Raw genomic sequence first — 72,089 nt, 5'->3', positions numbered from 1 at the left:
GTTACTCTCATACATCTCACCCTATCCTCCCCTCCTCCCAGATCCATAAGTCTATTCTCCTTGTCTGTTTCTCCATGCTGCCCTGCAAATAAATTTTTCAGTATCATTTTTCTAGATTCTGTATATATGTGTCAGTATACGATATTTATCTTTCTTTTTTTGACTTACTTCACTCTGTGTAATAGGGTCTAGGTTCATCCACCTCATCAGAGCTGACTCAAATGTGTTGCTTTTTATGGCTGAGTAATATTCCATTGTGTATATGTACGACAACTTCTTTATCCATTCATCTGTCGATGGACATCTAGGTTGCTTCCATGTTCTAGGTATTGTAAAGAGTGCTGCAGTGGACAATGGGATACATGCATTTTTTTCAGTTTTGGTTTCCTCAGGGTATATGCCTAAGAGTGGGACTGCTGGGTCATATGGCAGTTTTATTTCTAGTTTTTAAAGGAATCTCCATATCGTCTGCCATAGTGGCTGTATCAATCTACATTCCCGCCAACAGTGCAAGGGCATTCCCTTTTCTCCACATGCTCTCCGGCATTCACTGTTTGTAGACTTTTTGATGATGGCCATTCTGACCGGTATGAGGTGATGCCTCATTGTAGTTTTGATTTACATTTCTCTAATAATGAGCAATGTTGAGTATCTTTTCATGTGTTTGTTAGCCATCTGTATGTCTTCTTTGGAGAAATGTCTGTTTTGCTCTTTTCCCCACTTTTTGATTGGGTTGTTTGTTTTTCTGGTATTGAGTTGTATGCGCTACTTGTATATTTTGGAAATTAATCCTGTGTCTGTTGTTTCATTTGCTATTTTTTTCTCCCATTCTGAGGGTTGTCTTTTCACCTTCCTTATAGTACCCTTTGCTGTGCAGAGGTTTTTAAGTTTAATCAGGTCCCACTTGTTTACTTTTGTTTTTATTTCCATTACTCTAGGAGGTGGGTCATAAAGGATCTGGCTTTGATTTATGTCATCGAGTGTTCTGCCTATGTTTTCCTCTAAGAGTTGTATAGTTTCTGGTCTTACATTTAGGTCTTTAATCCATTTTGAGCTTATCTTTGTGTGTGCTGTTAGGAAGTGTTCTAATTTCATTCTTTTACATGTAGCTGTTCAGTTTTCCCAGCACCATTCATTGAAGAGGCTGTCTCTGCCCCATTGTATGCTCTTGCCTCCTTTGTCAAAAATAAGGTACCCATAGGTGCATGGGTTTATTTCTGGGATTTCTATCTTGTTCCATTGGTCTATATTTCTGTTTTTCTACCAGTAACATACTGTCTCGATGACTGCAGCTTTGTACTATAATTTGAAATCAGGAAAGTTGATGCCTCCAGTTCTGTTCTTCTTTCTCAGTATTGCTTTCGCTATTCAGGGTCGTTATGTGTTTCCATAGGAATGGTGAAATATTTTGTTCTAGTTCTGTGAAAAGTGCCATTGGTCATTTGATAGGGATCACACTGAATCTATAGATTGCATTTGGTAGTATAGTCATTTTCACAATATTGATTCCTCCTTCCCAGGAACATGGAATATCCTTCCATCTGTTTATGTCGTCTTTGATTTCTTTCAGCAGTGTCTTATAATTTTCTGTGTACAGTTCTTTTGCTTCCTTAGGTAGTTTATTCCTAGATACTTAATTCTTTCTGTTGCAATGCTGAATGGGATTGATTCCTTAATTTCTTTTTCTGTTTTTTCATTGTTAGTAGATAGAAATGCAAGTGATTTCTGAGTACTGATTTTGTATCCTGCAACTTTGCTAAATTCACTGATTAGGTCTATTAATTTTCTGATAGTATCTTTTGGGTTTTCTATGTACAATATCATGTCATCTGCAAACAGTGAGAGCTTTACTTCTTCTTTTCCATCTGGATTCCTTTTATTTCTTTTTCTTCTCTTATTGCTGTAGCTAGGACTTCCAAAACTATGTTGACTAGTGGTGAAAGTGGACACCCTTGTCTTGTTCCTGATCTTAGGGGGAATGTTTTCAGTTTTTCACCATTGAGAATAATGTTTACTGTAGTTTTATCATATATGACCTTACTATGTTGAGGTAGGTTTGTTCTATGCCCATTTTTTGAAGAGTTTTAATCATAAATGGGTGCTGAATTTTGTCAAAGACTTTTTCTGCATCTATTGAGATTATATGGTTTCTATCTTTCCATTGGTTAATATGGTGTATCACCTTGATTGATTTGCCTATACTGATGAATCCTTGCATCCCTGGAATAAACCCAACTTGATCCTGGTGTATGAGCTTTTTAATATGTTATTGAATTCTGTTTGCTAAAATGTTGTTGAGGATTTTTGAATCTATGTTCATCAGTGTTATTGGCCTGTAGTTTTCTTTTTTGGTGTTGTCTTTGTCTGGTTTTGGTATCAGGGTGATGGTGGCCTCATAGAATGAGTTTGGAAGTGTTCCTTTCTCTGCAATTTTTTGAAAGAGTTTTAGAAAGATAGGCATTAGCTCTTTTCTAAACGTTTGATAGAGTTCTCCTGTGAAGCCATCAGGTCCTGGGCTTTTGTTTTTTGGGAGATTTTTTATCACACTTCCAATTTCACTGCTCGTAATTGGGCTGTTCATAATTTCTATTTCTTCCTGGTTCAGTCATGGAAGATTGAACTTTTCTAAGAATCTGTCCATTTCTTCCAGTTTATCTATTTTATTGCCATATAGTTGTTTGTAATAGTCTCTTATAATCCTTTGTATTTCTCTATCATCTGTTGTAACCTCTCCTCCTTCATTTCTAACTTTGTTGATTTGATTCTTCTCTCTTTTTTTCCTGATAAGTCTGGCTAAGGGTTTGTCAATTTTGTTGATCTTCTCAAAGAACCAGCTTTTAGTTTTATTAATCTTATTATTGTTTCTTTCCTTTCTATTTTATTTATTTTGGCTCAGATCTTTTGATTTCTTTCCTTCTACTAATTTTCAGTTTTTTTGTTCTTTTTCCAGTTGTTTTAGATGTAGAGTTAGGTTGTCTATTTTGATGTTTTTCTTGTTTCTTGAGGTAGGATTGTATTGCTATCAACTTCCCTCTTAGAACTGCTTTTGCTGCATCCCATACATTTTGAGTTGCTGTGTTTTCATTGTCATTTGTTTCTGAAATTTTTTTATTTCCCTTTTGATTTCTTCAGTAACCTGTTGGTTATTTAGAAATGTGTTGTTCAATCTCCATCTGTTTGTGTTTCTTACAGTTTTTTTCTTGTGAAAAAAATCTCATCTCATCTCATAGCATGGTCAGAAAAGATGCTTGATACAATTTCAATTTTCTTAAATTTACTGAGGTTTCTTTTGTGACCCAAGATGTGGTCTATCCTGGAGAATGTTCCATGTGCACTTGAGAAGAAGGTGTATTCTTCTGCATTTGGATGGAATGTCCTGAAGATATCAATGAGATCCATTTCATCTAATGTATCATTTAAGACTTGTGTTTCATTATTAATTTTCTGTTTTGATGATCTGTCTATTGGTGTGAGTGGGGTGTTAAAGTCTCCTACTCTTATTGTGTTACTGTCAAATTCTCCTTTTCTGTCTGTTAGTACTTATCTTATGTATTGAGGTGCTCCTATGTTGGGTGCATAGATATTTACAATTGTTACATATTCCTGTTGGATTGATCCCTTGATCATTATGTAGTGTCCTTCCTTATCTCTTGTAATATTCTTTATCTTGAGGTCTACTTTGTTTGATATGAAGATTGCTACCCCAGCTTTCTTTTGCTTTTCATTTGCATGGAATATATTTTTCCATCCTCTCACTTTCGGTCTATATGTGTCTTTAGGTCTGAAGTGGGTTTCTTGTAGACAGCATATACATGGGTCTTGTTTTTGTATCCATTCAGCCAGTCTGTGTCTTTTGGTTGGAGCAATTAATCTGTTTCCACTTAAAGTAATTATTGATATATTCCTAGTGCCATTGTCTTAATTGTTTGGGGTTTGTTTCTGTAGATCTTTTTCTTCTCTTGTATTTCCTGACTATATAGTCCCTGTAACATTTGTTGTCGGAGAAGGCAATGGCATCCCACTCCAATACTCTTGCCTGGGAAATCCCATGGATGGAGGAGCCTGGTAGGCTGCAGTCCATGGGGTCGAGAAGAGTCGGATATGACTGAGCGACTTCACTTTCACTTTTCACTTTCATGCATTGGAGAAGGAAATGGCAACCCACTCCAGTGTTCTTGTCTGGAGAATCCCAGGGACAGGGGAGCCTGGTGGGCTTCCGTCTATGGGGTCGCACAGAGTCGGACATGACTGAAGCGACTTACCAGCAGCAGCAGCAACATTTGTTGTAAAGCTGGTTTGATGGTACTGAATTCTCTTAACTTTTGCTTGTTTGAAAAGTTTTTGATTTCTCCATCAATTTTGAATGAGATCCTTGCCAGGTAATCTTGGTTGTAGATTTTTCTGTTTCAGTACTTTAAATATATCTTGCCATTCCCTTCTGGCCTGCACAGTTTCTGCTGAAAGATCAGCTGTTAAACGTATGGGGTTTCCCTTGTGTGTTATTTATTGCTTCTCCCTTGCTGCTTTTAATATTCTTTCTTTGTGTTTAGTCTTTGTTAGTTTGATTCATATGTGTCTTGGCATGTTTCTCCTTGGGCTTATCCTGTATGGGACTCTTTGCACCTCTTGGACTTGATTGGCCATTTCCTTTTCCATGTTGGGGAAATTTTCAATTATAATCTCTTAAAAACTTTTCTCATACCCTTTCTTTTTCTCTTCTTCTGGGACCCCCATAATTCTAATGTTGGTGCATTTAATATTGTCCCAGAGGTCTTTGAGACTATCCTCAGTTATTTTCATTCTTTTTACTTTATTCTGCTCTTCAGTAGTTATTTCCACCACTTTTTATCCCAGCTAACTGATCCCTTCTTCTGTTTCAGATATTCCGCTATTAATTCCTTCTAGAGTATTTTTAATTTCAGTAATTGTGTTGTCCGTCTCTGTATATTTATTCTTTAATTCTTCTAGGTCTTTGTTAGTTGATTCTTGTATTTTCTCCATTCTGTTCTCAAGGGTTTTGATCATCTTTAGTATCATTATACTGAATTCTTTTTCAGGTAGTTTGCCTATTTCCTCTTCGTTTATTTGGACTTTCTGTGTTTCTTGTTTGTTCCTTCATTTGTGCATTATTTCTCTGCTTTTTCATTATTTTTTTTTAAACTTATTGTGTTTGAGGTCTCCTTTTCCCAGGCTTCAAGGTTGAGTTCTGTCTTCCTTTTGGTTTCTGCCCTCCTAAAGTTTGTCCAGTGGTTTGTGTAATTTTCATATAGGGTGAAATTTGTGCTGAGTTTTTGTTGTTGTTGTTTTTCGTCTCTTGGGCAAGGTTGAATGAGGTTGGAATCCTGCTGCTGCTGATTTGGTTTGTAGTTTTGTTTTGTTTGTGGGGATGAAGCATCCTGCACAGGGTGTTACTAGTGGTTGGGTGATGCTGGGTCTTGTATTCAAGTGCTTTCCTTTGTGGGATTTCTCACCCTTTGATACTACCTAGGCTTAGTTCTCTGGTCGTCTAGGGTCTTGGAGTCAGTGCTCCCACTCCAAAGGCTCAGGGCTTGATGTCTGGTCAGGAGTGAAGATTCCACAAGTGGTTTGTTATGGCATTAAGTGATATTAAAACAAATATCCAAGAATGAGCAACCAAAGATGAATCTCAGACAAACGGCAGTTACAAAATCAGGCAAATAATAATTAAAATAATGGAATATACACATAAACATATACACCCATAAACAAAATCAAAACAGTCCAACAAAAACAAAGTACAATAGATTCACCCGGCAAACAAAGGAAATAAAAAATTTATGTAACAGTTAAGAAAAAAACTTGGAACACATGTACACCCATGGCTGATTCATGTCAATATATGGCAAAACCACTACACTATTATAAAGTAATTAGCCTCCAAGTAAAAAAATAAATTTTAAAAAATAAATAAATTAAAAAAATAGCTTTAAAAATTAAAAATAAAGAAAAAAAAAAAAAAAAAAACTAAAGCAAAAACTGCAAAACAAAACTAAAGCAAGGTTCCAAGTGGGGAATAACCAATGAAAACAAAACTAACACATATGTTGAGAGGAAAGGAAAGAAACACTAGATATGCAAAATTAAATAAAGGTAGATAAAGAAGACTTATATATGTTAAAGATTAACTGCAAAGGGAGAAGAACTTTAGGAAAAGCAAATAAGGAATAATTTTAGGAAAAACAATAATAGGTTTAAAAAATTGAAATTAAAGAGAAAAGAAGAGGAAAGGAAAAAAGAAAAAGAAAAAAAAAAGGAAAACTTCACAGAACTGCAAATGGCCAACATAGAAGCAAAGGTTTATAACAATAAAAAGTGTTATTGAAAAGAAAAACCTCAAAAGCTTAATTAGATTTCATAGTGCCAATAAAATTTAGAACTACAATGGGGGGGAGGGGGGGATGCAAAGGAATAAAAAAGGAAAAGAAAAGAAAAAAATCCAAAAGAAACTTCAGAACAATTCAAAACATAAGAATAATAAATGTTTCTCTTGAGCCACTGCTGTCAGAGTCCTTTTCCTTGCTGGGAGTCACAGTCCACCTCACCTCCCTAGGGTGCCCCCCAACACCGTGCTGGTCTCTGGACCTGCTGTGGAGGTAGCTCAGATTCTAATCTGGTCCTACTCCTGTGTGTTCTTGCCTCCAGTGTACACAGCTATCAGAACTAGTGCATTTTTTTTTTTTTTTTTTTTGCGGGAGCTCTTATTTTCCTTTTATATATTCTGTAGACACAGAGTCTGCCAAGTTGATTGTGTGGATTTAGTCTGCAGCTTGTACAGCTGGTGGGAAGGTTTTGGCTCAGCCCGGGGTTTCAATTGTGATTTTATTTCCACCTCTGCCTGTGGGTCACCCACTGGGGTTTGCTCCTGAGGCTTGCTCCTGAGGCTGCCCTGGAGGATTTGGGTTCTGCCCCAGTGAGGGCCAGTTGTAGAGGTAGTGCAGCTGCTTGGGTTGCAGGGGTTCTGGCAGCACCAGGTACTCAGGGGAGTTGGTTGCTAAGGCAGCAGGAAATATAGTGCTCTAGAAGCATATGGCAATGAGTATTGGCCACTCCAATATTCTTGTCTGGAGAACCCCCTGACAGGGAAACCTGGCAGGCCACAGCCCACAGGGTCGCAAAGAGCAGGAAACAACTGAAGTGACCCCGCATGCATAGACCGAAGACTTTTTTTTTTTTTTTGCTTGTGGTAGATCTGCCCCAGTGAGGGTTGAGTGTGAAGGAAATGCAGCTACTTGGGTTGCGGGGACCCTGGTGGCACCAAGGGTGCAAGGACATGGACTGTCTCAGCCACATGAATTATGGCCCTATCAGAGTCTTTTTTTTTTTCAAGCCTCTGGTACCTGGTGATCAGAAGGCCTCTTTGGCTCTTCTTTCTCCATAGCTCTGCCCATTCAGGCACTTTTAAGTGCCCTTTAGGGCCCCCTTGCTTGGGGTCCTTCTCTGTTATTCCACGCATTAGGCACACAGAGGGCCCCCCGTCTGGGGTCTTATTCTATAGATTGGTATGTCAGGCACTTAAAGGGGCACCCTGGGTGGGGTCCTACTCTGTAGTTCTGTGCATCAGGCACCTGATGGGCCAGCCTCTCTATTGTTCAGCAGCCGATCCAGGCCTGTAGGTAGAGAGGCTATGTGATGGCTCCACCCCCTATGCGTAACTCAGCAGTATCACCTTGCTTCCATGGCTCCCTGGCTTTCCTCCACAGGCATTTCACACCACAGTCTCCTCGCTCACATCCCCTTGGTCCATCTCTCTGCAGTCAACAGCAGCCCTCACCCTGGGAATGCTCCATAATCTCTACGCTCCAGCTCCCAGCTGCTTAGCCTTCTAGGGGACTGCGTCCTTGTCCGGGGTACGTATGGCTGCAGCAAGGACTGTCTGATTCTCATTCCATTTAGGCTGCCATACATTAGCTGTTTCACCCTCAGCATGAAATGTTTCTCCTCTGACTCAGACAATTGCCCCGATGTGGGGATCAGACCCCTGCTTCAGTTCCCCCCATCTGCCAAGGGCATGTCCAGTCTTAGTAACATTCCTGTTTCTCCCCCTAGTTCCTTCGTCCTACTGAGTTTTTGCGTGGTTCTATATATTCTTTTCTGCTGGTCAGGTACTCCTGTTGACTCTGAGCTGGTGTTCTGCATGCACTTCTGTATCTGAAGGTGTATTCCTGATGTATCCATGGAGGGAGATGTACTCCTAGTCCACCTACTCCTCCGCCATCTTGTTCTCCACTCGAACTATCATTTCTTAAAATGTAATGGCTATTCAACTGATATGATGATGATGATGATAGTGAGCTTGAGATTCTTCATACACATGGCTAGGGGAAGATTTCTTTGGTTGTTTTGAAGCTGACCAGATCAGGTTCAGAGGATGTCCTGATGCTCATTGCCCTTGTAGGAGTCCATATGGAATGAAGAAGCACTGTCGGAAGAGTCCATTGGTAGCCAGCACGTTTTGGGTCTGCTTGATAATCGAGTCCAAGCTCACTCTGCTTGCCACAAGACAGGTCAGTGAATCTGAAAAATGATGTGTTGAGGCAAGGAAAATACTTTAATTGGGAAGCCAACAGACAAAAAGATAGCAGGATAGTGCCTCAAAATAACCATCTTCTATTTTGGTGTTTGTTTTTACTTATGGCCAAGTTGTAACCTGCTAATTTGTTTCTTAAGGTGTAGGAGAGCAAGGCTGGAGACATTAACAATGCATTTTTTTCTAAACACAAAGGATCACAAACCAATGGATATTTCTCTACAAATCCTAGCTTCTTTTATAGCTCTATTTTAGTAAGTTTACAAAGCTGTGCAATCATTACGATCCAGTCATCCCATCATCTCCAAAAGATCTTTGGTGCCCATCTGCAGTCCCCCTTTCCTCCTCCAGTCCCACAATAAAAAAGTGAGTTAATATTTGTAAAGCGCTTAGGATAGTACCTGTTATCTACCAAGAGAGGTATGTTAAATAAAGAAGGAGTATCTGAATAGGAGGAAGGAATACAGTGCAAACTTTGAAATCAAATGTCTTATTTACTGGCATAATAAAAAATGAATTTGGGTTGCACATTAATCTGAACAAATTTAATACTTCATAAAGAGATTCTGCATCCTATTTCTGATTAGTATCTAAGGAACCTTCAAGCAGTTTGTGTAGTCTTTCAATTGTGATACCTGTTGTTTTCTCTACTCATAGAGGGTTTAATTTGTCACCAGTGGCTAAACATGTACTAAACATACACATAAAAGCAAATTAGGTAATAGACTTTTAAAACAGAATTAATGTTTTCCTTAATTCTTACATTACTTTGTTTCTGTCAGAGAAATACAAAAAGTAGTTATCTTGTATCCATTTTTAATTTACTGATTTCTTAATTGAGAAGAAATATGATTAGGTCAATAGAAAATATACTTCCCATTCTAGTTCTGTATTTGCTGTGCTATACTGAAAAAAGAAATTTTTTCTTCTATGTAAAATTATGCAGTTAAGTATGGATGTAGTTTATATAGTATTTTGTGATTTCCAAATTGAAAGATGGCACAAATGTTTTTAGATTATGTTAAGCATCTTATTGTTATTTTTGAAGCAGTGGTTTGATGAACAGGTATTGGTAAAGCCTGTTCTCTCATTTTAGGGGGACCAGCATAAACTATTTATGCAAAAAATATTTTTTTATGTTTTGTAGAGTCAACTTTTAAATAATGGTGGCCACAACCCATTAGTGAAACAACTATTTGATATTCATCTTCAGTTCAGTTCAGTCGCTAAGTCGTGTCTGACTCTGCGACACCATGAATTGCAGCACACCAGGCCTCCCTGTCCATCACCAACTCCCGCAGTTCACCCAAACTCATGTCCATCGAGGTGGTGATGCCATCCAGCCATCTCATCCTCTGTCATCCCCTTCTCCTCCTGCCCCCAATCCCTCCCAGCATCAGAGTCTTTTCCAATGACTCAACTCTTCGCATGAGGTGGCCCAAGTATTGGAGTTTCAGCTTCAGCATCAGTCCTTCCAAAGAACACCCAGGGCTGATCTCCTTTAGAATGGACTGGTTGGATCTCCTTGCAGCCCAAGGGACTCTCAAGAGTCTTCTCCACCACCACAGTTCAAAAGCATCAATTCTTTGGTGCTCAGCTTTCTTCACAGTCCAACTCTCACATCCATTCATGACCACTGGAAAAACCATAGCCTTGACTAGACGCACCTTTGTTGGCAAAGTTATGTCTCTGCTTGCTTTTCTTAAAAATGGGCAGTCTGAAGTGTCACTGAAACATGTCTTTTCCTCACTGTGAGCATTCATTATTAACGTATGGAACAAATCTTTGTGGCTCCAAGTGGCCTTGCTTCATGGTAAGAAAGATCAGGGGAATAGGATCTCCAAACCTCAGATGATGAAGCCAGTAAATTCTGCCTTCGTAAACATTAATACAGAACAGCAAAATACAGAAAGAGGGCCTGACCACTAATTCCCTAAAATCAGCACGTGCTTTTAATTTCATCTTGTTATACTGTTTTGTTTGTTTGTCTGTTTGTTTCCAGTAGGCTACTTTGAGGAGTATCATTTTAAGATTACCAATTGCCAATATTTCTTCTCTTTGGCTTCTTTTTAAAGTACTTAAAGTATTATCATGATGAAGATATGTAAGCTGTGAGTGAGCTCATATATAAGCACTTTGAAAGCAGAGACCACTTATAAAGTCCCAGGGCCTTGTGTGATCTCTTGTAAGTGGTAGGTACTCAATACATGTTCAGATGAATGAATCCTTCCTTTCAGGGCTAATTGTATCTGGGGACTCCAAATTTTCAGGCCATTTACCTCATGTAAACTAAAACTTCAGACTAGGCTTTTAGGAATAAATATGACTCAAACAGATAGGAAAGATTTATTTCCGGTCTATTTTTGATAGATTTTTAAAAAGAATTAAAAGCATCAGAAACCAAGATGAAGTTAAAATTATGGAAAGGCACAGTCTAGGCCTCCACCCTGATATGTATGACTCCAGCAAGAGAAATGCAGTTAACTGATTTGTGGAATAGGCTAGCTGAGCAAATTTTTTGTCATTATTTGTATGGCAACTTATTGTCGTAAATTGACAAAGTAGTTGATTTTGAAGGTTTATTTTTAAATTGCCATTCTTTAATGCAATTTTGTGAATAAAGAAATAAATGAAAAACTGAGTTCAGTGGAAACATATGACAAGAAACTAAGAGAAAGTGATTCAGAAATAACTCATTTAACGAACAGTGACTGGATGGGCAATTCCTGGTGTCAGACTTTGTGTCAAGGATACAGTGTGAAGACTTATTGTCCAGTAGAGGAAAGCACACATTGATGTGCATCAGAAATACCATTAGGATAAAAGAAGCCTACAGAGAACTGAGGGGAAATGGAAGGACAGGAAACACTAATTGAGCAACATTTCTCTGCAGCACTCAAGTTAGGATTTAGTTTGGACTCAGCAACTGAGATAGACTTGAAGAGGTCAGTGGGGACCAGATGATTGTGTCCTCATGTCTAGGAGTTGGATTTCATGTTTTAGGTGCCAGGGAGCACGAAAGCAACATAATTAGATTTTTATTAAGAAAATTGTTGCAGGGAGGAGAAAATCCCCTTAAATGTAGTACAGAAGCATAATCTCTGCTCTCATGAAGTTTTCAGTGGGTGAGAGCAGGATAGAAAGTAAATAAGTTAATAAAATAGAAATTGGAACAAGTTCATGGAAGGAAACACGGTGGTGAGATAGAAGATAATGATTTGTGGGAGCTACTTTTGATGGGTTTGTCAATTATTTTTATATTTTCACTTTTTAAAATAAGACTTTATGTTTTTAAACCAGTTTTAAATTCACAGCAAAATCCAATGGGAAATACAGAAATTTCCTATATATTCCCACCCCCACATAGATACATACAGTCTCCCCCATTATCAACATCTGCCAGCAGACTGCTGTGTTCATTACAACTGATGAACTTACATTGACACATAATAATCTTGCACGTGGGCTTCCCTGGTGGCTCCATGGTAAAAAGAACTCGCCTGCCAATGCAGAAGATGCAGGTTCGATCCCTGGGCTTGGAAGATCCTCTGGAGAAGGAAATGGCTACCAACTCCCGTATTCTTGCCTGGGAAAGCCCATGGACAAAGGAGCCTGGCAGGCTAAAGCCCATGTGGTCGCAGAAGAGTCAGACACGACTTAGCAGCTAAACAACAAGGTGCACAGTGCACATTAAGGCTCGTTCTTGGTGCGTATCCCATGGGTTTGGACAAGTGGCATGTACCCATCTTAGTATCAAACAAAGTATTTTAAGTGCCCTAAAAATCTCCATCAATTCACCACGCCCCTCCCCACCACCCCCTGGAAATCTACAGTCTTTTTACTGCCTCCCCAGTCTTGCCTTTTCCAGAATGTCATATAGTTGGTATCTGGATTTGTCACTTCTAAAATGAGACCTGAAATATGAAAAGGGGCCAGCCATTTGAAAAGCTCAAGGAAAAACATTCTAGGGAGAAGGGATAGAGCTTGAAATTCTGGGAACTGAAAGTTCAGTTTAGCTGGAATGGAGTGAATTAGGGAGCTCATCAGCATACCAGTGGCAGTTGGAGCCATGGGAGTGGTTTAAGTTCCGCTGGAAGAGCAAGAACAACAACAAAAAGTTTAGAGCAGTATGTTGGAGAAAAGCAACATAGAAGGGATTGGAAGAGGAGTCTATGGAGGAGATGAAAGGGAGCAGTCACAGATATACGAAGAAAGGCAAGAAAGAAGGCTATCACAGAAGCCAAAGGAGAAGAGAGTATCAGCATTATTATGCAATGCAGAGTGGCCTAACAAGATAAGGTGGAAAGGGAGTCCATTGGAATTCGCATTACAAGGTAATTTTGGTCATTGCCCACTCAGAGAAGTGATAGATAGAAGGCTTCCTATAGCAGATTAACTACTCTACTGCTGTGCCTTCCCTTCCTGTATTTTCATACAGGAGTATCTTGCCCAACAAGATTTATTTAATCTGATGAAACCATTGATGAGCTTTTTTTCTAGCCAGCTAGAAAACATTTATTCAGTTCAGTTCAGTTCAGTCACTCAGTCATGTTCGACTCTTGGCAACCCCATGAATTGCAGCACACCAAGCCTCCCTGTCCATCACCATCTGTAGGAGATTACTCAAACTCACGTCCTTCGAGTCAGTGATGCCATCCAGCTATCTCATCCTCTGTTCCCCTCTTCCTCCTGCCCCCAATCTCTCCCAGCATCAGAGTCTTTTTCAATGACTCAACTTTTTGTATGAGGTGGCCAAAGTACTGGAGTTTCAGCTTTAGTGTCATTCCTTCCAAAGAATACCCAGGGCTGATCTCCTTTAGAATGGACTGGTTGGATCTCCTTGCAGCCCAAGGGCTCTCAAGAGTCTTCTCTAACACCACAGTTCAAAAGCATCAATTCTTCGGCTCTCAGCTTTCTTCACAGTCCAACTCTCACATCCATACATGACTACTGGAAAAACCATAGCGTTGAGTAGACGGACCTTTGTTGGCAAAGTAATGTCTCTGCTTTTCAACATGCTATCTAGGTTGGTCATAACTTTTCTTCCAAGGAGTAAGTGTCTTTTAATTTCATGGCTGCAGTCACCATCTGCAGTGATTTTGGAGCCCAAAAAAATAAAGACGCATAAACAGTAAGAAGCATTGTACTTAGTGTTAAGGTGATAAAAAGAAGATAGATTCCTATAATATGGGCTTAAATTCAATATTTCTGAGAAATAATTTTGAAATAAGGCCCTAGCCTTATGTTGATTCCTATAATATGGGTTTAAATCCAGTATTCCTGAGAATGATTTTGAAAGAATCTAGCTTCACACTCCCTAAAAAAATCCATTGTGTACCCCAGAGCAGCTTAGTACTCACTTGCCGAGACATGTCAGCATGGAAGTTTGCAATAAGCCTATGTTCTATGTACAGCTTATATTCCACAAAGCAGACTGAATACATTCCAAAAGTAGCAGTCCTTTGCCTGTTTTGAGCATTAGATAGTCACTTGTGTACTTTTTCTATGCCAACCTGTATTTTACTCAGCACTGTTTATGAGTAGAGGATGCACGTGTTTGTTTGTGTGTCTACACTTCATCTATACTCCATTTTGTTGAAAGATCAATTTTATTTGCTGAATAGATTCTTGATATAATTTCCCCAGCATTTGGAAGTTTACAACATAAGGAACTGTTTAAATATAAAGCAAAAGAATAAGTCATGCAGATTGGCCTTCCCATTTTTATGGCCCAAATTGAGACCATCATCATGAAATGAGTCATCATTTCAGTCGTTCATTAATACGTGCTGGTCTGTATGTTTTTATCTAGCTTGGGTTCTCCAGAGCGGTGCCCTAATCTTATGTTGATTGTGTATCCTCAGAGCACCCAGCTTAGTTTTAGGGAGAATACTGTAGGCACTTGATAGTTGACTGATTTCTGTTTTATGGTTTTTCAGATAATTCTTTATGTTTTTCCTATTGTTTAGTTTCCCTCGGCCTTTTTCAAAGGAAGGGTAAACATGTGTGCTGCATTTTGCTACGAGGTTTTAAAGTGCTGCACATCACAGATTGGCTCAACCAGGAATGAAGCCTCTGCACTTTTGTATCTTCTGATGAGAAACAATTTTGAGTACACCAAAAGGAAAACGTTTTAAGGACACATCTGCAGGTCAGTGAGAACTGAAGCTTCTCTTTCTTCTGTTCAATCTTTAGCCTCTCTACATTAAGATCTAGAGCTCCCCAGTCTAATACAAAGCTATTACCCACAGGTGGCCATCTGGCACTTGAAATTTAGCTAGTCTGAATTCAGGACACATTGACTTTTGAAGATTAAGTGCAAAAAGTAAAATATCTCAATTGCTTTATATTGACTACATGTTGAAATGATATTTTGGATATATTGGTTTAAGTAAAATAAATCAAAATTCACTTGTGTCATTTTACTTTTTAATGTGGCTGCTAGACATTTCAATATTACACATGGGACTCATATCCTATTTCTACTGGACAACACTGCTTGAGAACATAGGTGCTAAGGGCATCGATTCCAGATTGCACGAGTATCACACACTGTGTGACCTTAGCGAGGACTTCTTTAGTCTCTTAGTACCTCAGATGCTTCGTAAGTAAAATACTGGTAAATATCCCTACCCACTTCGCATGGTTTTGGTGAGCATTAAACAAGATGATTAAGTAGCAAATGACGTACTTGTGTTTTTCATCTCCAGCATGCCCAGTTAGTTAAAAATAATGAGCGAAGTCTCAAGGTTTAGTGGAAAACATGGACTTTGGAATCAGACCTACCTGGACTTAAATCATAGCTTAGCTACTTACTTAATATGTGACCCTGGGGATTTTACTCAGTTCATCTTAACTATTTGCCTCATCTGTAAAATGAGGCCAACTATGTTTCAGCTTTCAGGGTTTGTCATGAAGGTTAAAAATAAAGTGTATGTAGTGCCAGGCACAAAATGCCTAGCTCATAATAGACACTTAGTATGTGGCAGTTGTTATTCAACATCTCCATAATTTTTTGCTTGTGTGATGAAACAGGTCTGAACTAAAACACAGTTGGGAGTTCTTGGCTCAGTTGCCCTCAGCTGTACTATGGGAAATGCTTGGTCATATTTCTATCTTTAGTGCCATGGTCAGTCCCATTGCAGTTGTTTATTGGCGACTGGGTTATAAATGAGGAAACAGCCATAAGTAGCTTTTTAGAAACATCATCAGTGATGTGAAAATCTGATAGAAGTATATGCTTTCTGTAAAAATCTTTGATCTAATTATTTTTGGGTACTAGGTCTAAAATTATTTGTTAGAGTATCGAATATTTGCTCTCATAGAGATGTCATTTGAATACCACCTTCCTCCAAAGCATTTCTGCAATTAGTGCGCTGATTTTTTTGAACTTCATTAGGATCCATCCTTCTGGGTTAAAACATCAATTTCTCTCAAGCCCTATATTCAAATAACATGAATTAATAACTTGCAGGCTTAGAACCAAGTCTAAGTGCTCAAAAAACTGGTTAAGTAGTAATATTGTGAGTATGATCTTTTTAATCCTCATAACAGCTCTATAATGTAGGTATTGTTATTATCCCTATATTGCCTTTAAGGAAAGTGAGACACAGGAGGGTTAATTCACTTTCTTAAAGCCATTCAGTGAATAATTGATAAAGTCAAAGTTTGCATCTAGGGCACTTGGACTCAAGAGCTTGCACACAACTCCTATAATATCTTGCTTCTCAGATCAGGGGTAAAGCTTCTGGCCACAAACACTTAAGCCTGAATCATGTAAGCATTCATTAAAAGGAGACTGAGAGATTAAAAAGCACCATGCATACATGCTCAGGTGCTTCAGTCATGTCTGGGCTCTTTGTGACCCTATGGACTGTAGAATGCCAGGCTCCTGTCTCCATGGGATTCTCTAGCCAAAGGAGTTGCCATGCCTTCCTCCAGGGTTTTTTCCCAACCCAGGGATCAAACTCACATCTCCTCCATGTGCTGCATTGCAGGCAGATTCTTTACTGGTGAGCCAACGGTGAAGCCTAAAAGCACCATTACATGGCATTATACTGTTATCATTATGTAGTGTATATGCTGTAACATATACTACTGTCTAAACTTTTTAGATAGGCCCTAGTCAGAAACAAAGAAAGGGGCTGAGGTACTGGACTTGGAAGTCCATACACTGAGATAGACTAGTGAAAAGAAATGAGAAAGCATCAAAGAAATGTCCTTTATTCCCAACTTTGCTAAAACTACTTGCTAGCAAACATACTGAAGGTAAATATCTGACCACCATTGTATCAGTTCACTAATTATGAAAATGGTTTCAGATCTAGATGTGCTGTGTGTTTCAAAAGTTTTTCACATCAAACCAAGAAAAGTCCCAATAAAATTTGAAATTAGGAACCTCCATTGATCTATAATTCTGGTTTTGTGCCAATACCATACTGTCTTGATTACTGTAGCTTTGTAGTATAATCTGAGGTCAGCAAGGTTGATTTCTCTAGCTCCATTTTTCTTTTTCAAGATTGCTTTGGCTATTTGGGGGTCTGTTGTGTTTCCATACATATTGTAAATTTTTTTCTTCTAGTTCTGTGAAACTGCCATTGGGAATTTGATAGGGATCGCATTGAATCTGTAGATTGCCTCTGGTAGTATGGTCATTTTCATAATATTGATTCTTGTGATCCAAGAACATGGTATATCTCTCCATCTATTTGTGTTTTGATTTTTTCATCCATGTCTTAGAGTTTTCTTCATTTCAGTCTTTTGTCTCATTAGATAGGTTGATTCCTAGGTATTTTATTCTCTTAGTTGAAGTAGTGAATGGAGTTGTTCCTTAATTTCTCTTTCTGATTTTTCATTGTTAGTGTATAGGAATGCAAGGGATTTCTGTGTATTAATTTTGTATCCTGCAACTTTACTAAAGTTGTTATTTCTTTTTTTTATGATAGCACTTTTTCATTAGCTTTTTAAAAATTAATTGCTTTATTTTAATTGGAGGCTAATTACTTTACAATATTGTAGTGGTTTTTGCCATACATGATATGAATTAGCCATGGGTGTACAAGTGTTCCCCATCTTGAACCCCCTTCCCACCTCCCTCCCCATACCATCCCTCTAGGTCATCTCAGGGCACCAGCCCTGAACACCCTGTCTCATGTATCACACCTGGACTGGCGATCTGTTTCACATATGACAATATACATGTTTCAATGCTGTTCTCTCAAAGCATCCCACACTCGCCTTCTCCCACAGAGTCCAAAAGACTGTTCTTTACATCTGTGTCTCTTTTGTTGTCTTGCATATAGGGTCATCGTTACCATCTTTCTAAATTCCATATATATGCGTTAGTATAATGTATTGGTGTTTCTCTTTCTGACTTATTTCACTCTGTGTAATAGGCTCCAGGTTCATCTACCTCATTAGAACTGATTCAAATGCATTATTTTTAATGCCTGAGTAATATTCCATTGTGTATACATACCACAGCTTTCTTATCCATTTGTCTGCTGATGGACATCTAGGTTGCTTCCATGTTCTGGCTATGAGAAACAGTGCTGCGATGAACATTGGGGTACACGTGTCTCTTTCAATTCTGGTTTCCTCGGTGTGTATGCCCAGCAGTGGGATTGCTGGGTCATATGGAAGTTCTATTTCCAGTCTTTTAAGGAATCTCCACACTGTTCTCCATGTGGCTGTATTCGTTTGCATTCCCACCAACACTGTAAGAAGGTTCCCTTTTCTCTGCACCCTGTCCAGCATTTATTGTTTGTAGACTTTTGATAGCAGCCATTCTGACTGGCATGAGATGGTACCTCATTGTGGTTTTGATTTGCATTTCTCTGATAATGAGTGATGTTGAACATCTTTTCGTGTATTTGTTAGCCATCTGTATGTGTTCTTTGGAGAAATGTTTGTTTAGTTCTTCAGCCCATTTTTTGATTGGGTCGTTTAATTTTCTGCAATTGAGCTGCATGAGCAGCTTGTATATTTTTGAGATTAATTCTTTGTCAGTTGCTTCGTTTGCGATGTTGTTAGCTTTTGACAATTTTTTTTCTTTATTTTTGCCCATGCTGGGTTCTTCATTGCTGTGCAGGCTTTCTCTAGTTGTGGCAAGCAGGGGCTATTCTTCGTTGTTGTGCCAGCTTCTCATTGTATTGGCTTTTCTTGTTGCAGAGCGTAGGCTCTAGGATGCTCAGGCTTAAGTAGCCGCGGCATGTGGGCTCAGTGGTTGTAGCTCACAGGCTTTAGAGTGCAGGCTCAATAGTTGTGGCACAGATTTACTTGATCTGTGGCATGTGGGATCTTCCCAGACCAGGGATTCAACCAATATCTCCTTCATTGGCAGGCAGATTCTTTACCACTGAGCCCCCAGGCAAGCCCCTAAAGTTGCTGTTTCAATAGAAGAATTTAAACCACTCAGGTAGGAAGAAACTAGATTTTGATGGAACTCTGTAAAATCTTTAAAAGAAGCATTTTGTATGAGTGCTTATGGGTTTGTACATTGAAGAAAACAAGCAGCATGTATTCAAAAGACATTTGAAATAATGACATTTGAAAAATGACATTGAAGAAAGGACATTTCTTCTTTTCACAGATAATAATTGCTGTAAGCCAGTTGATAGTGGATGTAGCACTAAGTGGAGGATCAAGATTTCAGGAGTTTATTCATTATCAATCACTTTGCAAACAGTGACAGACCTAGGAAGGTATGTTCTCACTGTAAGTGAAGAATTAGAACCATGTTCACTGTTAGGGGAGTTTCACTTCTCAAGGTAAACTGTGCATTGGATTCACAACTTTTATATAGTATCAAGTGTACAGAATGTGAGCTTCAGAGGTCAAGGCTTTGTCTAGTTCATCCCTGTACCACTAGCACCTAGAAGACTGCCAGATACACAGTAGATATTCAGTATTAGTTGAATGGGTGAATGAAAGACTATACTATGTATACATAATTATGATATAATTTGAATTTTCTCTGGGCTTGATATTTAAACTTACTTAGAAAAGAAAGTTTTTTTTTTTTTTTTTTCCCGCAACTGTTGTTCCCATTTATAAGATTGGCTAATTAAGCACTGAGTTGGAAATTTCACAAAACTTCACTTACTAGAGTAGCTAACAGCTGACTGATCCTTTGCCAGCAGAAGAGGAATGGCACAGAAGGGATTCATTACTTGATGATTTTCTGAGCTTAAACAATCATCTGTTAACTGGGGCCTGCCAGAGATACTTATTGGCAAACCCACGTTGAAGGCTGTCATTCTTGGGCAACATGGCTGAGGTCAAACCCACGACCCTGAACACTGTCAGTCTTTCCTACCTATATACTTAAAACCTAAAACGTTGTAAAAGTTCATGTTGTTTTGTTGCATGGAGAGTAGGTTCTGTTCTTCAGTGATGTATGTGTACAAGGGAAGAAGATTCCCTTGCCAATAGAGAATGTTTCCTCCCAGAGGAATCATCCCCATTCTTGGGAAAGGTCATCTTCCAGCATAATTTGAAAATTTGTGTAAAATCTGGAAAAAAAAAAAAAAGTTCACAGTCAAAGCATACTTGACGTTTGGGACATGTTGCATCTTTGTACCAAAACATATCCCCATAGGAATGTTGCTGAGACTGAAAAACCACCACCACCAGCAACAAAAACAACACTGAATAGTACCAGCCATTCTCAGGCTGGGATAGTTTGCTTTTCAGCCAGCTCTACTGGTTCCCTAAGAAATCAGTATATGCTCCAACTAATCCCAAGAGCACAGAAATAGCTTATGTCATTTAGCATCTTTTACTCATACCCTGAGAGTTTATTTTCCTAGTTTTTTACCATCCTTAATTCCATGTTATATAAAAGTTAGACTACCAACTTTTTCAAAGTAAATGGGGTCTGTTTTAGACCTCCTTCATAGGAAATCTTTTTCATGACTCATTGGTGAGATGACAGTTTTATTCTGGTAGGGCAATCATTACCAATAAAGTCTATTACAACGAAGGTATAGCTTTCTCCCAGTAAATGAAATCTCTACTAATGTATAAGAAGAGATGAAGAATCTCTACTAATGTGTGTATATATATATACACGTACACACACATATGGATAATCATTTTTAAAAGTCATCTTTAAAGAAGACACTTTTGAATATAATTTTCTCCACCTTTGGTGGTATTCACATTGAAAAGCTCCCTGAGGCCTGTAGCTGTCCCTACTCCTCTTCTCAGAACCCTACATATAATTGTGATTACTCTGGTGGAGTGAATAGGAAGCCATAGGACTGATAAGGAGGAAACTCTAACTTTGTGCTTTTGAGGACCAAAGCAATGCTTTAAGAGAAAGTAATGATCTCTTTAACCTCTTCAGAGTGTTCTGTGATTCATAAACTCTGATTTGCATAATTAGAAATGTCTAGAGTATGGTTTTCACATTAAAGCATATGGCAGTTGGGAGATGGAAGAGTGACTAAGGTCATGAGCTCTGTAGCCCCACTGCCTGAGTGTCAGTCCTGACTCTACCACCTACCAACTTCGCAACTTTGGCCAAACTACATAACTGCTGTGTACATTGGTTTTCCCATTGGTAAAATGAATTATAATTGTACTTAATTCATACTGTTGTTATAAAGTTTAAAACATGTAAAGTGCCCAGGCCACTGCTTGGCGCATAGTATGATATCAATTTTTAGTTACTATTGTAACTAAAATTAAACAATAATGGCGAATATGGATTACCTTCATGGCAATCGAATTGACAGCAGAGGAGGTGGGGTCCAAAATCAGGTAGTCTGGCTCGAGAGTTTGTGCTTTTATGTGTTAGGAATATACTGCCACCAAACTCACTGCTTTTGAAACCTGAGATAATAGACTATTTTTTTTAAAGAATTAGTGTAAAACTCTTTAGGCATGCCCACATGCCAAGAACCAAGAATGAATACCATGATCTCTGACAAGGGGTAAAAGTTCTATGTTATTCCCAAGATGGGCTGCTTAGGCTTAGAGCACACCAATAATATTGATAAATACGTCTTTTTTGTTTGTTTTGATATTGGGCAACTGCTTTTCCCTCAGAAGTCAAAGACTTGACCAAGAGAATCCATACTGTTCTTATGGCAACAGCTCAAATGAAGGAGAAGGTGAAGGACCCCGAAATGCTAATTGATCTCCAGTATAGCTTAGCCAAGTCTTATACAAGTATCTCAGAGCTCAGGAAAACCTGGCTTGATAGCATGGCCAAAATTCATATAAAAAATGGAGATTTTTCAGAGGTGACTACTTATGACTTTGTTCGAAACACAAGCCCTCCCAAACCCCTGGAGCACAATCTCACGGTTCCTTCTTTGTCTCCTTTTTCAGGCAGCAATGTGTTATGTCCACATAGCAGCTTTGGTTGCAGAGTTTCTTCATCGAAAAAGTGAGATATTTCTATTCTTAGGGATGGGGAGAACTTAAGTTAGCCCAAGGAAGCTTGCAGCCTGTAGCTTGCAGCTATGAATGGGATATGATTGAGCTCTGAAAAATATGCTCACCTTTCATCTGACTCACTGTTGAACAGAAGTTGTTCTAAAAGAAAACTGGATTGTTCATTTGCCTTCTGCTTTCATTAAGAGTACAAGAATAAGTTAAATAGTACAGGGCCAGGCCTGATGCTCAATGTTTGTTTTCCAAGACTGTCTCCCTGCAAGACTGCCACAGATTAAATTCTTCTCAGGGCTTATGGGAAGCTCTGGATAACATACATCACTTATTTTCCCCTGTCTGCCCCAACTTTACCAACAACTGTCCACAAATTCTATCTCTACAGCATTTTAGTATAATAGTATCTTGGTATTAAAAGGGAGTTGACAGGACTTCCCTGCACTCCCAGTGCAGGGCTCATGTTCTATCCCTGGTCAGGAAATCAGATCCTGCATGCCGCAACTAAAGGTCTCACCTGCTACAACTAAGACCCAGTGCAGACAAATAAAGAAAGAAATATATTTTTGAAAATGCTAAAAAGACAAGAAAGGGAGTTCACACATCAGCTAGATGGCCCTATAATATGTCGTTTGTTTGTATACCCATCTCAAGAACAATTTGGCATCCATACATGAATGAAGTGCCTTTGTGGGAGCTGTGGCATCCAGCCCCACATACCAAGGGACCTGGGAGGAATTTTACCCACCCATGTGTCAGGTAATGGGCAGACAGACCTGTGTTCTGTCTGTGGACCTTGCAGTGGCCTATGAGCTGGCTCCAGCCCCTGTCAGCTGCAGTCTAGGATCCCCTGGAGAACACTTGTTTTAGATAATCACCCACAGACAAAAAAGCCTTGGGGGAAGTCCAGAAGTCCAGTGGAGAAGTTCCAGCATGCTATTGGAACAAAAATTATACAAGTTTGAATGCATTGAAGAGGGTAAGAGGAATAGTTTGATTTGTTCATGTCACCTTCCACAAGGTGGCACAGCTCAGTGCCAAGAGAGACTTTCTCACCCTTGATTTCTAATGCAGGGAAAAGTGAGAGCATATGACGATGTACTGTGTTTCCCAGCAGCACAGGATGCTCCCAAAGAGGCCCATTTCTCTCTTGCTCTATCCAGAGTACTTAGTTGTGAACTGAATGACGGAGGCAGGAAGAGGCTGAGGGATGAGCAGATAGGATTCTGAGAGGGCACTACACGCAAACAGACCCTACTAACCACATCACGGACTCCATGAAAAAGCCTGCCAACACATCCCTAGAGATATTTAGCCTGTGGATCCCCCACTGGCCCACAGGCACCCCCTGTGCTCCATGTGCCTCAACCACACTGTCCTCCATCCTGTAGCTGGATGTATGTGCTTGCTGCTGAAGGCAGTGAGAGCCAGCTCTGGCAGATGGATACTGAGCATGTGCAGAAAGCCAGCCAGAGTTTGTGGTCCAGGGAGAGACCACAAGTAGCACCACCCTTGGGAAATCAAATGGGAGTCTGTTAGCACCTGCCCTGGTATGTTACATGATGGAGAAAAGACATATGTGCTCATGAATTCTGTCATATGTGGGAGCCAGAATCACAGAGCAGGTGTATCCATACAAGGTCGGTGAAAGCCTCAGAATCCCTAGCAGGACAGATGGAAAGTATTTCTCACCCAAAATCAGTCAGCAAAATTGGTTGAAGGTGGCTGCTATTTCAAATGTGAAGATAACAATGTAAAATTTCAAGGAACATGAAAAATGAAGGAACTATGAAACTACCAAAGGATCACAATAATCTTGTGGTAAGAAAGACATGGAGATCTGCAATTTATCCAATAAATAATTCAAAATAGCTTTTCTAAGGAAGGTCAATGAGCTACAATAAAACAGAAATTTTAGGAAAATCAGGAAAATAATATGCAAACAAAATGAGGAGTAAACAGATCTGGAAATCTCAGAAAAAGAACCAAACATTTTCTGGTGCTTATGAATACAATGAATGAAGTGAAAACTGAAATAGAGCGTATTAAACACAGAATGGATCAAGCAGAAGAAATAGTATGAATTAAATTTTGGTCAAAGGGTACACATTTCTGCTTACAAGACGAATATGTTCTGGATATCTAATGTATATAGTGATTATAGTGAACAAGATTGTGTTATATATTTGAAAGTTACGAAGAAAGTAGATCTTAAATATTTTGAAGTTATCGAGTCAGAGGAGAAAGAAGAAAAATGAAAAAGAGTGAAGAAAGCCTATATGATCTATGGGATGCTATCAGCAGAAACCTTAAAGGCTAATAGAGGGTAGAATGATATTTTTCAAGTTCTGAAAGAAACAAATAACTGCGAACCAAGAATACTTCGTCCAGCAAAGTTGTCCTGGAAATGGACAGATGAGCACTTTCCCAGGCAAACAAAAGTTGAGGGAGTCCATCACCACTAGACCTGTCTTCCAAGAAATGCTGAGAAAAGTTCTTCAACCTGAAATGAAAGGATGCTAATTAGTATTATGGAAACATGAAATGGATCCACATGAATGGATGAAGAAGACAAGGCACATGTAGTCAATGGAAAGAAGGGAATCCTACCATTTGTGACAACACGGCTGGACCTTGAGGATATCATGCTGAGTGAAAGAAGTTCGAGAAAGACAAATACTGTATGATCTCACTGATATGTGGACTCTTCAAAAGCCAAACTTGTAGCTGCAGAAAGTAGAATGGCGGTAGCCAGAGGGATGGCAAAAAATAGGGTGATTTTGGTCAAAGGGTACAAATTCCTACTTACAAGATGAACATGTTCTGGATATCTAGTGTATATAGTGATTATAGTGAAGAAAATTGTGTCATATACGTGAAAGTTGCTAAGAAAGTAGATCTTAAATATTTTCACTCTGTCTGAAATGGTAATTATGTGTGGTGATGAACTCTAATGTGATAATCATTTTGCAATATATACATGTATCCAATCAACACATACACCTTAAACTTACACAGTGTTCAGTATCAATTATGTCTCAGTAGAGCTGGGGCTGGTTGCAGGGGTGGGAGGGGGCCACAAATGGAATCATGGTCTTAAAGGGCTCGGGATTCAGCCAGTGTAATTCAGGAACCTGCCTGAAAGCTTCTCTTTCCAAAATTAGTATTGGTGACTACTGTAACCACTACTTAAATAGTAAAACAGTTGAGTTAGGAGAATAGATACACATACATGTACGGCCGAGCCCTTTGCTGTCCACCTGAAACTGTCACAGCATTGTTATTCAGCTCTACTCCAATACAAAATAAAAAATTTTTTAAAAAATTGATTGACATTGGGCACTTCAAAGAAACCTCCCACTGTCTATCATAATTGCCAAATTATTAGGTTGGCCAAAAGCTTCATTTGGGTTTTTTGTAATGTCATATGGAAAAGCCTGAAAGAGCTTTTTGGTCAACCCAGTATTATCTTGAAGGCAGTCAAATGAGTAACATTACTGCAAAATGAAACCATCTTGTGGGAGTCACATTACTGTGGTTTTGACTACGAGAAAACTACCTTGTTTTATTTTTTAATTCCAAAATTTCTACAGTTAGCTATATTTTTTCCCAAAGAAAAGGGCGTGACTAAAATGATTCCTTTTACTTGAATTTATTTATTTATTTTTTTACTTGTATTTAAATTTAACACTTTCTGTTTGGGACTAAATTTCTTTTCAACAATCATATGTTGGAAATTGGTATCCTCTAGTATTTTCTTTTTAGTTCATATGTGGTTTTAAAATGGAGAAGTAGATTAATTATCAAAAGCAGGCCTTGTTTGGTTTTTTTTTTTTTTTTCTACATCACTGGTATGCCTGTGAAATTGCCATAAAAACAAATATTGAAATTGCACACCTGCAGTTACAAATAAACTAACAAATATGAGACCCCTAAACACAGTACCTAATAAAGTTTTAGGTGTGCCTTTCAGATATATCAGGTTAATATTATGTCATCTTTTCAGTTATTAGAAGTTTGAAATGAGTTTTATGTCTACTACTTATAAACCTATACCTGTTAGATATGGAAAATAAATATAATAAAATATTTCCTCAGAATTTTTTCACAAGTTTGATCTTACAACTAAGCAAAAGTCAAGAATTATTTATCTCCATTTTCAGTACTTAGGCTTTAAGAATTATAACTATAGGATTGGACAAAAGAGCAACTAAAATATATAAGTATTTTTGTGAGAGTTTTTGGACATTGGCTTGAGGCAGACAGCCTGAACACCAAACAATGTGACATATTTCAGTAAGTGAAACAGTGCTTTTAAACTAATCATTTCAATATTTATTTCACAGTACTTTCAAGGTTTTTTTTTAATTTGTTTGTTTATTTTAGAATTTCTCCTTCGTACAAATCAAAGAGCCCTTCTCTGAGTAGGAAAAAATGATATTTTGCATTTTAACAAAACGTAATGTTAAATTTAGGATAAGTTTACATATTTATTTATAGGTGCAATCTATTTTTAAGCCTGGAAAACTCTACTGACTTAAACTAGAAAATCTTATTCTGAAATGGTGGCATTAGTAAAATCCTTAGTTTCCTTCCCTTAGCCTCAATCATTCCAGTGATCCAAAACACCTGATTTTGCTAATTTCATGATTAAAGTGTGATAGTTGTGACAAGGTAAACCACTAATGGTTGTCTGAGGAGGCCTTACAAATAGTTGTGAAGAGAAGAGAAGTGAAAAGCAAAGGAAAAAAGGATTAATATACCTATTTGAATGCAGAGTTCCAAATAACAGCGAGGAGAGATAAGAAAGCCTTCCTCAGTGATCAGTGCAAAGAAATAGAGGAAAACAATAGACTGGGAAAGACTAGAGATGTCTTGAAGAAAATCAGAGACACCAAGGGAACATTTCATGCAAAGATGGGCTCAAAAGGGCAGAAATGGTATGGATGAAACAGAAGCGGAGTTTGTCAGGCGTTTGGCGGGAGCAATTGTTAGTGGGTGTCACTGTCATGTCTGGTCGTGGCAAGCAAGGCGGCAAGGCCCGCGCCAAGAAAAAAAAAAAGAAAAAAGAAACAGAAGCAAAAAATATTAAGAAGACATGGCAAGAATATACAGAAGATCTATACAAAAAAGATCTTCATGACCCAGATACCCACGATGGTGTGATCACACACCTAGAGCCAGACATTGTGGAATGCAAAGTCAAGTGGGCCTTAGGAAGCATCACTAAGAACAAAGCTAGTGGAAGTGATGGAATTCCAGTTGAGCTATTTCAAATCCTAAAAGATGATGCTGTGAAAGTGCTGCACTCAATATGCCAGCAAATTTGGAAAACTCAGCAGTGGCCATAGGACTGGAAAAGGTCGGTTTTCATTTCAATCCCAAAGAAGGGCAATGCCAAGAATGCTCAAACTACCGCACAATTGCACTCATCTCACATGCTAGTAAAGTAATGCTCAAAATTCTCCAAGCCAGGCTTCAACAGTATGTGAACCGTGAACTTCCAGATGTTCAAGCTGGATTTAGAAAAGGCAGAGGAACCAGAGACCAAATTGCCAACATATGTTGGATCATTGAAAAAGTAAGAGAGTTCCAGAAAAACATCTATTTCTGCTTTATTGACTATGCCAAAGCCTTTGACTGTGTGGATCACAATAAACTGTGGAAAATTCTGAAAGAGATGGGAATACCAGACCACCTGACCTGCCTCCTGAGAAATCTGTATGCAGATCAAGAAGCAACAGTTAGAATTGGACATGGAGCAACAGATAGGTTCCAAATAGGAAAAGGAGTACATCAAGGCTGTATATTGTCACCCTGCTTATTTAACTTATATGCAGAGTACATAATGAGAAACACTGGACTGGATGAAGCACAAGCTGGAATCAAGATTGCCGGGAGAATTATCAATAACCTCAGATAGGCAAATGACACCACCCTTATGGCAGAAAGCAAAGAAGAACTAAAGAGCCTCTTGATGAAAGTGAAAGAGGAGAGTGAAGAAGTTGGCTTAAAACTCAACATTCAGAAAACTAAGATCATGGCATCTGGTCCCACCATTTAATGGTAAATAGATGGGAAAACCATGGAAATAGTGACAGACTTTAATTCTGGGGGCTCCAAAATCACTGCAGATTGTGACTGCAGCCATGAAATTAAAAGACACTCACTGGCTCCTTGGAAAAAACGCTATAACCAACCTAGACAGCACGTTAAAAAGCAGAGACATAACTTTGTCAACAAAGGTCCATCTAGTCAAACCTTTGATTTTTCCAATAGTCATGTATGGATGTGAGAGTTGCACTATAAAGAAAGCTGAGTGCCAAAGAATTGATGCTTTTGAACTGTGGTGATGGAGAAGACTCTTGAGAGTCCCTTGGACTGCAAGGAGATCCAACCGGTCCATCCTGAAGGAAATGGGTCCTGAATATTCATTGGAAGGACTGATGCTGAAGCTGAAACTCTAATACTTTGGCCACCTGATGTGAAGAAGTGACTCATTGGAAAAGACCCTGATGCTGGGAAAGATTGAGGGTGGGAGGAGAAGGGGACGACAGAGAATGAGATGGTTGGATGGCATCACCGACTCGATGAACATGAGTCTAAGTAAGCTCCAGGAGGTGGTGATGGACAGGGAGGCCAGGTGTCCTGTAGTCCATGGCGTTGCAAAGAGTAAGACAGGACTGAGCGACTGAACGGAACTGAAATGAACCCACTAATGTTAAAACACAAGTTAGACTCAATCTGTTACCCTGTCTTCCAGTCTGAGAAATCCATAACCTAAGTAAGACCTGGATATTCACAGAGTAAATAAAAGTACATTTGAGTACAGGACTGAAAGAAAAATTTCCATTTACACTTAAGAAAAACTTATTTATCAAAAACAATAGAGCAGTTGTAGAACCCTTTGATTTCTATCAAATATCCTTTTATGATTAAGACAAAATCTGACATATCAATTGCCAAAATTTTTCAGTTTTCTCAAAGTTGTATGCCATTTCTCTTGAAGTCATCATAAAGCTTTCTTTTTCATCAAGATGGAATGAAACGCTACAGGTGACACATTGGAGACAGATGTTCTCCTGTTTAGAGTTTTTAAGAAAAAAAAAATAGTTTGTCCTATGGGGTGGTCGCCTGAGTGAGCAAAGACTTGGTCCCCAGGCATCCCGAAGTGACCACAGAAGACCAGAGAGGGGCCATTTCTAGATCCTGCTTTTTATGCTTCAGGGACTGAATGGAAAGGGAAAGTGGAGAGAGAGGTACAGTGCTCCCTGCCTCACCTCCACCTGCAAACTTCTTTCAGCCAGAGCTCTTGCTCTTTGTATCAGAGATCTCAAGGATCTCACTTTCTTCCCTTTTTCTAAGTTACCTCTAAGCGGTGATACGAGGTGTTAGTTACTCCCAGTCCCAAAAATACATAATCAAAAAACAGATCTAAATTTCCTTACTTCACTTTGTCTGCAAACCTCAACATGTTCTAGGTGTCATTCTCTGGAGACTAGACTCCTGCACCTCTTCTCTTCCTGACACAGTGCACAGCTGTTTTCTCCCAGGGTAGACAAGAATCAAGTGTGCATTCTTCCACCACCACAGAGCATCCAAGATTCAGCAAAGCTTCAGGCCTGTAGAGCTCCTCCATCACCCCAGGCAAAGGAATTTCCTTTCCCATAGAGTCTGTTCTTGTCATGCCTTGTAGGGCAATGTTGGCCCCTTTCCCAAGTCTCTATACCCAGGATCTGACAGCTTCCGTTCTGCGTAGCTTTTCCTTTCCTCAATTCCTTCCCAGCTACAGCCTTTCCCCTTTAGCCCTCCACTTGAGGCTTATCTCCTAATTCTCTTCTAACTAGCAGTCTTATTTTAGCAAGGGTAGCGTTCCCACCCTCCAAACTCTCCTCCACTTTGTCCATGGGACCTTTCTGCTCAAGGTAGTGGTCTAGTTGGACAGTTTGCATCTTGCTTACCCTAGGATAACATCAGGAAAACAGAAGCCACAGCTCTAAAGGGCAGAATCAGGAATCCAGGTCACATACCAGAAATTTTTAAAGCAGACCCTTCAAGACCATGTGACATAATGCTACATAGGGCCACAGAAGAGCCCTCACACAGATGTACACTGGCCTAGATTTAGTAACTTGTTTCATCTGAAACAAGACTAAACGAAACAAGACTAAAGGGAATCAAAGTTTTCCCCAAGCATTTTGAAGACCCACAAAAAAGAGTCCTCTTATCATTGGATAGTTTGGTGGGTGTTGATAACTTATATATATATGAATATGTGTGTGTATGTGATGGTATCGAACCCAGGTCTCCTGCATAGCAGGTGGATTCTTTACCAGCTGAGCCACAAGGGAAGTATGTGTATATATATACATATATATATATATGTATATATATACACACACACATACATACATATACACACACAGGAGATGATCTTTCTTTGGAGATACGTCATCAGGCATAGGAATCAAGATAATGCACTTAGCAAGAATAATGGATTGCAGTAACTCTTAACCTGTTTGTTTCTGAGAGGAACCATAATTTACCCTCCCTCTGGTGGGGACTCTTTCCCAAGATGCTTTGGCCCCATTTTGTCCTCTCCTAAATCCCGGGCTTCTCGAGAAACCTTGAATGTGGGAATCTTTTAGAATAAACTATCCTCAGAGTAGACAGAATTGTTTCCCCAGTCATGGATGTAGCTGCCTGAGGCCCTCAAGAGGTTGACTCTTTTCTTTATTAAGGACTATATTCTTTATCTGTTCACTCACGTTTTGGGCCCTTATCCTTAACTGCCTAACTCTTCACTTTATAAAGGTAATCAAGTGGGATATTTCCTTCTAAATTTCAAAACGTTCTCTCAGTGCACTACTACTCAATGAGTGTCCCGTAGACCAAGACATGGTACATGATCAGAATGCTGAGAAATCTCAGTATGAAGTTTGGCTTTCTTAAACCTTCCTTCTTCCTTCTCCAGCCTCTAACACCAGGAAGCTTACCAAATATTTAGTTGTGAGAACGTCATCATTTCTAAGCATCACTATTAGAGTGTAGAACAGTAGATGGCAAAAGCTGTTTGTCCCCTTTGCAACCAGTGATTTTCTACTGACTGGCAGATTCTGTTATAAGGAGATTGAATTTTCCTTTAAAGTGACAACCCACTTATATAGGGGTAAATGCAACCACAGCAAGAGTGTTGGGACATGTTCCTAAGTGCAAAATCTGTAGGGCAACCATGTGGCCTTCTATCCCCAGACTCTTGTTTGATGGTAACAATTTGGTCCACAATCCTACAGCAGCTGTTCTCAGCTTGGGCTCACTTCTTACCTCTCAGCGATCCAACTGCAGTCACTTACTATACCAACTGCTAGCAATTATTTAATTTTATCTCAAGAAACCTAGTTTACTTCTTGGTAGCTTTGGTAAAACTAATTCATTGAATACTTGTTGTATGTTAGGTACTGTCCTAACACTTTACATTTCATTGAATTCTTATAAGTAGTTGCCATCTGTTTTACAGATACAGTCCTAGAGAGATAAACATATCTAAAATCATACAGTTAATGGTAGAACTGAGTCTATCTAACACCAAAAACTCTAGCTCTTCCAGTGTCCCATCCAAGGATGCTTCATTCTTGGCATCAATTTTATTTCCTGCCTCTCTTTACAAGTCCTAGGCCACTTTCCAATTATTCAGTAAAACAAGGAACTGGAGATGATTACAAAAGCTCATCAATGTTTACCTGAAAAGTACATGCCCTTTTTGTTTAGGTGACAGATGATAAACATACACAGGATCAAAGAGTTAATAACAAATTTTAGATCACATTAGGAAAACATATAGTAGGCATTGCAGATGAGGCATAGTCAGGGCATGAAATTTATTTGTAAGTACCTTGAGCTCAATGTTTGGGGAAAAGACTGGTAGGAGGTAGAGTAGAGAGAGAGAATTGTTAAAATTGCATGTGGCGGGGGGTGTTTGTAACTGAAAATTACACTTATGGCTATGTTCCTTACCAAAAATATGTATATATTTTAAGGATAACTAATGAATGCAAGTCTTTTATTTACAAAACACTTTTAAAAAAGTAAATTTATTTCACTGCTTTTTATTCACACAGAATTATTCCCTAATGGATGTTCAGCCTTCAAGAATATTACTTCCAACACTGATGAAGAAGGAGCAATGAAGGAGGATGCTGGAATGTTGGATGTCCATTATAGTGAAGTAAGACTCCAGGGCCTACATTGCCAGTTAGATAAATGTAACTTCTTTAAATATATTTACATTAAGAAATTATTACAGCTAACTTAATTTGAAAAGTAACTAAGGGTTGATGAACTATAAGGATTAAAACTACCCAGGGTTCAAATGTTCCTTTTTGGAATGTGGAGCCCTATGTCTGCAACAGTTCTTACTGTCTAGTTTTAGAAATATACCATATATCATCGTCCCATCACCTTCCCAGAAACCAGATCATAGTCACAATACTCTGGAGATATCTCCATAAAAAATAGAGTTAACAATGTAACAGCTAAGAAAAGGAGGCATCTTCTCCTCTTTTAAAGATGTTTTAAAGATGAAAAATTTCTGCTCTGAGATTCATATGGATAGTAAACAGCTGCAGTTGTCACTCACTCAATAAATATTTGTTGAGCACTGACTTACGAGCAACACTTTGGACTTGGTGATAGAAGAACTATAAAATAATTAGATATGCTGATTCCCGGACCTCCAGTGTATACCTAAAGAGACTACCAACCTACACAAAATAGAGAGAAGACAGGCAGTGCCATCTGAATGATACAGACAGTATGTTCCGTGCAGAATCAAAGGTAAGAGATAACTTTGGCCTGCGGAGAGTTAGGATTAGAGAGAAGTTTAAAGAATGAGGATGCCCTGAAGGCATTTCAGCAGCAGAGGATAGCAGGGTTAAAAGTTAAGCAGTGGGAAAGTGTAAGGCGTATTTTAGGGGGCAGAGTGAATGGATCATTGTGGCTAAGCCATTGGGTTCGCATAGGGAAGAGTAGTGTGGAGGTACGATTTTGAGAAACTGAATGTCTGGACTTTATTGATTAGAATGTTGAGTTGCTGTCAAAGATTTTTGAGCAGAATAATAACGAGATGTAAGCAAGGAGGAGGAAAGTTTAAGTTGGTGGTAATGTGGGAAATGTATTGGAGGTCGATGGATGGCGGCTGGGGGCAGAGGCTGTAATGTGGGCTGCCCTAAGTGTCCAAATGTGAAGCAGCCAGGCCTAAACCCAGCTTGTGACAGGTTCAGGGACCACTGAGGAAAAGAGGAGACTTGCTGGCTACGTAGGAGAAGAGTCAAATGTAACACTGAGATTTCAGGTTTGGATATTTATAGAAAAATGATGGATGGACGATTTTATAGGGAAGGTGATGAATTCCATTTTTTGATGAGTATTGAATTTGAAGTATCAGTGGAAGGTTATTGAAATGGAAACAACATCAGGTCATTAGGCATTAAGAACTGAATCTAAAGAGAGAGATCAGGATTGCGGAGCTACATCTGGAAGTCATAGCTGTGTGAGAAGCAAAGCACACTGATAATGGGAGATAATATAGCAAGTGAAGACCAGAGAACCAAGAACTGAATCACAGTGACGTTCACATTTAAGGAATGTGAAGACCAAAAAAAGAAACAACAAAAGGGGGGAGACTGAAGTGCTTGCAGGCCCACAGAAATGAATTTTTTTTAAGGTTGTATTAAGAAACATAAAAAGCAGCAGTTTAAAGTGATAGAGACACACTTTGTACTCTATGAACTGTATTTTTTACATATAAGCAATTTCAAGCTAATTCTGGTTCATTTAGCTAAAAGGATCTATGCCTAGAAGCTTTGCCTCCTACCTCTTTTTTTTGCCTACTACTTCTCTGTGAGTCTCCCCTCAGCAGTATAACTAGAGGCACAGATGTAGAGAGCGGACTTGTGGACACAGTCGGGGGAAAGAGAAGGTGGGATGAATTGAGAGAGTAGCATTAAAACGTGTACATGACTGTATGTAAAACAGATAGCTAGTGGGAAGTTGCTATATACACAGGGAGCTGAACCCGGTGCTCCATGATGACCTAGAGGGCTAGGATCTGGGGGTAGGAGGGAGGCTCAAGAGAGAGCCTCTTATACACACACACACACACACACACACACAGTTAATGACTGACTCATGTTGTGTGGCAGAGATGAACACTACATTGTAAAGCAATTATCCTCCAATTAAAAAAAAATAAGATTCAAAACAGTAGGAGCCCATCTAGCATCAAAAATGCTGGAGGGGGTTGCCATTTCCTTCTCCAGGGCCTCTTCCCAACCCAGGGATCAAACCTGGGTCTCCTGCATTGCAGGCAGATTCTTCAGCGTCTGCACCACCAGGGAAGCCCCAAATGATTAGCACATAGTATGAAATCAATAAATATTTCTTAAGTGAAAAAATAATAAAAAAAAGATAATAATACTATCCTGGTCACTTCACAGTAAACATGAAGGTTCTTTGTTAAGTCATTAGGTGCTACATAAATGTCCAGCTTTATCACTGACCAACTGGATAGTAAACTTGGCTTTTACTCCCAGAACTTAGAAGAGCTGATGTTTAAAACGTGTTTGCTGGATTAATTAATCATAACAGAGAATCAGATACTTGAATTTTAATCCTAGTTCATTGCTTGACTGTGAAGCCTGGGGTAAATTAATTCATTTTTTTGGTTTTAGTTAGACTTAGATGATTTTCATGTAAGATCTCCAGTTTGTGTGGGCTCACAGCAGGAAGATTCCAGGGAGTTCATGGGAGATAAGTGGATTAGCACAACTGCAGTTACGTCCTTTTTTCCAAACAGCAGCTTCAGCTTAGTCATAGAAGTGGCCTTAAGCCTGACCCTTTTTTGTACTCCAAGGGAAAGTAGTAATATTTCTTATTAGTCAAGAACTATAATCAGTTTCCTATGTAAACACATTTGTTGGAACTCTTTTGTGTTCTACAGTAATAATTTATATGTGCCTTTCATTTAAGGTATACAGATAGAATCATATTCTCCATAGTGCCATTTTATGTTTCAGTTTATATAATACGGCTTCTTCCTCGTGCCCTAGCCAATGGAAAATAACTGCCACTGACTTACAAGTTGTATTGAAATGAAAAATACAAATTAGTGTTCATTTAGTGGCTTCTTTAAGTAGGTGAATTAACCCATTAATAATTTAATTTGTTTTTAAGACTGCATTTCTGACTTTTGATTTGAAATAGTTTTAAAGAAAAATTAACATACAATAAAATGTACACATATTGGGTGGACAACTTGATGAATTTTGACAGTTGTCTACACCCATATAACACCATGGTAGCACATTACCACGAGACAAAAAAGTAGAACATGTTCATTACCCCAGAAAGTTCCATCGTGCCCATTTCCAGTCAGTCTGCCCAGCCCCAATATGTCATGTAGATTAGTTTTAACAGTATTTGGTGTCATAAAAATGAAATGATTCAGTATCTACCTTTTGTATCTGCATCTTTTGGTTGGCAGGAATTTTTTGAGATACATCCATATTGTGGAGTAAATCATAAGTTCTTCATGGCTAAATATTCTATTCTCTCAATATAACATTTTAAAACCCATTCTCCTATGGATGGATTTTGGATTGCTTCCAGTTTGGGACTGTTATGAATAAGGCTGCTTTAAACATTCTTATCTATGACCTTTTATGAACATATGCTTTAATTTTTCTTGAGTAAATACCCTACTGGTTCCTCGGGAAGTTTTATATGTAACTTTATATGAAATTGTCAAGAGTTTTTAAAAGTGTTTGGACAATTTTATATCCCACCAACAATGGATGAGAGTTCCAGCTGCTTCACTTCCTCACCAACATTAGCTGTTGCTAATCTTTTTGTATTTTTGCCGTCCTATTAGACATGAAGTGGTATCTCACTGTGTTTTTCATTTGTATTTCTCTAATGACTAATGGTGTTGAGCATTTTTCATGCGGTCTTTGTCTCTCATTTATCTTTTGTGGAATGTTTGTTCAATTCTTTTGCCCATTTTAGAAATTGCATTATTCATTTTGTTGTTGTTGATTTATGGGAGTTATTTCTATATTCTGGATATAAGTCCATCATCAGATATATGTGCTGTAGATTATTTACCAGTGTTTGATTCATTTATGTATTTTCTTCACTAAGTCTTTTATTGAGCAGAAAGTTTTGGTTTTGATAAAGTCCAATTTACTCTTTTTTAATGGTTTGTGTGTGTGTGTGTGTGTGTGTGTGTGTCTGTATGTGTATGTTTGGTCTGAGAAATCCTTCCTTACCTCGAGACTGTGAAGATATTGCCTGATATGTTCTGCTATGAACTTTGTTCCTGAGTTTTATGTTTGGGTCTATAGTCTCTTTAGAATTCATTTTTGAGCATATAATGAGATAGAAGTCAAGATTCATTTTTTGTAGACAGGTATTTTGCATAGTCCACACCATCTGGGGAGAAATAAAACTTCTTTCACCCCTGCTGAATTGCTTTGGCACCTTAGTTAAATTTCAGTTCTTTATATGTTTGTGATCTATTTCTCGACTCTGTTTTGTGCCACTGATCTATTTGACCATGTTGATACCAATATCACACTGTCTTGATTGCTGTAAGTTTGTAAATTATGGAATTATATAGTGTTAGTCCTTCAACTTTGTTCTTTTTCAAAGTAATTTTGGCTATTCTGTATCCTTTGATTTCCATATAGAATTTCAGATCATCTTTTCTCTTTCCTCAAAATAGCCTGCTGGAAGCTTTGTTGAGATTTTGTTACATTTATGTATCTCTACGTGGAGAATGGATAGCTTGAACAATACTGACTCTTTCAATCAAGTCTTGTTTAGGTTTTTAATTTCACCCAGCAATAGTTTGTTCTTTTTCAGAGTAGAAGTCCTTTCCTGGATATTTTGTTAGATAATGGATGTTCTGATGCTACTGGAAATAGTATTGTTTGGTTTTTTAATCTTATTTTTCAATTTGTTGTTGCTACTCTACATAAATACAGTGATTCTATATGTTGCTCTTATGATCTGCAACCTTCCTAAATCTTCTTACTTGTTTTAGTAGTTTGTATATTCCTTAGGATTTTCTACATACACCATCATGTCATCTGCACAGAAAGATAGTTTCACATTTCCTCATCTCTTTCCCTTCTCTCTTTCTTTCTCTCCTGCCTTATTACACTGGCTAGCACCTTTAGCATAATGTTGAATGGAAATGATAAGAGCAGACAGTTTGACTTGTTCCCAAATTGAGGAGAAGAGTGTTCAGCCTGCAGGTTTTTAATAAATGCTCTTTATCAGATTGAGAACAATCTCTTCGATTCCCTGTTCTGGGTGGATTCTTTTTTAACATTGTGAAAGGATATTGAATTTTTTCAAATTCTTTTTCTGCAACTATTGCTAGACATCACGTTTTTTCTCTTATTCTGTATACATGGCTCTTTCTGTTTACATTGGATTTTTTCCTAATTGTAAACCAACTTTACATTCCTGGGACAAACATTACTAGTTTTTAATAGATTTTTTTTAATTTCCCCAAAGTTCCTCCTTTCTACTGTTGATAGAAAATTTAACTATTAAATGTTAATATATAGATTATTCAAGTAGCAACAGTTAATGAACAATGAATGTTCAAGTAGCAACATTTAATGAACATCTATTTACTACCACCCTGCTAGTGACTGAAAAAAACAATATAATAAATGTGCTGTCCCTACACTTAAAGAGTCACAGCCAACTTGTAAAGTCAGATACATATATAACGGGCAAGTATAGTGATAAATATCCACCCAATGTGGTATCATAGTAAGAAAAATAGGCCTCGTGTCGCTACTCTGTGTTAATCAGGAGAAGGATCCTGGAAGAGGTGCAATCTAACTTTTCTTACAGGGTTAACTACGTGAAAGGGATTAAAGGACACGAGGGTACAGAATGGACAAAGGCACAAAGTTAAGCCAACACCGTGGGGCTTCAGAGAAACTAATAGTAGTTCATCACTGCTGGAGCATTAGCTACAAGGCTCGCTTGAGGAGCGATGATTTTATGAAATATCAGCCAGATCGCTGCAAACCTTGTGTGCCAAATGAAGGAATTTGTCCTTAGTTCTGCAAATGATGGGGAGCCATGAGATTACAAGGGAAGAGGGATGTAGTCTGGTTTGTATTTTAATCAAAACCCTCTGGCAGATTTGTAGAGGACAGATTTGAAAGTGCCAAGGCTGGAGGCAAGACAATCTGTTAGAAAACAATAATGACATCTTGAACCTTAGCAATGAGTGTAGAAATGGAGAGGAAGGGTCAGAGTTGAGAAATATTTAGGATGTGAAGGTGGCAGAACTTGACCATGAACTAATTAGAGGATGAGTCAAGACTGAGAGGGTATTAGTTTCCTAGAGTTGCCATAACAACGTACACAAACTGGGTGATTTAAAATAATAGAACTTTATTGTCTCACAGTTCTAGAGTCCAGAGGTTGGAAATCAAGGTGTCACCAGGGCCCTGTTCCCTCTGAGACTCTGGGTAGCAGCCTTCCTTGCCTCCTCCTAGCTCTGATGGTGGCTGTTGGTCTTGGATTTCCTTGGCTCGTAGCTACATTACTCCAGTCACTGCCTCTGTAGTCACATGGTGTTCTCCCTGTTTGGAGTAAGGCTCACCCAGTAAATCACTCCTGTAAGTAAGTCACTCAAGTATGACATCAACTTCACTCATCATTATCTCCAGTGACCCTATTTCCAAATAAGGTTACATTCTGAGGCAGTGGGAGTTAGGGCTTCAGCGTATCTTTGTGAGGGACACAGTTCAACTTACAACAAAGAGTAAAGTCAAAATTGCTTTTAGTTTTCTAGTTCAGAGTCTATAGGATATGACTCCTGGCAAGGTAGGAAATGAAAGGGAAAGAGCTAGTTTAGAAAAAAGATGAATTCAGAATTGACTATAGGATGTACTTTAAGAGCCATTGTAGCAGTCACTTCTATAGGTCTGAAATTCATCTCTTCTAATGAGGTGGATGAAACTGGAGTCTATTATACAGAGTGAAGTAAGCCAGAAAGAAAAACACCAATACAGTATACTAACGCATATATATGGAATTTAGAAAGATGGTAACAATAACCTTGTATACGAGACAGGAAAAGAGACACTGATGTATAGAACTGTCTTTTGGACTCTGTGGGAGAGGGAGAGGGTGGGATGATTTGGGAGAATGGCATTGAAACATGTATAATATCATATATGAAACGAGTCGGCAGTCCAGGTTCGATGCATGATACTGGATGCTTGGGGCTAGTGCACTGGGACGACCCAGAGGGATGGTACGGGGAGGGAAGAGGGAGGAGGGTTCAGGATGGGGAACACGGGTATACCTGTGGCGGATTCATGTTGATATATGACAAAACCAATACAATATTGTAAAGTTAAAAAATAAACTTAAATTAAGTCTTATGGACTCTGTGGGAGAGGGAGAGGGTGGGGAGATTTGGGAGAATAGCATTGAAACATGTATAATATCATGTATGAAACGAGTCGCCAGTCCAGGTTCGATGCACGATACTGGATGCTTGGGGCTGGTGCACTGGGACGACCCAGAGGGAGGGTATGGGGAGGGGGGAGGGAGGAGGGTTCAGGATGGGGAACACAGGTATACCTGTGGCGGATTCATTTTGATATTTGGCAAAACTAATACAATATTGTAAAGTTTAAAAATAAAATAAAATTTTAAAAAAAAACCTAAAAAAAAAAAGAAACAAACTGTTAAGACTTATGGATAGTATGAGTAATTGGCATCATCTTTTCATTGTTGAGAACATGAGATGATGGTTGTTTTATAGAAGCTGTTATTATGGCAAAGAGATCTCTATTTTGAGGTATTATATTATCATTCTCACTAGTTTTAGAACCAATAGTTAGGAAGGAAGCATTGTTGACCAAAATCACATCATTTTAATGAACACTGATGTCACTGATGCAGCAGCTTGAAAACTGTGAAATTACCTTAAGAGTCTATTAACTGTGTGTAAATATAATTTTAGTAGAAAGCAAAAATCATAGACATTTATAGGCTTAGTGGAATTTACTTAGTGGCATTTAATATCCTCAGTTTGGAAAATACTTCTCAACATGTTACCATTTGTAACTACGGTTAACATCTTGATGATACACAAAACAAAGTAAATAGTTTACTATTGTCAATATTCATTTCATACTTTTAAGAATGTGGTTTCAATACCAAATATTTCAAGTATGTCATTTAGAAAATATAGTCACACAACTATACTCCTTCTGTACATTTCCTTAAATGTAGTACATTCTGTTTTTTATTCATTTGAAATAGTTCAAACTGCATTTGCCCAGAGCTCTAAAAGTATCTCTAATTCCTCATTACATTTTTTTCTCAATGCAGGAAGTTTTGCTGGAGTTGCTGGAACATTGTGTGGATGGCTTAAGGAAAGCAGAGCGTTATGAAGTAATTTCTGAAATTTCCAAGTTGATCATTCCAATTTATGAGAATCGTCGAGAGTTTGAGGTAAGAAACTGATATGTTTGCATCATTCACCTATATATTTTATTTTGGTATGAAGTTGCTATCCTTAAAAAACGCTGAAAAGTCCTAAAATTACAGTCCTACCTTATATTCATTTAAATTTTCCAAATGGAATTAAGGACGCAGTGTTTAAAATCTGTATTGGAATGAACATTATGCCAGTTGTTCCTACAGCATTTTTACTAGCAATCTCCCCTTCTCCACTCATGACAGAGAATAATCCATGTTGTCCTCGCTACAAACAAAAAGTCACTGGATTTCCATGTTGTCTGGGAAAAGACATAGGTGTAATTCTAGGCTTTGCAATCTGATGGTGAGGCTGAAGTTGCTAACAGATGATAGTGGGGGGATAATAAGTTACTAGGAATTACCCTTTTCTGAGGAGTTTTCCAGTTTTGTCTGCCACATAGATCTTTGATCAAGGGGAACTACTAAAGAATAGTAGTAGAGCTGTTGCCACCAGCACTCAACAGGACTTTTTATGTTCAAGAATCTGAGTCCATATCATAATTTTCTACCCCTGCTATGCTGGCAAGGGGTGATTTAAGACCCAAGCCATTTTTAAAAGCATAGGAATTTATCCTTAAATATATGTAGCAAGTAGTCTTTCATTGTTGAAGTGTCCAAGACTGAAAAAATACATTTAATGTCATCTGTGTAGTGTTCTATTCTCTTCTCCAAATTGGCTCTTATCAAACTTACTTTTTCTTCCTGGGTTCTGGGTCTTCCTACTCTTTACCCTTCTTTTGGTGTAAATGGGGACATGCCTTAAAAATCATAGTGCAGCTCAAGTGATTATATTAAAAAGTGAGAGTTAAGTAATTAAATCTATGTCATACTGATGACAAAGAATAACTTATGAGACAAGAATTGGCGTTGCTCTTTCTGTCAAAGCATTGCATCCTAAGAACCTTTGTAAAAGTTCCAAAGTACCTACTCTCTTACTCTTAAGTTGAAGACCAGGTTATTAGAAACCCAGAGAACATTTGGCTACTGAATTGACTAATAAGGAAAAAAGAAAAATATATATTCCCTACACATTAAAGGAAACAATAGGTTCTACTGGGGAACTACTCCTATTTCCTTGTAGAGAGGCAAGGCTCTGAATAGATTCTGAAGCATCCTGCATGGGATGAAGTAATTTTTCAGTGTTCTTTATGGGATGGGCTGAAAAGTGTCAACCAGAGCAGCCATTAAGGAAGGAAAATTTCCCTCAAATTGACTTCAACTGCAGAAAATAGTATGGAAAGAATGTGAAAGAAAGAACATCTGCTTCCAGGCTCCCCTTTTAGCATTGAAATGAAATTCACCAGCATACAGTGAACCATTTTCTAGTTTGCAGTTCAGTGGCATTTAGCGCATTCTTAGTATTATGCTCCAACCACCTCTCTCTAGTTTCAAAACATTTTTATCATCTCAGGCAAAACTCCATCTCCTTCAAGGAATCACTCTTCACCCCCTCCCTCACCCCACTGATGACCACTATTCTGCTTTCCGTCTATGGATTTGCCTGTTCTGGATGTGTCATGAAAAAGATGAATACAAGATGTGACCTTTTGTGTCTGGTTTCTTTTACTTAGCATAATATTTAGAGGTTCATTCAAGTTGTAACCTATATCAGAACTTCATTCCTTTTTCATGGCTGAATGATATTCCATGGTATGGCTACGCCAAAATTTGTTTGTATGTTTGGGTTGTTTCCACATTTTGGCTATGATAAAGAGTGCTGTTGTAAACAGTTATGAGTAAGATTCTGTGTTGGCATGTTTTTGTTTATCTTGGATAGACACCTAAGAGGGGAATTGCTGGGTTACATAGTAATTCCATTTATAACTTCTGAGGAACCACCAAATTGTTGTCCCTTTTACCTTCCCACCAGCACATCTGGTTGGCACTTGTGTTCTGGGGTTCTCATTAGAACCTAGTGAATGTGAAGTGGTGTCACATTGTGGTTTGGCTTTCTCATTCCTCAATGACTAACGATTTTGAACAGCTTTTCATGTCTTTGTTGGCCGGTTTTATATAGTCTCTGGAGAGATGTCTATTCAAGTCCTTTGCTCACTTTTAAATTGGGTTGTTTTTCATTTTGTAGTTTAACCATGAGAGTTCCTTATATTTTTTGGATAAGAAAACATCAGATATGTGACTTGCAAATATTTTCTCCTGTTCTGTATGGTGTCTTTTCACATTCTAGATAATGTTCTTTGCATAGTACGTTCGCTTTTTCTGAGTGTGTAGAAGAATATATTTTTTGGAAGTGTCTGTGAACTTGTTATAAAAGCATTCCCCACTCAGGCTTTTACTGTTATTTTTATGTCTGCATTTTACTTTCCTCTCCTAAAGTGTCTGCATGATCGTTTATTCCCATCTTTCCACCTTAGGGCTCAAGCAAAGCATTTTGCTTCTTTTTCAGTTATAATAATTCAGACATAAGGAAAAAAAGTAGTCAATAACACAGTACTTTTAACGTATATACTACCATTGAGATATGAATGACATGAAGCATGATATATACAATTACAGTGTTATTTGACCATTTAAAGCTCTACCCTCTCACCTAAAGTTGTTAAGGCACTTTTTCTGTGACCATGGGAGAAGGGAATGCAAATGACCCCACCAAAACCATTTTGAACAGGAAATGGTGTTGCTTTTTTCCCCTTATGCATTTATTGTAGACATTTCATAACTAACCAAAAGATAAAGCTAGTTTGCTGATTCTCATATTTTTAGACCTTACTCAAGTTTACAGAACTCTTCATGGAGCTTACACAAAAATTTTGGAGGTTATGCACACAAAGAAAAGACTTTTAGGCACTTTCTTCAGAGTTGCCTTTTATGGCCAAGTAAGTATTCTTTAGTTCATCAAGTTGTTTTCCTTTTTAAACATTCACCTTTGAGTTATTAGAGTACCATAGCAGCAGTTACTGGCCCTAGGATTCTGTCTAGATAAAGCACCTGTCACAAGAGCAGGTGTGACACTTTCTCAGTGTAATGTTCACTTTGGTCTCCAGATCTAAATCCACTAGGTCAGAGGACAGCATATAAGATTTGAAGTTTCCTTCAGTTTCATTTTCAGTCAGGCTTCTTAAATGTTAATTTAAGTACTGAATTGAGTACTGAAAGTTCTCAAATAAAAATCAGGTAAGTATACAAGTGATGAAAAATTGAGTGTAAAAACCTTCAGGCCAATGATATGCTCATATGACTGTGAGTTTGAACGTTCTCATTTATTCAGCTACAATATATACATGTGGCTTTTAGAACTATTATTTAAAATCTATTTCAACTACATTATTTCTGATTACTTAGTAGATGTTCTCTAAATGCTGCATTTGCTCATAATGCTTATAAAGTATTGTGTGTTTAACTTTATAATAGTCTTTTTTCTTGAAGAAGAGGATGGAAAGGAGTACATCTATAAAGAGCCAAAGCGCACTGGCCTCTCAGAGATTTCCCTGAGACTTGTTAAACTTTATGGTGAAAAATTTGGTACAGAGAATGTCAAAATAATTCAGGATTCAGACAAGGTAACATGCCCTGCATTTTGAAATCATTATTTATTAGTACCAGATGTAGCACATTGCTTCTGATTTTTTCCTTTTTTAGCTGGTGGAGGAGAGACATGGGAAATAGAGTCTTTCCAGATCCTAAAATAAAGGACAGGGGCTTTGGAATCAGAGAGAAGGAATAAGATCTCCATTCTCTGCCACTTACTAGCTGTGTGACCATGGGGAATATACTTAACCTCTCTTGGCCTCATTTTTCTTGTTAGTAAATGAACTTAATAATAGTGCCTTCCTCATAGAGTTGTTGCATGAATTCAGTTCAGCTCAGTTGTGACCTACTCTTAGCGACCGCATGGACTGCACCATGCCAGGCTTCCCTGTTCCTCACCAACTCCCGGAGCTTGCTCAAACTCATGTCCATTGAGTCGGTGATGCCATCCAACCATCTCATCCTTTGTCATCCCCTTCTCCTCTTGCCTCAGTCTTTCCGAGCATCAGGGCCTTTTCCAATCAGTCAGTTCTTCGCATCAGGTGGCCAAAGTATTGGAGTTTCAGCTTCAGCATCAGTCCTTCCAATGAATATTCAGGACTGATTTCCTTTAGAATGGACTGGTTGGATCTCCTTGCAGTCCAAGGGACTCTCAAGAGTCTTCTCCAGCACCACAGTTCAAAAGCATCAACTGTTCCGTGCTCAGCTTTCTTTATAGTCCAACTCTCACATCCATACATGACTATTGGAAAAACCATAGCTTTGACTCGATGGACCTTTGTCAGCAAAGTAATGTCTCTGCTTTTTAATATGCTGTCTAGGTTGATAAATGGCACCTCACTCCAGTACTCTTGCCTGGGAAATCCCATAGACGTAGGAGCCTGGTAGGCTACAGTCCATTGGGGCGCGAAGAGTTAGACATGACTGAGTGACTTCACTTTCACTTTACACTTTCATGCATTGGAGAAGGAAATGGCAACCCACTCCAGTGTTCTTGCCTGGAGAATCCCAGGGACAGCGGAGCCTGGTGGGCTGCCATCTATGGGTTCGCACAGAGTTGGACAGGACTGAAGCGACTTAGCAGCAGCAGCAGCAGGTTGATCATAGCTTGTCTTCCAGTGAGCAAGCATCTTTTAATTTCATGGCTGCAGTCACCATCTGCAGTGATTTTGGAGCCCAAGAAAATAAAGCTTGTCACTGTTCCCATTGTTTTCCCATCAATTTGCCATGAACTAGTGGGATGGGATGCCATGATCTTCATTTTTTGAATATTGAGTTTTAAGCCAAATTTTTCACTCTACTCTTTCACGTTCATCAAGAGCTCTTTAGTTCCTCTTCACTGTCTGTCATAAGGGTGGTGTCATCTGCATATCTGAGGTTTTTGATATTTCTCCTGGCAATCTTCATTCTAGCTTGTGCTTCATCCAGTCTGACATTTTGCACGATGTACTGTGCATATAAGTCAAATAAGCAGGGTGACAATATACATCCTTGATAGTTGTAGGGATTAAATTATTCAATGTATGGAAAGTGATTAGAGTTCCTGATATATAAGAAGGCATTTGATAATAACATAGAAACTAGCATGCTCAATAGAAGTTAGCCATTATTGTTAATGTTGTTGTGCCTCATGATTGTCAATTGCATACTTTATGATTAAAATCATCTTAGGTGGGACTTCTCTGGTGGTCCAGTGGGCAGGAGTTTGCCTGCCAGTGAAGGAGACACAGGTTTGATCCCTAGTCCAGGAGGATTCCACATGTTGTGGGGAAACTAAACCTGTGCGCCACAGCTACTGTGCGTGCACTCTGATCCCGGCACCACAACTAGAGAGTACTCACAGCTCACCACAGCTAGAGAAAGCCCACACACCGCAGCGAGGAGGATCAAATGCAGCCGAACATAAACATAAATAAATGAGATTTTTAAAGGAAAAATCATCTTACGACACACATTTCACTCTTAAGATAGCCTTAGTTCAGTAGCTATATTTGCAGTGATGTAGGTTTAGGAGAGATGCCTTGATCTAAAGATGATCCATCCCACTAGACCCTGCCAAGGCAAGGATGAGAAAGGTTCCAGCACAAGAGGCTGTTTCTTAGAAACGCATAGTTCCTTATAGACAGAATTGCAGAAGAGCACAATGGGAATGACTGATTGTCCTTAGTCACCATGGGCATGTTCAGGATGAGAGCTGATTTTTACGGTAGGAAAGCCCTTTAACACGGTGCAAGATCTGCAGGCCCCAGAAATACGTACCGAGTGACTGTGATGTGCATGGTGCTCTGCAAAACACTTGATAGCTAACAGCCAGCATTGCCAGAGTGAAAGGCCCTTGGCGATGGTAAAGACACTTCATTTTCTACCATGAAAATGATCTCTTCACTTTGTAAATTTAGCTGTATCTTATGGAGATGATTGTATCTTGAATATCTTAGATATTTAAAATGTATACTGACAGGTCCAGAATTCATTAATATTTGGCAAAACCTCTCTGCTTCTTATCAGTCTCAGTCTTCTGTGTTGTTTTATTGAATTAAGACAACAGAAAATTTTCTCTTTTGTAGCCAGCAAGTTTTAGGCTTGCTACCACACTACTGATACTATAAATGGAAAGTTATTAGAAAGCCAGGCTTGCAGAAAAACATGCAGTTTTCTGCTTTATGCTGCCTCTGAAAACCTGGCCAACAGGCACTAATAACAAACCACCATCAGGCAGCTGGACTCCTGACCCTCTTTGTAAACACAATATTTTACTCACTCTTCATAGGCAACAGATAAAAGAAGCAGTTGCTACTTTTAAAATCCTTCTTCTTTCTTAATGTGTGAAGTTGAAAATTTGAAACACTCTTTTACTTGCCAAAGAATAAAATCTGCTTAAGGGCACAAACAATTTAAAGAACAGTGGGCAATATTTTCCAGTATTTTAAATGTACGTTTCCTGGACCCAATAATTTCACGTTTAAGATTTTATCTTGTAGATGTACACAAAGATATACGTTTAAGATGTTTATTGCTATAAGGTTTATGTAACAAAAACCTGGAAACAATCTGTGTCCATACAGTTAAGGAAATGGTACTACCCTCGTAATGGATATAGCTAAACTACTTTAAAAATTTATAAGTATTTAAATGAACCAACCAAGATATATTCTTGAGAGAAAAATGTGAGATGCAGACATTATGGGCAGGATGATTACATTTGTGAAAACTGATACTTTCAGACACTCACTTGTGTATGCTTAGGAAATTTCTGGAATGATACAAAGTTGGTTTTTAATTTACTTATTTTAATTGGAGGATAATTACTTTACAATATTGTGGGTTTCTTTGCTATACATCAGTATGAATCAGCCATAGATGGAATGATACAAAAGTAGTAATAGTTATCCCTAAAGAGATAGACTAGAGTCTTATGGAGAAGAAAAACATTTATTTTCAAGTGTACCCTCATGTACTTCTTGAATGTTTTACCATATACTTTATTTTTATGAGGTTAAAATCAGTCTTGACCTCTTTTTTATTTCTTTTCTATGTTTTGTCTAGGCCAGATAATTAACTTCAACTATTTCCTTAGGTTTCACTGGAGAAATCTAGATATTTAATTGGAAAGAAAATAAAGAATTTTTGAATGTAGGCTTTTTGGAGAAGTTTTAAGAACTACTAAGAAAATTTCTATCCCTTGTCACAGAATTGAATACAGTGTTTGCTATGGGTTTTCCACAGTGGCCCTTGGTCAGATTGTAGTCATTTCCTTCCATTCCTAGTTTGTTGAGTGTTTTCATTATGAACAGGTGTTAATTTTGTCAAATGCATTTTCTGCATTGATTGAGATGATCATGTTTTTTTTTTTTCTTCATTATGTTAATGTAGTATATTGCTTCTTTTGTTGCAGAGCATGGGCTCTAGAGTACATGGGTTCAGTAGCTGTGGTACAGGGGCTTTTTTAGTTGTGGCGCCCTGGCTTAGTCATCTTGCAGCGAGATCTTAGTTCCCCTACTGGGGATTGAACCCACATCCCCTGCAATGGATGGAGGATTCTTAACAAGTGGACCACCAGGAAAGTCCTGTAGACTAATTATATCTTAATGTAAAGTCTCTTAAATCATGCAGCAATCAAAAAACAGAAATATGTTGCTATTGTTATGATAATACTAGATTTTATAATTACCAAGACCTTTATACAGGTTTGAATTACTGTCTGATGTTCTTTCATTGTGACCAGCAGGACTCCCTTTGGTGTTTCATATGGGGCAAGCCTAGTGGTGTAAAAGCTGGCTTAAAACTCAACATTCAAAAAATGAAGATCATGGCATCCCATCCCACTCAGTTCAGTTCACTTCAGTTCAGTCGCTCAGTCATGTCCGACTCTTTGCGACCCCATGAATCACAGCACGCCAGGCCTCCCTGTCCATCACCAACTCCAGGAGTTCACTCAGACTCACGTCCATCGGGTCAGTGATGCCATCCAGCCATCTCATCCTCTGTCATCCCCTTCTCCTCCTGCCCCCAATCCCTCCCAGCATCAGAGTCTTTTCCAATGAGTCAACTCTTCATATGAGGTGGCCAAAGTACTGGAGTTTCAGCTTTAGCATCATTCCTTCCAAAGAAATCCCAGGGCTGATCTTCAGCACAGAGTGGTTGGATCTTCACGGCAAATTGATGGGGAAACAATGGAAACAGTGACAGGCTTTATTTTCTTGGGCTCCAAAATCACTGCAGATGGTGACTGCAGCCATGAAATTAAAAGATGCTTGTTTACTGGAAGAAAAGCTATGACCAACCTAGACAGCATATTAAAAAGCAGACATTACTTTGCTGACAAAGGTCTATCTAGTCAAAGCTAAGGTTTTTCCTTTAGTCATGTATGGATGTGAGAGTTGGACTATAAAGAAAGCTGAGCATGGAACAGTTGATGCTTTTGAACTGTGGTGCTGGAGAAGACTCTTGAGAGTCCCTTGGACTGCAAGGAGATCCAACCAGTCCATCCTAAAGGAAATCAACCCTGGGTGTTCACTGGAAGGACTGATGCTAAAGCTGAAACTCCAGTACTTTGGCCACCTGATGCGAAGAACGGACTCATTGGAAAAGGCCCTGATGCTGGGAAAGATTGAAGGCAGGGGGAGAAGGGGATGACAAAGGATGAGATGGTTGGATGGCATCACCGACTCAATGGACATGAGTTTGAGCAAGCTCCAGGAGTTGGTGAGGAACAGGAAAGCCTGGCCTGGTGCAGCCCATGGGGTCGCAAGGAGTAGCACACGACTGAGTAATTGAAGTGAACTGAGTGGTAATGAACTCCTTCAGCTATTCTTTACCTGGGAATGTCTTAGTTTCTCCCTCACTATTAAGGACAGCTTTGCAAGATATAGAATTCTTGATTAATAGATATGTTTTTTGTTTAAAGTCCACTGCCTTCTGACCATCAACATTTCTGATGAGAAATCTGACCATCTTACTCAGGATCCCTTATATGTGACAAGTCTTTGTCTCTTGCTTCTTGCAAAATTCTCTCTTTGCCATAGTAAAATAATTAGCATTCATTAAAAAAATAATTTTTAAAAAAAGAAAAAAATTCTCTCTTTGGCTTTGACTTTTGACATTTGATTTTAATATGTCTCAGCATGGATCTGTTTGAGTTACCCTGCTTGGAGTTTGTTGAGTTTTGTGTCTCTCATAAGATTTGAGTGTTCACCCATTATTTCTTCAGATAGTCTCCCTGTCCCTTTCTCTCTCTTTTATCCTTCAAAGACTCCCATAGTGTGCATGTTGACCTGCTGGATGATATTCCTCATGTTCCATAGCCTCTGTCTCTCTTCAGTTTTTTTCCTTTGTGTTCCTCTGATCCATCATTGACATCGTCTTATCCTCAAATTGGCTATACCTGCTGAAATGTGTCTTTGAATCCCTCTGGTGATGTTTCATTTCAGTTGTTGTATTTTTCAGCTCTGACAAAAAAGGTTTTGGTTTCCTTTTAGATTTTCTAGCTCTTTATTGATAACGGTATTTTGTTGATACATAATTTCCTTGACGTTTTCCACAACTTCCTTTAGTTCTTTGATCATGAATACTGTTGTTTTAATGTCTTTTTCTAGGAGATCTGCTATCACTTTTTTTTCAGTGATAATGTCTATTGGTTTATTTTTCTTTTTTGAATGGGCCATACTGTCCTATTTCTTTGTATGCCTTGCAATTTTTTTTGGTGTTGAAAACTGGACATTTGTATTTAATATTGTGATCTCTCTGAAAATCAGATTCTCTCCCTGTCCCAGAGTTTCCTGGGTTTTGTTGTTGTTTTTAATTGTTGTAAGCTGTGTCTGTCCCAAGAATCCACCTGAGGTGTAAATTTGGGATCTTCTCAAGTCTTTTCTGAGCCTGTGCCTTCCCCTGAGCATGCGCAGTGACTTTCTAGTCACCCTCATTTATGCAGTTACCTTTGAACAGTCTAGTATTGGATGTCTGGCTCCTAAGAGGGGATGGAGAGGAAAATGAAAGAGAGAGGAAAGGTGCTGGTCTGTTAAATCCCCTGAAAGTCACTTTAGGCAGAGGGGGAGGGCATTGCAACAAAGGGAAGAGGTGGTATAAAAATGGCCACAGCCTCTTTGACTGTCCCCCTGTGACCAGAAGCAGCAATCAGCAGTCATAGCACAGATTCACAATATTTGGAAGACAGGGTCTTTGTTCATCCTGGCTCCTACAAGCTGCTCTAGGAATATGCACACAGCTATCTGCCATAGTACTTGAGGGATGAGGTATGGGTGGCTGCCATTGTGCCCACAGTTAAAATTGAACAAAATCAAATTTAAGGCAATTTTCTGTCCAAGCCTTCCCCTGGAAGTTGCAAGTCTTCAACAGATTCCAGAGATCCAAAATTGTTCCATCAGATAGGTAATGACGGTGTAACTATTGTCTCTATAAGAAGATAGACGTCTGGTGCTCTGCCATCTTCTGAGAATCCTCTCTGTAATAGGTATTTTTTGAGGTGGAACTCAGATGGTAAAGTGTCTGCCCACAATGTGGGAGACCCGGATTCGGTTCCTGGGTTGGGAAGATCCCCTGGAGAAGGAAATGGCAATCCACTCCAGCACCCTTGCCTGGAAAATCCCATGGACGGAGGAGCCTGATAGGCTACAGTCCATGGGGTCGCAAAGAGTCGGACACGACTGAGCGATTTCACTGTCACTTTCAAATGTGCAGTTAGCCATTTTAATATATGGGGAACACATGTACAACAGTGGTGGATTCAAGTCAATGTATGGCAAAACCAGTACAGTATTGTAAAGTACTTAGCCTCCAATTAAAATAAACAAATTTATATTATAAAAATTAAAAAATAAAAATAAGTAAAAATTTTAAAAAAGAAATTGAATGTAACGTAAAAGCAAATAAAAGTAAATTTTTTAAAAAAGCAAATGATAAAGCAATGCTCAGCATGATCTCCAGTTTGTAAATAAATATATATGCATAGAAAAAAAGATTACAAGGAAATATATGAGAATGTAAATGATGGTCATTGCTGAGTGGTAGCATTGCAGTTTTTTCTGTCTACATTTCTGTAATCTCCAAATAGCTTCTGTAACTTCTTAATAATCAGAAGGAGACAATCCTTGAAGAAAGAGCAAAGATCTCTTCCAACTGTGTATTCATCTCCCAGTGTATTCAATGACACTGTTCCACAGTTGATCTCAGAGGGGTTAGTAGCTTACCTGTACCCCATTTTCCCTCCTGTTTAATAAAACACAAAACTTTCTTACTTTCCAGGTAAATGTCAAAGAGCTTGATCCCAAATATGCTCATATCCAAGTCACTTATGTGAAGCCCTACTTTGATGATAAAGAACTCACAGAAAGAAAAACTGAGTTTGAAAGAAACCATAATATCAACAGATTTGTTTTTGAGGCTCCTTATACATTGTCAGGCAAAAAGCAAGGCTGTATAGAGGAACAGTGCAAACGCCGTACAATCTTGACTAGTAAGTAGGACTTGGCATAACTTCTTTGTTTGACATGATCTTTTTTGATACATACAAGTAGCAGCTGGTCAGCAGGAAAATGTAATTGAAATTTTAATCATTTATTGTTCTGCTGTTCAGTCACTCACTTACACAAACATGCTATGTTATAAACCATTCCTTTCCCATATGTAAGTATGTAATTCATGCTTAGTCTGAGTCGTCTCAGAGAGAATTTCTCCTTCAGTCCTGAAGTAATAAGGCACCTATTTGGTCTCTAAGGGATTTTCCAGAGAAAATATGGGGAGAATTAAGCACAATAGATTTTTTTTTAATTTGGCTGATTTACTATCTTAAAAACTCATCTGTCAATCTTAATCTTTAATAGCTTCAAACTCGTTTCCATATGTGAAGAGGATTTCTATAAACTATGAACAGCAGATTCATTTAAAGACAATTGATGTTGCCACGGATAAAATAAAATAAAGCTGCAGAGCTTTGCTCTTCTGCTGACGTGGACATGATTCAGCTCCTACTTAAATTGCAGGGCTGTGTTTCAGTGCAGGTATGTTGGTTGCTAACCATGTATTAAACGTTTCTTGTTGTTCCTCTCACTTTCATAAGGGCACAGAACAAACACTAATTGTAATTGTCTTATACTCTGACTGGGTGCAAAAACCTCTACATTATTTATTAATTTAATAAAGACATTATGTTCAGTTTCTGTAAATTTTTTGTTATGTCAGATAGCTTTAACATAAATCCCTCTGACTATAGCCAAGCCCTATATTTAGATAGGAGAAATTGTTAAGTAACTTGTTAGAGTATAATTTTGGCAGATGATTTGCTTTAGTTAATCTTTTTTAAGTAAATTTATAATAAGATAGTAAATATGTTTCTCAGGTATGGATCTTTAATATAGTATTCTTTTTAAAAAGAGAAATGCAAAAATGACTTTTTAATTACATTCTGACAACTCTCATTTTTCTCCTTTTGTAATTTAGGTAAATGCAGGTCCATTGGCATATGCAAGGGCTGTCTTAAATGACAGTCAAGATAGCAAGTATCCACCCAAAAAAGTAAATGAGTTGAAAGACATGTTTAGGTAAGTGCTTTGTAGTTTTCAGATCAGACCACTATTTTTTTTTACTCCATTGTCTTCTTAAGTGAAACCAAAATATTCACCAAATTATGTCCCTCTAAAAAATTATCGATTCCCTTTTATAAAGTTTAAGTTACCTTCCAATGGTATTTTAGGTAGTGAGGAAATGTGTGATCTCTTTCTTGCTGCCGAACTGTAACAATCTCCTAATGACCCAAGGCATTAAATATGGCAACCACTTCATTGCTCTGGATATTGTGACACAAACAGAAGCCTACATTCATTACGTGATTTCCTCCTTTGCCTGACTGACCTCATGTCACAGCTTTTCCAGATCATTTAGGGTAGGAAGGGTTGGATAGGCTTACTTCTATCCTGTATCCTTAGTTCCACTTGGATTCTGCCAGACTAGGGCATACGATATCATCTCTGGTCTGAGAGTCCCTCTAAGGCAAGGCATGTTTGAATGATCACGAAGTAGAAAAAATCTGTTTTGTGTATAAAAGAGTTTACATTCAGAATAAGAGGGAGAGATGAGTAAAGCAGACTGAGTAGAAGGAGAACTTCCACTCATTTGCTCCCAACTTACTTCATTTATTTTTCCTATCTCTGTATTATCAGCTATTTCAGGTTACATAGTAACCAGTAGTCATTCATTCAATATTTATTAATGCCTGCTGCTGCTGCTAAGTTGCTTCAGTCATGTCTGACTCTGTGCAACCCCATAGACGGCAGCCCACCAGGCTCCCCCATCCCTGGGATTCTCTAGGCAGGAACACTGAAGTGAGTTGCCATTTCCTTCTCCAGTGCATGAAAGTGAAAAGTGAAAGTGAAGTCACTCAGCCGTGTTTGACTCTTAGCGACCCCGTGGACTTCAGCCCACCAGGCTCCTCCATCCAGGGGATTTTCCAGGCAAGAGCACTGGAGTGGGGTGCCATTGCCTTCTCCGTATTAATGCCTGGCATGTAAAAAAAGATTCTACTAGTTGCTATCATAGGGATACAGAACAAATGGTCAGTGAGGTACTTTGTCCCCTAAGTTTTGCATTCTAATTATGCACATTAAACATATACATATGAAATAATGGAAAGATATTTTTATGATAAGTCATCAACTCCCTGTCACCACTCTTACCAACCCAGGGCAGATACTTCATACCTATAACACCCAGCACTGTACTGGGTACATAGCCCCAAATTAGCTATTTTTGAATAAATGACATTATCTACAGATATAAATTACTGTGAGCACAAGCATAGCTGATACCATATCACGTAAATGACTGAGCAGGTTGGCTTCCTAGAGGGTTAAATATTTTGAGCTAGGTTTTGAAAGAGATAAGAAACCAGAAGCAAAGATGGAAAAGAAAAGATATTTCAGATTAGGAGATGGCATTAACAAAACCACAGTGAGAAAATATGGGATTCTATTCTTCCTTCTAGGCAAACCATGGTTAAAGTAAATATTAAATGGTCAGTGAGACTTTTGCGTAATAAGTAACAAAAACTTTACCTTTGATCTTCATCTACAGGAAGTTCATCCAAGCATGCAGCATTGCACTGGAACTAAATGAGTGGTTAATGAAAGAGGATCAGATTGAATACCATGAAGAGCTCACGTCAAATTTCAGAGACATGGCGAAAGAATTGTCTGACATTATTCATGAACAGGCAAGTATTAGAGTGATTGAAAAGGAAAACATGATCTGGGTCCCTAAAATGTTACTTAGCAAACCAATTAGTTTGAAATGGTGTTACAATGAAATCAAGTCTGTTATTTTAAAATTTGTTTGTATATTCTTTAACCATTAAATAATGTAATGAAAATTAGAGTTTTTAAAATTTATTTATTTTTTAATTTAAAGATAATTGCTTTACAGAATTTTGTTTATTTCTGTCAAACATCAAAATACGTCAGCCATGCTGCTGCTGCTGCTGCTGCTGCTGCTAAGTCGCTTCAGTCCTGTCCGACTTTATGCGACCCCACAAACAGCAGCCCACCAGGCTCCCCCATCCCCAGGATTCTCCAGCCAAGAACACTGGAGTGGGTTGCCATTTCCTTCTCCAATGCATGAAAGTGAAAAGTGAAAGTGAAGTCGCTCAGTCGTGTCCAACTCTTAGCGACCCCATTGACTGCAACCTACCAGGCTCCTCCATCCATGGGATTTTCCAGGCAAGAATACTGGAGTGGGGTGCCATCGCCTTCTCTGGAATCAACCATAGCTATACATATATTCTTCCCTGTTGAACCTCCCTCCGATCTCCCTCCCCATTCTGTCCCTCTAGGTTGATACAGAGCCCCTGTTTGAGTTTCTTGAGAGAGATATAGCAAATTTAGTTGGCTATCTATTTTACATGTGGTAATGTAAGTTTCCATGTTACTCTCTCCATACATCTCCCCTCTCCTCCCCTCTCCCCATGTCCATAAGTCTTTTCTTTATGTCTGTTTCTCCATTGCTGCCTTGCAAATAAATTCTTCAGTACCAACTTTTAGATTCGGTATATATGCATCAGTATACAATATTTAACTTTCTCTTTCTGACTGACTTCACTCTGTATAATAGGCTCTAGGTTCATCCACCTCATCAGAACTGACTCAAATATGTTCCTTTTTGGCTGTGTATATGTATGACAACTTCTTTATCCATTCATCTGTCGATGGACATCCAGGTTGCTTCCATGTTCTAGCTATTGTAAACAGTGCTGCAATGAACAGTGGGATACATGTGTCTTTTTCAATTTTGGTTTCCTCAGGGTATATGCCTAAGAGTGGGATTGCTGGGTAATATGGTGGTTTTATTCCTAGGTTTTTAAGGAACCATCTTCCAGAGTGGCTGTATCAATTTACATTGCCACCAACAGTGCAAGAGTGTTCCCTTTTTTCCACACCCTCTCCAGCATTTATTGTTTGTAGACTTTTTGACAGTGGCCATTCTGACTGGAGTGAGATGATACCGCATTGTAGCTTTGATTTGCATTTCTCTAATAATGAGTGATGTTGAGCTCATTTTCATGTGTTTGTTAGCCATCTGTATGTCTTCTTTGGAGAAATGTCTGTTTAGGTCTTTTTGCCACCTTTTGATTGGGTTGTTTGATTTTCCTGGTATTGAGTTGTATGAGCTACTTGTATACTTTGGAAATTAATCCCTTGTCAGTTGTTTCATTTCCTATTGTTTCCTCCCATTCTGAGGATTGTCTTTTCACCTTGCTTACAGTTTCCTTTGTTGTGATAAAGCTATTAAGTTTAATCAGGTCCCACTTGTTTACTTTTGTTTTAATTTCTGTTGCTCTAGGAGGTGGGTCATAGAGGATGTTGCTTTGATTTATGTCATTGAGTGTTCTGCCTATATTTTCCTCTAAAAGTTTTATAGTTTCTGGTCTTATATTTAGATCTTTACTCCATTTTGAGTTTATCTGTGTATGGTGTTAGGCAGTGTTCTAATTTCATTCTTTTACATGTAGCTGTCCAGTTTTCCCAGGACCATTTATTGAAGAGATTCTCTTTGCCCCATTGTATACTCTTGCCTCCTTTGTCAAAACTAAGGTATCCATAGGTGCGTGACTTTATCTCTGGGCTTTCTATCTTGTTCCATAGGTGAATATTTCTGTTTTTGTGCCGGTACCATACTATCTTGATGACTGTAGCTTTGTAGTATAATCTAAAATCAGGAAAGTCAATTCCTCCAGCTCTAATCTTCTTTCTCAAGACTGCTTTGGCTATTTGGGGTCTTTTGGGTCTTTTGTGTTTCCATATGAATTGTGAAATTTTTTGTTTTAGTCCTGTGAAAAATCCCATTGGTAATTGTGACAGGGATCACATTGAATCTGTAGATTGCATTTGGTAGTATAGTCATTTTCACAGTATTGATTACATTTTTTGAAGAGTTTTAATCATAAATGGGTGCTGGATTTTGTCAAATGATTTTTCTGCACCTATTGAGATTATCATGTGCTTTTTTATCTTTCAATTTGTTAATATGGTGTATCACATTGATTGATTTGTATATATTGATGAATCCTTGCATCCCTGGAATAAACTCAACTTGATCATGGTGTATGAGCTTTTTAATGTTTCGTTGAATTCTGTTTGCTAAAATTTTGTGAGGATATTTGCATCTATGTTCATCAGTGATATTGACCTGTAGTTTTCTTTTTTGTGTTGTCTGTATCTGGTTTTGGTATCAGGGTGATGGTGGTCTCATAGAATGTGTTTGGAAGTTTTTCTTCCTTTGCAGTTTTTGAAAGAGTTTTAGAAGGATAGCCATTAGCTTTTCTCTAAATGTTTGATAGAATTCTCCTGTGAAGCCATCTGGTCCTGGGCTCTTGTTTTTTGGGAGAAATTTGATCACAGCTTCAATTTCAGTGCTTGTAATTGGGTTGTTCATAATTTCTATTTATTCCTTATTCACTCTTTGAAGACTAAACTTTTCTAAGAATCTGTCCATTTCTTCCAGGTTATCCATTTTCTTGCTATATAATTGTTCATAATACTCTCTTATAATCCTTTGTATTTCTGCATTGTCTGTTGTAACCTCTCCTTTTTTATTTCTAACTTTGTTGATTTGATTCTTCTCTCTTTTTTTCTTGATGAGTCTGCCTAATGGTTTGTCCATTTTATCTTCTCAAAGAACCAGCTTTTCATTTTATTAATCTTTACTATTGTTTCTTTCGTTTCTTTTTCATTTCATTTTTTTCATTTCTTTTTCAGATCTTGATGATTTGTTTCTTTCTACTAATCTTGGTTTTTTTGCTCTTTTTTTTACATTTTAGGTTTAAAGTTAGGTTGTCTGATGTTTTTCTTGTTTCTTGAGATAGGATTGTATTACTATGAACTTACCTCTTAGAACTGCATTTGCTGCATCCCATAGGTTTTGAGTTGCCGTGTTTTCATTGTCACTTGTTTCTAGGAATTTTTTGATATCCCTTTTTATTTCTTCAGTAATCTGCTTGTTATTTTAAAATGTACTCTTTAATCTCCATGTGTTTGTACTTTTTAGATTTTTTTCATCATACTTGATATCTAGTCTTATAGCATTGTGGTTGGAAAAGATGCTTGATATGATTTCAATTTTATTAAATTTACTGAGGCTTCATTTGTGACCAAAGATGTGGTCTATCCTGGAGAATGTTCCATGGGTACTTGAGAAGAAGGTGTATCCTTCTGCATGTGGCTGGAATGTCCTGAAGATGTCAATGAGATCCATCTCATCTAATGAATCATTTAAGACTTGTATTTCATTATTAATTTTCTGTTTTGATGATCTTTCCATTGGTGCGAGTGGGGTGTTAAAGTCTCCTACTTATTGTGTTACTGTCAATTTCTCCTTTTATGTCTGCTAGTGCTTGTCTTATGTATTGAGGTGCTCCTATGTTGGGTGCATAGATATTTACAATTGTTATGTCTTTCTCTTGGATTGATCCCTTGATCATTATGTAGAGTCCTTCCTTATCTCTTATAATATTCTTTATTTTAAGGTCTACTTTGTCTGATATGAGGATTGCTACCCCAGCTTTCTTTTGCTTTCCATTTGCATCGAATACACTTTTCCATCCTCTCACTTTCAGTCTATATGTGTCTTTAGGTCTGAAGTGGGTTTCTTGTAGACAGCATATACATGGGTCTTGTTTTTGTATCCATTTAGCCAGTCTGTGTCTTTTGGTTGGAGCAATTAATCGATTTGCACTTAAAGTAATTATTGATATATTCCTAATGCCATTGTCTTAATTGGGGTTTTTTTCTGTAGAACTTTTTCTTCTCTTGTATTTCCTGACTATAGAGTCCCTGTAACATTTCTTGTAAAGCTGGTTTGATGGTACTGAATTCTCTTAACTTTTGCTTGTTTGAAAAGTTTTTGATTTCTCCATCAAATTTGAATGAGATCCTTGCCAGGTAGAGTAATCTTGGTTGTAGATTTTTCCATTTCAGTTCTTTAAATATATCCTGCCAGTCTCTTCTGGCCTTCAGAGTTTCTGCTGAAAGATCAGCTGTTAAACATATGGGGTTTCCCTGTATGTTACTCCTTGCTTTTCCCTAGATGCTTTTAATATTCTTTCTTTGTGTTTAGTCTTTGTTAGTTTGATTAGTATGTGTCTTGGTGTGTTTCTCCTTGGGTTTATGCTTTATGGGACTCTACCACTCTTGGACTTGATTGACCATTTCCTTATCCATGTTGCGGAAATTATCAAGTATAATATCTTCAAAAATTTTCTTATACCCCTTCTTTTTCTCTTCTTCTTCTAGGGCCCCTATAATTCGAATATTGGTGTGTTTAATATTGTCACAGAGGTCTCTGAGACTATCCTCAGTTCGTTTCATTCTTTTTACTTTATTCTGCTTTTAGCAGTTGACCTAGAGCCAGACATCCTGGAATGTGAAGTCAAGTGGGCCTTAAAAAGCATCACTACGAACAAAGCTAGTGGAGGTGACAGAATTCCAGTTGAGCTATTCCAAATCCTGAAAGATGATGCTGTGAAAGTGCTGCACTCAATATGCCAGCAAATTTGGAAAACTCAGCAGTGGCCACAGGACTGGAAAAGGTCAGTTTTCATTCCAATCCCAAAGAAAGGCAATGCCAAAGAATGCTCAAACTACCGCACAGTTGCACTCATCTCACACGCTAGTAAAGTAATGCTCAAAATTCTCCAAGCCAGGCTTCAGCAATATGTGAATCGTGAACTTCCTGATGTTCAAGCTGGTTTTAGAAAAGGCAGAGGAACCAGAGATCAAATTGCCAACATCCTCTGGATCATGGAAAAAGCAAGAGAGTTCCAGAAAAACATCTCTTTCTGCTTTATTGACTATGCCAAAGCCTTTGACTGTGTGGATCACAATAAACTGTGGAAAATTCTGAAAGAGATGGGAATACCAGACCACCTGATCTGCCTCTTGAGAAATCTGTATGCAGGTAAGGAAGCAACAGTTAGAACTGGACGTGGAACAACAGACTGGTTCCAAATAGGAAAAGGAGTTCATCAAGGCTGTATATTGTCACCCTGTTTATTTAACTTATATGCAGAGTACATCATGAGAAACGCTGGCCTGGAAGAAACACAAACTGGAATCAAGATTGCCGGGAGAAATATCAATAATCTCCGATATGCAGATGACACCACCCTTATGGCAGAAAGTCAAGAGGAACTCAAAAGCCTCTTGATGAAGGTGAAAGAGGAGAGTGAAAAAGTTGGCTTAAAACTCAACATTCAGAAAACGAAGATCATGGCATCTGGTCCCATCACTTCATGGGAAATAGATGGGGAAACAGTGGAAACAGTGTCAGACTTTATTTTTCTGGGCTCCAAAATCACTGCAGATGGTGACTGCAGCCATGAAATTAAAAGACGCTTACTCCTTGGAAGGAAAGTTATGACCAACCTAGATAGCATGTTCAAAAGCAGAGACATTACTTTGCCAACAAAGGTCCGTCTAGTCAAGGCTATGGTTTTTCCTTTGGTCATGTATGGATGTGAGAGTTGGACTGTGAAGAAAGCTGAGCGCCAAAGAATTGATGCTTTTGAACTGTGGTGTTGGAGAAGACTCTTGAGAGTCCCTTGCACTGCAAGGAGATCCAACCGGTCCATTCTGAAGGAGATCAGCCCTGGGATTTCTTTGGAAGGAATGATGCTGAAGCTGAAACTCCAGTACTTTGGCCACCTCATGTGAAGAGTTGACTCATTGGAAAAGACTCTGATGCTGGGAGGGATTGGGGGCAGGAGGAGAAGGGGACAACAGAGGATGAGATGGCTGGATGGCATCACTGACTTGATGGACGTGAGTCTCAGTGAACTCTGGGGAGTTGGAGATGGGCAGGGAGGCCTGGTGTGCTGCAATTCATGGGGTCGAAAGGAGTCGGACACAACTGAGTGACTGATCTGATCTGATCTGATCTGACACCATTTTATCTTCCAGCTCACTCATCCATTCTTCTGCTTCAGGTATTCTGCTATTGATTCCTTCTAGAGTATTTTTAATTTCAGTAATTGTATTGTTTGTCCCTGTATATTTATTCTTTAATTCTTCTAGGTCATTGTTAATTGATTCTTACATTTTCTCCATTCTGTTTTCAAGGTTTTGATCATCTTTACTATCATTATTCTGAATTCTTTTTCAGGTAGTTTGCCTATTTCTTCTTCATTTATTTGGACTTCTGTGTTTCTAGTTTGTTCCTTCATTTGTGTAGTATTTCTCTGCCTTTTCAATAATTTTTTAAACTTACTGTGTTTGAGGTCTCCTTTTCCCAGACTTCAAGGTTAAACTCTTTCTTCCTTTTTTTGCAACTCCTGGACTTGATTGACCATTTCCTTATCCATGTTGTGGAAATTATCAAGTATAATCTTTTCAAAAATTTTCTCCAATGTACACAGCTATAAGAAATATTGCGTTTTCTTTGGTGGGAGCTCTCAGTGTCCTTTTATATATCCCATAGACACAGAGTCTGCCTAGTTGATCGTGTGGATTTAATCTGCAGCTTGTACAGCTGGTGGGAAGGTTTTGGGTCTTCTTTCTTAGCCACACTGCCCCCGGGTTTCAATTGTGGTTTATTTCCACCTTTGCACATGGGTCATCCACTTGGGTTTGTTCCTGAGGCTGCCCTGGAGGACTTGGGTCTGCCCCAGTGAGGGCCAGCTACGGACGTGGTGCAGTTGCTTGGGTCACAGGTTTCAGGCAGCACCAAGTACTCAGGATGGTTGGAGGCTAGGGCAGCAATAAACGCAGTGCTCTAGAAAGTTATGGCAACCAATATTGGCCAATACACTCCAATATTCTTGCCTGGAGAACCCCCCTGACAGAGAAGCCTGGCAGTCCACAGTCCACAGGGTCACAGAGTTGGACACAACCAAAGCAACCCCATGTGCGTAGATGCAAGATTTTTTTTTGCCTGTGGCAGCTCTGCCCCAGTGAGGGTTGAGCATGAAGGTGGCGCAGCTGCCTTCAGGGATCATGGCAGCACCAAGTGTTCAGGGATACGGACTGCCTCTGCTGTAGGAGTTATTGCCCTATCAGAATCTTTTTTGAGCCTCTGGTAGCTGGCGATCAGAAGACCTCTTTGGCTAGTGTTTCTCTGTAGCTCCTCACATTTAGGCACTTAGCGATCTCCCTTGCCTGGGGTCCTTCACTGTTGTTCAGCATGTCAGGCACATAGAGAGGCCCCGGTAGGTAGGGGTCCTACTCTGTAGTTCAGCACATCAGTCACTTCGAGGAACACCCTGGATGGGGTCCTGCTCTGTAGTTCAGTGCAGTCAGGGGTTTGATGGGCCAGCCTCTCTATTGTTCAGCTGCCAGTGCTGGCATGTGGGGAGAGAGAGGCTATGGTGATGGCTCCAGCAGTATCGTCTTGCTTCCGTGGCTGCCTAGCTTTCCACCACAGGCACTTTCCACCACAATTTCCTCCCTCACATCTCCTAGGTCAGTCTTGCCACAGTCAACAGCAGCCCTCACCCTGGAATTGCTCCACAATCCCAGCGCTCCAGCTTCCAGCTGCTGTGCCTTGCAGGGGACCTGCTTCCCTGTCCGGGGTATGTATGGCTGTGGCAAGGACTGTCTTATTCTCATTCCATTTAGGCTACCACAGATCAGCTGTTTCATTCTCAACCTTAAATGTTTCTCCTCTGACCCAGATGATTGCCCCAGTGTGGGGATTGGACCCCACCTTCGGTTTCAGCACCCACCGAGGGCAGGTCCAGCCCTAGTAACACTCCTGTTTTTCCCCCTAGTTCCTTTGTCCTACCGAGTGTTTGCATGCTTCTATATACTCTTTTCCAGTGGTCGGGTACTCCCGTCTGCTCTCAGCTGCTGTTCTGCAAGCACTTCTGTGTCTGAATGTGTAGTCCTGATGTATCCATGGAGAGAGATGCACTCCATGTCCACTCCTCTGCCACCTTGTTCTATACCGCAAATCAGATTTGAAGCAATTACTGGCAGTTGCTTCAGCAGTTGTTCATGTAGTAAGCTATTTTGTTCTGTGCACCACTGTGCCATTAGAAGTGAGTAGCTGTGCAAGTCTAGTTAATCTACTGTGAGCATGGCTAAGAGTCTCTCAAGAAGGGTCCTAGAGAAGTGAAATGATTGGCTCAGCAGCCAGATCCCTAAATGAATATCCCTGTTTTAGCTGTAAGAAACTAGTTACAGTTGGCCCTCCATATTCGCAGCTTCCGCATCCAGGGATTCAACCTACTGAAGATCGAAAATATTTGAAAAAAAATTTCCAGAAAGTTCCAAAAAAGCCAAACTTGAATTTCCTGCATGTAGGCAGCTATTTACATAACATTTACATTGTATTAGCTGTTATACATTATCTAGAGATGATTTTAAAGTACAGGAGAGGATATGCATAAGTTATATGCAAATAGTGTGTGATTTTATATAAGGAACTTGAGCATCTTCAGAGTTTAATATCCATGGGGGAAGGAGGACAGTGGCCCTGGAACTAATCATCTGGGGATACTGAGGGACAACTGTATGATCATTTAGGTGAGATCCTGAGTGAATCCCCAAATTCAGGAATTGTGTTAATACCCATACAGCCTGCAAAACTCTCATTTCATAATACCTAGCATTCTAATGTTTGACTGACTGTTAATGTCAGTTATAACTAGCTTAGTTATATAGTTCACAACCTGAAACATATAGAAGCAAAGATCTGCTCACCACTGACAGCCAAATTCTGTCATAATTAAGTAGTTAAGACTTTTATAGATCTACTTACCTTAAAACCAGAGTACTCCTGAATTATCCTGGTAAATGTCATTCCTATATTAGGCTCCTGAAATCTGTGTTTACAACTACTCTATACATGGATTGTCACTCAGCTATTTTAACGTCTTCACGACAGATGTAAAAGTCATGGCCTGATGGTCTGGTCCTCAGTGCCTGAGCCCTATTGAGCTTACATAATATCTCTTTGCTTTCCTTAAGAAGGAAAACAGCCAATAAGATCAATATTTGCTTCAGAAACTCTTCAGACTCTCAATTTTTTATGAAATTAAGACCCCTTAAAAGAAACAAGGATAACTACAGCCCTTTAGAGAACACATTCTTATTGCTGGTTCCAGAAAGGAGAACCTCCTCTGTCCTGGTATGAGCATTTCACTGCTTGCCTGAAGACACTCCCCTGCGTGAGACCATCACATGGAGGGTGTCCTTACAAATAGACTGACCATGGTTAGTGCCAAAGCACTGCAGTATAATGATGGGGAGGGGGAGAAGAAAGATTTCAAAGAAAACAGGAGCTAGTTGACTCCAAGCTCTACCTTTCTTGTGGTATCTAACTCCTGTTAGAAAGGACTTTGGGAAATTTGTTATAATTAGTCCAAAGTTGTACTGCATGACCAGGAGTCCAATTTTCTAACCATGGTCATCTTCTCAGTATGGAGAAGCCAGGCAGCCAGACTTTCATCATCCATCTTTCAATGAGATGAGTCATCCCAGTCTCCTGCTCTCCTATTCTCATGGCAGGGAATCTCGCCAGCCTGAGGAGTCTGGACTCAGTGATCTGTTTCCTCTTTTTGTCATCTTGACTTCTGTTAACCCACTTAAGAGTGAGTGTAAACCATCCCAAGGCATATCTTTGCTGCTCAGTTTTCCGAGGTCCTTTTTTGTCTCCTTCCTAAAGCAGTCCAGTGATCAGGACTAGGCAGGCAGGGAATCATTCCACTTCCTTTATTGTCTGTGTCTCAGGTTCAGCCCCTGAGTACGGTGGGGATATGCCTCTCTTCACCCTCACCCTTCTGGGTTATGTTGAAGTGTTGTCACTCAGTCATGTCCAACTCTTTGTGACCCCATGGACTGTAGCTCACCAGGCTCTTTTGTCTGTGGAATTCTCCAGGCAAGAATACTGGAGTGGGTTGCCATTTCCTTCTCCAGGGGATCTTCTGAACCCAGGGATCAAACTCGGGTCTCCTGCATTGTAGGTGAATTCTTTACCATCTGAGCCATCTGGGGAATACTTTAATCAAATAGACTACACAATTTGTTCCTAGAAACTGTCTAGTTTATGGGGTTCTCTTCTCCATTGTCCATAGGAAAAAACAGCAAAACTCCTCCTTTACAAAAATATAAAACAATTATAGCATTTTAAGGCAATATATATTACAGTTGTAGAATTTGCATGCAACTGTATGACCTAGCCTTGAACTCTAAATTATTCAAATTGAAAGCAAATTATTCAATTTACTGCTATTATGATGATCAAGTTATTTAGAGCATTCTATATGGTTCTTTTTTCCTTGTGAAAAAACAAAATTCAACTGTGGTTGTTCACTTGCTCAGTCATGTCCAACTCTTTGCAACCCCATGGACTGCAACACACCAGGCTTCCCAGTCGTTCACCACCTCCTGGAGTTTGCTCAAACACATGCCCATTTATTCAGTGATGCTATCCAACCATTTCATCCTCTGTCATCCCCTTCTCCTCTTGCCTTCAATCTTTCCCAGCATCAGGGCTTTTTCCAGTGAGTCAGTTCTTTGCATCAGATGGCCAAATATTGGAGTTTCAGCTTCAGAATCAGTCCTTCCAATGAATATTCAGGACTGATTTCCTTTAGGATGGGCTGGTTGGATCTCCTTGCAGTCCGAGAGACTCTCAAGGGTCTTCTCCGACACCACAGTTTGAAAGTGTCCATTCTTGGGCACTTAGCCTTTTTTATGGTCCAACTCTGGAAAAACCATAGCTTTGACTATATGGACCTTTGTCAGCAAAGTAATGTCTCTGCTTTTTATTCAGAGTCAGGTGAGTCAGTTTTAAAGATTTTGGCTTTATTCAGTGATTCACAAGTCCAGCAGGATCCCATGTAGCAGACTGAAAGAAGCTCTGAAGAGCCATAGAAAATGGAAGCCTTTTACAGGTACAAGGAGTCAGATCAAGGAAGTTATTCTAAAAGAGACCTGATTGTTTCCAGCAAGCTCACCTTCCTCTGGAGCACAGCAAAGGTCTGTCAGTTGGATTACCTCACTAGTGCTGACCAGGAAATTCCAAACTTGAAAGTAATATATGTACTTTTTTGACTAGTTAAGATTCAGTTCAGTTCAGTCTCTCAGTTGTGTCCGACTCTTTGCAACCCCATGAATCGCATCACGCCAGGCCTCCCTGTCCATCACCAACTCCCGGAGTTCACTCAGACTCACGTCCATCAAGTCAGTGATGCCATCCAGCCATCTCATCCTCTGTCGTCCCCTTCTCCTCCTGCCCCCAATCCCTCCCAGCATCAGAGTCTTTTCCAATGAGTCAACTCTTCACATGAGGTGGCCAAAGTACTGGAGTTTCAGCTTCAGCATCATTCCTTCCAAAGAAATCCCAGGGCTGACCTCCTTCAGAATGGACTGGTTGGATCTCCTTGCAGTCCAAGGGACTCTCAAGAGTCTTCTCCAACACCACAGTTCAAAAGCATCAATTCTTTGGTGCTCAGCTTTCTTCACAGTCCAACTCTCACAGCCATACATGACCAAAGGAAAAACCATAGCCTTGACTAGACAGACCTTTGTTGGCAAAGTAATGTCTCTGCTTTTGAATATGCTATGTAGGTTGGTCATAACTTTCCTTCCAAGGAGTAAGCGTCTTTTAATTTCATGGCTGCAGTCACCATCTGCAGTGATTTTGGAGCCCAAAAAAATAAAGTCTGACACTGTTTCCACTGTTTCCCCATCTATTTCCCATGAAGTGATGGGACCAGATGCCATGATCTTCGTTTTCTGAATGTTGAGTTTTAAGCCAACTTTTTCACTCTCCTCTTTCACCTTCATCAAGAGGCTTTTGAGTTCCTCTTGACTTTTTGCCATAAGGGTGGTGTCATCTGCATATCTGAAGTTATTGATATTTCTCCTGGAAATCTTGATTCCAGCTTGTGCTTCTTCCAGCCCAGTGTTTCTCATGATGCCTGGAAAAGGCTAAAACTACAAGTAGGCCATATATTATAACTCAGGTGATGTGGGTTTAGCACAAGTGACTCCATTTTGGGCCTCTTCTCTCTCTCTCTCTTTTTAAAAATTTATTTGGCTGCACCACGTCTTAGCTGTGGCATGTGGGATCCAGCTCCCTGAGCAGGGGCTGATCCCACCACCCTACTGAGCATAGAGTCCCATCCTCTGGACCACCAGGGAAGTTCCTTGTCTCTTTTTTAACACCCCAAAATGTGGGCTTTATGAATCTGCTGTCATATTTCCCACCTGTCTTTCTCATTTAATTTCTATAAACCATGGCTATTATATTTAGTTCTAGAGACCACATTTTAGACCCTTGATATTATATATTATACATTATATGTTATGCATTCTTCTATCTTATATATTATATATAATATATTTATAGCTAACCAAGAAAATCTTGCTTTCTATTGGTTTATATTTATGAAAGCTGTCCGGTCATGATGTATCATATTTAGATGTACCTTAGTTTAGGCAAATGTTGAGTTTTTACTGAAGTTTTATAAATCAATATTTCCAATTACAGTCCCATATAAAGTAACTATTTTTAGTCACAAAATTTGAGATTTGTTATTTCCCAAAGGTAAATATAATAATATAAAATAAGATAAAATATAGCTGTGCATTGAAATGTCAGCTATCTGTTTAGCTCCGTAAATGATGACTTGACAAAAAGATATGGCCTGGATATTCCTCGGCCCTTTTCAGTGTTATCTGTTACACTATATCAAAATATGAAGTCCTTTTATAACTTCTTCAAGCTTTTATAAGAGGAAAATCTTGTATTATGGACTTTATAATAAAGATGTGATTTGTAGCAACACAAATGATATGACCCATTACTGCCACCAGAAGCCATTTTCAGGCTTCCTACTGAAGTTTCAAAGCTAACTTGAGAACCTAGTCTTGAAAGCTCGAAAGCTAAGTTGGTATTGTTCAGTAAAGAGGTTGGTATGCTATTCTTTCATCTAATCCATGCATGAGATATCTGTTGCCTTTGATCACGCAAAATGGATAATTTTTAAAATGTCTATACTATTATGAATATATATGGTTTATGCTTATAGGTTATAAAATTATTAATACATTTGTGAAGTTCTTCATTAAATTTTTTTTTGCATCAATGAGTTTACATAATTATGGTGTATATTTGGAAATATTGACTTATTTTCTCTTCACTTAAAATTATTTCCCAAGTCTCCAGGAAAGGGGCATGGGTATCTGCATATTGAATAGCCCCCAAGTGAACTTGAGAACCACTCTTAGAAGATGATCTATAAACTCATATCAAATAGTTCACTGTTGAGGCTCTTTTCTGACCGTCTATTAAAAAAAATTTTAAACATTTTATTACCTCTCACTTTCTTTTGAATTTTGCATTTTACAACGTTTTGTTTTTCTTAATGAGTAACCAGATCTTTTCTGCTTTTTTGATACGCTGCCTTTATAATACAGCTTTGAAGACTTGAGTCAGTAATGTTTTTCTTTGCTCTTTCTGCTTTACATCATTTTAAATAGCTAAGTGTCAGTGATAAATTGGAATATGCCTGTGATTTCGTATACACATACCTTTTTTGGCCATGGCTATTTTGCTTAGTGATAAACATGCCATTTCTTTCGTTTTAGATAATACAAGATGACCCAATGCATTCTCCCTGGATGAGCAACACATTACATGTATTTTGTGCAATTAGTGGTTACATCAAGTGACCGAAGTTATGGTTCCCCAAGATACACTGCTGAAATATGAGGACATGCAGATGTCAAGTGACAACAAGACTGAACTTTCTCAGGAATATTTGGAGCTGTGCAAGTGTTAAAAATTTAAAGATTTGTTATACACAGAGTGTTTCTTCCTGACACCAAAACTTTCATGCTTTCATACAGGGTGCTTACATATTTGTAAATATTTAAGCAACTTGAAAGTGCCTGGAAAATTGCACCACTGTGCTTAGTTTGTACTTTTTAAGATAAATCAATATACTGAGAAGTAGAGTTCAAAAACTTTAATCCGATTTGCTTACTTGTTACTTAAAATATTAATGGCACTGTGTAAAATGGTATAATGGCACTCAAAAGGTAAAACTTCTTTGTAATTAGAAGTGAAGGAAATAATACTTTGAACTTAGTGTTTTTCTTGACAGGAAGCTAAATTCATTATTATACTAGACGTTGGAGAAAAAAACTGATAAATTTTTCACGAAACATGGATACTTCCAACTGAGGAGATAATTTGAAACCTTGCCTTCCAGTGGTCTAGACTGGGCTAAAGGAAACAAAAGCATTATATAAACAAAGAAATTTTCACAAAGAAAGGACATATATAGAAATACCAGGCTTACCAGTCCTTCAAGTTTTGATCCAATGATGCTAGGTATTCCAGTCAGTGGTCTCTCTACATACGAGGCAAGGGATTCCTTTGGGGCCTGTGTTTGCCTAGCAAGCAGCCTTTGTTGCCTAAGTTTCATCAGCTGAGGCTGTCCATAAAGCTAAACACACATCTCTGAGATTTGCAGTTACTTCCAAGTTTTAGCAGCAGAATCTGAGGGTAGGGATTTTGTAATGATGACTTTCTTCAGTTAACAAGGTTAATAAGGATTTTGATAGAACTTGATGATCACAGCATTTCTTGGGTCAGTATCCATAACCATCACGTATTTAGCAGCTGCTGGCTAAGGATTGAATCTCTAACTATGAAGAAACCTCAGATTAACTAAATAATTCAGGAGAAACCAAGATATGAACTTGGTTTCACAAATGTGAACATTTTTACCTTGAACTATCCATAAAATTTTGGCTGCCTTTCATGTAAACATTAAGTCCTAGATTTATTTTTCATATGTAGTTTAGCCTATTTTATAGACAAAAAAGGAAAAAACAGACACTGAAATACAAGTGGATTGCATGGAGCTTTGGCTTTTTAAATACTCTGTGATTAAGTAAATCTTAGAGCTTATTATGCACCTGGCTTGGCCATTTTTCTTTACATATCATTTTTAAGCTTTCAGGGGAACATTAAATTACTTATGAAAGGTTAATTTTGTATTTTAATAAGGAATTCAGAAATTCCAGAAGCAGTCTGTAATTCCTTAATATCTTGGAGTAATGTGAAGAGCTAGTTTCACCTTTAAAACTATTATATTTAGCACATATGTGTAAAAAATCATCACCCAGAGAGAGTGCTGCCTCCTGAGAATGAGGCATCTTAGGGAAACTTGAGTAATCTTTTGTCAATGACCAGTCTTTATCTTATCCCCCAGCATGGCATTGTGCCTTGTGGGTCATTTTAAAATGTATAACAAATGACCCCTGCCCTCAAGGAAGTTGCAGTCTAGTTGAGGAGGCAAGATAGACACAAAAATAAATAATACAAGAATTAACAATATAAGACAGGATAAGTTGTCTATGAGAACTGCCAAATGAATGATGCTATCCATAACTCATATCATATTCAAGGGATGAGAAGCTTCTGTGAGTTTTAATGTTCAGGGATGACTTCATGGAGAAAAGAAAGCCTTGAACAGGCTTTCAAAGATGAGAAGCTATTCTAGGCAGGAGGACTGTCACAAGCAAAGGTGCAGAAATAATCTGTAAAAGTTCAGGGGATGGTGAAGAGGCCAGTTTTGTTCAAGGGAGTAATGGATTCTGAATCTAGAAAGAAAATTCACACCTGAATTTTGGAAAGCCTCTAATACCAGGATAACAGCATTTGGAGTTTACTCAAGAAACAGAAGGAAACCAGTCCAGGTTTTTGAATGGAGCTATTACTTGACTAAACATTACTTTTATGAATGTAATCTTTTATATTGCTGCCAGAAGCTTTTGAGTCCAAGAGAGATGGAAATATGGAAACCAGTTAGATAATTATTGTAGTAATCTAATTATGAGTCCATAAGCCCATAGATGTGAACAAGAATGGAGAAGAAAGGACAAGTGCAAGAGATACTATGTGGAAAAATTGGACATGATTCATTGATGGCCAAGGAGAAAAAAGGAAAAAGTAAAGATAATTTTGTGTCCTGTGGCCACAGGCCTCCAGGTCGTGGCACAATTTCCCTAGGTTTTTTTCACCAGCTTCCAAACTGAGGGCAGAAAGGTATATATAGAGAACAAGGTGGGTTAGACTAGAGAAAGCCACTAAGTATGCCTTGAAACACTGTGTATGTTAGGTATTACTGTTTATATAGTTTAAAGATTTCATGGCTGCTACACTGGGATGACCCAGATAGATGGGATGGGCAGGGAGGTGGGAGGAGGGTTCAGGGTGGGGAACACATGTAAGCCCATGGCTGATTCATATCAATGTATGGCAAAACCCACTACAATATTGTAAAATAATTAGCCTCCAACTAAAATAAATTAAAAAAATAAAGATTTCATGAAGTGATTTGGCCTCTACAGATGAATTCATATCAAAGAATACATTTCTGCTATACTGATTATTTTTTCAATTAAGCTTGACTCCAGGTTTCCCTGGAAACTACTGTTTTGATAGTCTTTGAATAGCTTGTGAAATGTGAATAAAGTCACCATTAGTAGTATAATTTATCATGACAATGATAACCCATAGAAAAAGTGAGCAATTCCATGCAGATTTCCTGAGTAACCAATGCACCAATGGCATCATGTCCATAGATGTTATTGTTATTGTTACCATATTTATATGAATTGACTGAATATATAAATAGTGTAAGTATCTTCTTAGGGAAATTTCTAGGGAAATCTACTAGACCATTCAGGTATGATCTAAATCAAATCCCTTACAATTATACAGTGGAAGTGACAGACAGATTCAAGGGATTAGATCTGATAGACAGAGTGCCTGAAGAACTACGGACAGAGGTTTGTGACATTGTACAGGAGGCCATGGGCAGGACCATTCCCAAGAAAAAGAAATGCAAAAAGGCAAAATGGTCCTCTGAGGAGGCCTCACAAATAGCTGAGAAAAGAAGAGAAGCTAAAGGCAAAGGAGAAGCAGAAGCAGAAGATACTAAGGAGAGGTGGCAAGAATACCCTGAAGAACTATACAAAAAAGATCTTCATGACCCAGATAACCACAATGGTGTGATCACTCACCTACAGCCAGACATCTTGGAGTGCAAAGT

At 38.7% G+C, this 72,089-nt stretch overlaps 3 long non-coding RNA genes across 3 annotated transcripts; all 3 read left to right on the top strand.

Moving 5' to 3' along the window:
• Window positions 1-20,150: 20,150 nt before the first annotated feature.
• On the top strand, window positions 20,151-40,498 carry LOC147341574 (uncharacterized). The gene is made up of 3 exons (XR_015159143.1): window positions 20,151-21,944; window positions 32,065-32,171; window positions 40,382-40,498. It is a non-coding gene; the product is annotated as an uncharacterized LOC147341574 (long non-coding RNA).
• A 3,402-nt stretch (window positions 40,499-43,900) lies between these two features.
• Window positions 43,901-54,900, top strand: LOC147341573 (uncharacterized). Its single transcript, XR_015159142.1, has 5 exons — window positions 43,901-44,049; window positions 51,779-51,989; window positions 52,357-52,533; window positions 52,973-53,073; window positions 54,602-54,900. It is a non-coding gene; the product is annotated as an uncharacterized LOC147341573 (long non-coding RNA).
• Window positions 54,901-59,329: 4,429 nt separating this feature from the next.
• LOC147341572 (uncharacterized) lies at window positions 59,330-68,994 on the top strand. Its single transcript, XR_015159141.1, has 2 exons — window positions 59,330-59,974; window positions 68,611-68,994. It is a non-coding gene; the product is annotated as an uncharacterized LOC147341572 (long non-coding RNA).
• Window positions 68,995-72,089: the final 3,095 nt, after the last annotated feature.

Source organism: Bos grunniens, chromosome X (assembly GCF_055505025.1).
Source record: "Bos grunniens cultivar Pamir isolate PY7600 chromosome X, Bosgru_T2T1.0, whole genome shotgun sequence".
Taxonomy (NCBI): domain Eukaryota; kingdom Metazoa; phylum Chordata; class Mammalia; order Artiodactyla; family Bovidae; genus Bos; species Bos grunniens.
Note: the sequence above shows the minus strand (reverse complement) of the source record. Positions and strands in the feature narration are given on the sequence as shown.